The sequence below is a fragment of the Apostichopus japonicus genome, chromosome 15 (genome assembly GCF_037975245.1).
Source record: "Apostichopus japonicus isolate 1M-3 chromosome 15, ASM3797524v1, whole genome shotgun sequence".
Classification (NCBI taxonomy): domain Eukaryota; kingdom Metazoa; phylum Echinodermata; class Holothuroidea; order Aspidochirotida; family Stichopodidae; genus Apostichopus; species Apostichopus japonicus.
Window position 1 is genome coordinate 13453192 of NC_092575.1, and position 72089 is coordinate 13525280.

The window sequence follows — 72089 nt, forward strand, 5'->3', positions numbered from 1 at the left end:
TATTCTGTTAGAGAGCCAGGGGTAAAATCTATCAAAATCCAGTATGTTTGGTCCGGCATAAATATGTTCAGTCTATGCAATTTGACTGTAATTAGCCAGTCTTAGTACAATACTGATATTACGACTATCGAGAGAACAGGGCCCTCTTTGGGGATACGGACGGCAATGAGGGGGTCAAAATGTATTCTGTTAGGGAGCCAGAGGTCGTATCTAACAAAATCCAGTATGTTTGGTCCGGCATAAATATGTTCAGTCTATGCAATTTGACTGTAATTAGCCAGTCTTAGAACTATACTAATATATCGACTATCGAGAGAATAGGGCCCTTTTATGGGGATACGAACGGCAATGAGGGGGTCAAAATATATTCTGTTAGAGAGCCAGGGGTAAAATCTATCAAAATCCAGTATGTTTGGTCCGGCATAAATATGTTCAGTCTATGCAATTTGACTGTAATTAGCCAGTCTTAGTACAATACTGATATTACGACTATCGAGAGAACAGGGCCCTCTTTGGGGATACGGACGGCAATGAGGGGGTCAAAATGTATTCTGTTAGGGAGCCAGAGGTCGTATCTAACAAACTCCAGTATGTTTGGTCCGGCATAAATATGTTCAGTCTATGCAGTTTGACTGTAATTAGCCAGTCTTAGAACTATACTAATATATCGACTATCGAGAGCATAGGGCCCTTTTATGGGGATACGAACGGCAATGAGGGGGTCAAAATATATTCTGTTAGAGAGCCAGGGGTAAAATCTATCAAAATCCAGTATGTTTGGTCCGGCATAAATATGTTCAGTCTATGCAATTTGACTGTAATTAGCCAGTCTTAGTACAATACTGATATTACGACTATCGAGAGAACAGGGCCCTCTTTGGGGATACGGACGGCAATGAGGGGGTAAAAATGTATTCTGTTAGGGAGCCAGGGGTCGTATCTATGAAAATCCAGTATGTTTGGTCCGGCATAAATATGTTCAGTTTATGCAATTTGACTGTAATTAGCCAGTCTTATTACAATACTGATATTACGACTATCGAGAGAACAGGGCCCTCTTTGGGGATACGGACGGCAATGAGGGGGTCAAAATGTATCCTGTTAGGGAGCCAGGGGTCGTATCCATCAAAATCCAATATCTTCGGTCCGGCATAAATATGTTCAGTCTATGCAATTTGACTGTAATTAGCCAGTCTTATTACAATACTGATATTACGACTATCGAGAGAATAGGGCCCTCTTTGGGGATACGGACGGCAATGAGGGGGTCAAAATATCTCCTGTTAGGGAGCCAGGGGTCGTATCTATCAAAATCCAGTATGTTTGGTCCGGCATAAATGTGTTCAATTTATGCAATTTGACTGTTATTAGCCAGTCTTAGTACAATACTGATTTTACGACTATCGAGAGAATAGGGCCCTCTTTGGGCATACGGACGGCAATGAGGGGGTCAAAATGTATTCTGTTAGGGAGCCAGTGGTCGTATCTATCAAAATCCAGTATGTTTGGTCCGGCATAAATATGTTCAGTCTATGCAATTTGACTGTAATTAGCCAGTCTTAGTACAATTCTTATATTACGACTATCGAGAGAACAGGGCCCTCTTTTGGCATACGGACGGCAATGAGGGGGTCAAAATGTATTCTGTTAGGGAGCCAGCGGTCGTATCTATCAAAATCCAGTATATTTGGTCCAGCATAAATATGTTCAGTCTCTGCAATTTAACTGTAATTAGACAGTTTTAGCACAATACTGATATTACGACTATCTAGAGAATAGGGCCCTCTTTGGGGATACGGACGGCAATGAGAGGGTCAAAATATCTCCTGTTAGGGAGCCAGGGGTCGTATCTATCAAAATCCAGTATGTTTGGTCCGGCATAAATGTGTTCAGTTTATGCAATTTGACTGTTATTAGCCAGTCTTAGTACAATACTGATATTACGACTATCTAGAGATTAGGGCCCTCTTTGGGGATACGGACGGCAATGAGAGGGTTAAAATGTATCCTGTTAGGGAGCCAGGGGTCGTATCTAACAAAATCCAGTATGTTTGGTCCGGCATAAATGTGTTCAGTTTATGCAATTTGACTGTAATTAGCCAGTCTTAGTACAATTCTTATATTACGACTATCTAGAGATTAGGGCCCTCTTTGGGGATACGGACGGCAATGAGAGGGTTAAAATGTATCCTGTTAGGGAGCCAGGGGTCGTATCTAACAAAATCCAGTATGTTCGGTCCGGCATAAATGTGTTCAGTTTATGCAATTTGACTGTTATTAGCCAGTCTTAGTACAATTCTTATATTACGACTATCGAGAGAACAGGGCCCTCTTTTGGCATACGGACGGCAATGAGGGGGTCAAAATGTATTCTGTTAGGGAGCCAGCGGTCGTATCTATCAAAATCCAGTATATTTGGTCCAGCATAAATATGTTCAGTCTCTGCAATTTAACTGTAATTAGACAGTTTTAGCACAATACTGATATTACGACTATCTAGAGAATAGGGCCCTCTTTGGGGATACGGACGGCAATGAGAGGGTCAAAATATCTCCTGTTAGGGAGCCAGGGGTCGTATCTATCAAAATCCAGTATGTTTGGTCCGGCATAAATGTGTTCAGTTTATGCAATTTGACTGTTATTAGCCAGTCTTAGTACAATACTGATATTACGACTATCTAGAGATTAGGGCCCTCTTTGGGGATACGGACGGCAATGAGAGGGTTAAAATGTATCCTGTTAGGGAGCCAGGGGTCGTATCTAACAAAATCCAGTATGTTTGGTCCGGCATAAATGTGTTCAGTTTATGCAATTTGACTGTTATTAGCCAGTCTTAGTACAATACTGATATTACGACTATCGAGAGAATAGGGCCCTCTTTGGGGATACGGACGGCAATGAGGGGGTCAAAATGTTTCCTGCTACGAAGCCAGTGGTCGTATCTATCAAATCCAGTATGTTTGGTGCGGCATAAATATGTTCAGTCTATGCAATTTGACTGTAATTAGCCATGATAATTTCATGATAAACCGTTATAACTTGTTATTAAAAATGATCACTTGACCACCCATCATATGAATCAGCGCTACGATTTATTTGAAACAGTACACAAGTTAGTGTTTTCTGGGGTTTTGTCTAATGTCGCTGGTCACCCTGGCAAAAAAAGTTTTCTCATTGACTTTGTACACGCTACAACTCCTAAATTTCCACGTTGACTTTGTACACAGAATATCCTGCTAGCAGAATATCCTGCTAACTTCAGGTGGGTACTGGGCTTGAGATCACCACAGTAAAGTGAGCCGCACTTTCAGCCGCGTTTTCAAACGATGGGAGGTGACAGCAATTTCTGAAGTTAGAGTGTGCATACTCGAAATGTGCAACTAGACAGGCTAGCGAAGCGCAATACGGTGTCTTGTAATGGCCATTAATTATCATAAGTCTGACAACAGGTACATTAGTTTTACATTTAATAATAATAATAATTATCTCAATTTAAAATTACTTGGCAATTTGATGTTTCCCTCTTTTTTTCAGGCTCAAACTATATACAAAATTGGAGTGATCCGATGCCCACACAAGGATATATGACGTCATCAAATACCCCTTCCTCACAAAAATATTCAAAAGAGATTTCAAAATGCTTAACTTGCACATAATTCGAATGTGCGGCTGAGTCTATATCTGCAATTGGCCTCATAGAAACTTCTTCAAATTCATATATATTGTAGAAATACTCTTCATCTATACCCTCATATTAAGATTGGAGTGATCCGATGCCCACACAAGGATATATGACGTCATCAAATACCCCTTCCTCAAAACAATTTACGAGAGATTTCAAATTAAGGTTAAACTTTACACATAAATCGAATGTTCGGCTGAGTTTATATCTGCATTTAGCCTCATAGAAACTCCTTCAAATTCATATATATTGTAGAACTACTCTTCATCTATACCCTCATATTAAGATTGGAGTGATCCGATGCCCACACAAGGATATATGACGTCATCAAATACCCCTTCCTCACAAAAACATGCACAAGAGATTTCAAAATGCTTAACTTACACATAATTCGAATGTGCGGCTGAGTCTATATCTCATTTGACCTGATAGAAAATCCTTCAAATTCATATATATTGTAGCACTACTCTTCATCTATTCCCTCATATTAAGATTGGAGTGATCCGATGCCCACACAAGGATATATGACGTCATCAAATACCCCTTCCTCAAAAATATTGGGATTTCAAATTAAGGTTAAACTTTACACATAAATCGAATGTGCGGCTGAGTTCATATCTGCAATTGGCCTCATAGCAACTCCTTCAAATTCATATATATTGTAGAACTACTCTTCATCTATACCCTTATATTAAGATTGGAGTGATCCGATGCCCACACAAGGATATATGACGTCATCAAATACCCCTTCCTCAAAAATATTCACAAGAGATTTCAAATTAAGGCTAAACTTTACACATAAATCGAATGTGCGGCTGAGTTTATATCTGCAATTGGCCTCATAGAAACTTCTTCAAATTCATATATATTGTAGAACTACTCTTCATCTATACCCTCATATTAAGATTGGAGTGATTTGATGCCCACACAAGGATATATGACGTCATAAAGTACCCCTTCCTCAAAACAATTTACGACCGATTTCAAAGTCAACAATCAAATATTATACACATAAATCGAATGTGCGGCTGAGTTTATATCTGCATTTAGCCTCATAGAAACTCCTTCAAATTCATATATATTTTAGAACTACTCTTCATCTATACCCTCATATTAAGATTGGAGTGATCCGATGCCAACACAAGGATATATGACGTCATCAAATACCCCTTCCTCACAAAAACATTCACAAGAGATTTCAAAATGCTTAACTTACACATAATTCGAATGTGCGGCTGAGTTCATATCTGCATTTAGCCTCATAGAAACTCCTTCAAATTCATATATATTGTAGCACTACTCTTCATCTATACCCTCATATTAAGATTGGAGTGATCCGATGCCCACACAAGGATATATGACGTCATCAAATACCCCTTCCTCAAAAATATTGGGATTTCAAATTAAGGCTTAACTTTACGCATAATTCGAACGTGCGGCTGAGTTTATATCTGCATTTGGCCTTATAGAAACTCCTACAAATTCATATATATTGTAGAAGTACTCTCTTTGCCAACTTGGTGGGTGACTGGGGGTGGGTGGGGAAGGGGGTCGTTATCCCACCACCCGTAGAATCGACTTTATTTTAACTTCATTCTTGATATGCGTATCGCTACCCTTCTAATGCTATACAATTACAGATGCAGTTACACTTGTTGAAGGCTCCCGTTTTCCCATGTCGATTTCCATATGGAAGGCTGAAATGATTCAAAGATAAGTTCAAGATATGATTGATGCCATTATTAAACGGTCCCTGACACATTCCATGCAGCGAAGTCAGATCAAATCTCTTGAGTGTCTAGTCACGTTTAGTTGGAAATTCGGATTCATTTCGGTGGCGTTGCTTGAATATATCGTCATGTTTGCAATATATTTCGTCGTTTTAAAATAAGTCTTTTTATTTTGGGATTAAACATTGTTTAATATGTGTTTTGAAATATATATCATCATTGTGTTTGACCTCTTTTGGTAAAAGCATATTTTTGCTTGTGATTTGACACATATTTTCAATGTATGTGCACTTCATATTATATTGTTAATATATGCTAGTTTTGTGTTTTTATACATGCCTTTTTGCCTTTTGTTTCGCTTTTGCGGTGATGGCCGCCTATATGCTGATTGGTGAGTGACATAATCTATCATTTACGAAGAAACAGTGGCGGGGCTAGGGGTATTGGTCAGGGGGCCAGAATGGTCTGAAGGGCGCTTTCGACACTATCTAAGCGGAGCGCCACCACAGGTGAGCGCGGAGCGTAGCCACAGATTTTTGTTGAGTCAAGATACTCCCTAGATCGCCGGAAATGACCCTTTCTGGGCCTTGCTAATTTGCAGATAAACGAAGAATAAATAGCCGTTTGAGCATTTTGTCAGAAAATTACACCAACAAAATGTGACAAATGTTAATGGGTATGAGAGCGCAATAAAAAAATAATAATCGCGAATAAGTAAAAAGTGGTAAAAAGCTGAAGAGGGCGCCGGCAGTCCATTTGAGTCCGTCAGGGGGGGTATTCGCCCCCCCCCCGACTGTGATGGACGCTCCGCCACTGCGAAGAAATGTAAACAAAACCTGTCACTATGACGCAACCGTTAAATTATGTCTTTGTGTAGAGGTTTAAATTCTTTATGTTAAGATAAAGATGACGCCGAGAAAGGAAAAGTTAATCCACTGATGACCGCAAAGGCGTTCTGTACCGCCACTGTCGTCCAAGTTTGATGAATTTGCCAATTAGTATTTTTTTCTATCAGTTTATGACAGTAAACAGATTCGACTTCCTGTTTAGTGGGTGACTGGGGGGGGGGGGTGGCACGTTTTGGCTGTAAACGGAGTCACTTTATTCGTTGTACATTAAAACGTGGGTGAACCGGGTATTCTGAAGCCATCACTAGAATTCCTGTGTTAGGCTACATATCGCCAGATCGACTGTTCTATGGGAACAAGGTTTTAGGATTTGTAAATTAATTGAGGGTGACCATTTGGAGAAGTGCACTGTTATTCGTTTCCGTTTCATATGAGCGGCTACACTTTGTGTGACCATGCCATTTTCGAAAAAGTACAAGTTTTCGGAAGAGGAAGTCCTACGCTGCATTGTTAAATGTTGGTACTGCTTATATACCAGGGTTGTCCAACCTACGGCCCGCGGGCCACAGTCCGGCACGCCGCAGGGTTGCGTCCGGCCCGCCAGAGATGCTCTACGGTGCGAAATTTAGTGAGCAGATTTATTGATAACAATTTGAAGTTATATAATCAATCATTCGAGCCTACAGGTCTCAGCGTACGGGGGCGGGGCGGCTGGACTTTATTCATCTGCTTTATCAGGAAAGAAAATAAATCAGTGCGCACCGCGCGCAGTGCTCACATTTTGTTGCCTTGGGCTTCGCGCAAAAAATTGAAAAATCGTAGGGTTCATGCAGCCCCCTCCTTCATCATAATCATTCCATGTGGCCCTCCTCTGCAAAAGGTTGGACAACCCTGTTATTTACCCATCATTGCAATTTCAAGTAATCATTCAAGGTTCTATTGGCTAGCCATCATTTGTTTCGAAACTAGGTTGAAAGGGTGCCGCAGGCTACTACTGCAATAGCAGAAATACAGTTATTATATTTATATAAAGGCGGCGTTCGCACTTGTCAGTTGCAGGATGTACCCCGGCCCGTGATTTGATTTGTTGGTATACCGAAAAAGTTGTTTGCAAATATTAGAGCATCTATGGTATACTACTTGCACACAACATTAAATCAGGATTCCTTAGAGCGTGTTATATATATAGTATGCATGTAATTTTATTTTAGCTGCTTAGCTAAGGTACGGTTGTATCAAAATCATAACGTCAGGATGTATTGTCAATTACGAATTAATGAGGGAAATGGGGCAATACGAGGCACATAGAACAGTACGGTGGCGTAATAGAGACATATAGGAAAGAAGGAAAGTGTCCTCAAATCTCGAAATTTTGACTTTAAAAGTCAAAATTTTAACATTTAAAGTCAACATTTAGACACTTTACCTCAAAGTTGTTACTTGTTATTTGACAATTTTAACTTTTTATCTCAAAAATTTGACTGGTTATTTCACAAATTTCACTTTTTATCTCAAAATGTTGACTTCTTATACCAAAATTGTGACTTTTTATCTCACAAATTGTGACTTTCTATTTCAAAATTTTGACTTTTTATCTGAAAGTTTTGACTTTTTATCTCAAAATTTTGACTTCTAACTTAGCTAGGATGTACGAAGCTCTACGTACGTACGTATGGTAAAATTATTTTGTTACCACATCCTCTCTAGAGCTTCGTAAGGATGCATGCTGCCTGTTAAATTTCACACTTATTAATTAATTTAAGGAAAATATGATGTAACGAACACAAGCCACATATATTGTTTAGTATTGAAATGGGTTTTTATTAATCAATCTTGGCTTTTTATTATAATGGCCAAATCTGATAGTGTTTGTATTTGCAGAGATTGGTAAAACTGATTGCGTCACTCAGTCATAGTGCTTGTACTAGTAGTGTACTGCAGAATACATTTTGAGATAAAAAGTCAACATTTTGAGATAAAAATTCCAAAATTTTAGATACAAAGTCAACATTTTGAGATAAAAATTCAAAAATTTTAGATACAAAGTCAACATTTTGAGATAAAAATGTCCCTATTAAGCCACCGTAGAATAGTGATGAGGATTTCATCTCAAGTTCTTAAACATGATGGCATAGCTAAAGTCTTACCAAAATTGTCATATTTTGGGACACTGTTTTTCTCTTTCCTATTTTCCTCTTAAGCCAACGTAGAATAGTAATGAGGAATTCATCGCAATTTTTAAACCATGCTGGTATGGATAAAGTCTCTGTGGTGAGTGGAGGGCAAATGATCTACCTGGGGTGGGGCCGTGAAGGGGACTACGGAGCCTCTGCCCCCAGTTAGTACGTTGCAACTGATAACTACGACCGACGGGAACTGTACGAAACACTTTTGCGTAATTCGTGGTTAGATGGCATCGTAGTCAATGACTATTTAGATTTGCTGCAAACACAGGTGACGAATTTCAACGTGTTCCTTTGCAATTCGTTCCAAATGATTTCACGAATTTCAATTTCCAAAATTGCTAGAAAATGGTATAGAACACAGAAACTCATCGGAAGTAGATGGATTCTCCTTCCCGTTAATCGAATCGGCGTACACTGGGTACTCCTAGCTGCAAATGCAATAACGCAATCACTTTATTATCTCGACCCCCTCGGAGGCGACAATCTTGGTGGAGAAATGGAGTGTTTCATTCGTTTCATCGACGAGAGGTCAGCGTTGGAAGGACATTCATGGCGCTGTATGAAATGGTCGTTTAAAACAACTTCTTGTAAATTGTCACTCCAACTAACCCCAAACGACTGTGGTCTGTTTATCCTTCTTTACGCCAGAACTTTGTTGTTGGAGAAGAATATGCAAAATAACACGGACATTCAAGCGGAACGGAATTCAATATACCAAACACTTCACAATTACGATATGCAGCGGTTATAAAGTTTCATCTATACATGTTGCGTGAGATACTATTTACTGCAAAGAAACACTGAACTGTAAATATTCAGACTTGGTACCAAATTGTTAATGGGAGAGATGTGAAACCAATGACGAGCTTGAAACACTGTCGCTTTTAGTATGGCAAACGTTTATTATCCTTAACGACTAGCTGAGCGGCGGTTGGCACATGTTTCCGGAACTCATAAGGATGTATCATGCTTGGCAGACATCCAACTATACCATCCACCAGTTTTTGGGGTGAGTGTCATCTTTCCAACCCATAGGTATATATGATGTGTTCTCGATGAAAGTAACAATATTCTGCAAAGCATAGACTTGTTACACAAAGTATGATCACATAGATTTGTAACCAAAATAATATCACATATTTCAGATCAATGATCTGCTGATGTTGCTTATAATTGCCACTGAACCCCTTTTCAGACTTAAAATGTTTCCGTTTGCTAGTTACCAAAGAAAGTATATCACTGGGGAAATTCTTTGATAGTTTATGGCTTGGCAAATGTGCAAAACGATGTCTTCTAACGTTTTCCGTACAGATTTCCTCGCTTCTACACCGACGCATTCCAGTTTATCTTTTAAGATCGGCGTATGACAACTTGACGTAACTTCAAACAGTAAGTATGTTTAACTAGTCAGTAAGATTAAATGAGCAACAACAACTCTTCTTTCTCGTGTTAAGCAAATCAAGTAGCATTATTAGATCTTGTAATCATTTGGAATTAAAAAGAGTAAACAGAACGAAAGAAATCAACCAGTGGCGTAGGAAGGTACTTATGAGTTCGGGGGGGGGGGGCTGAAGACTGACGGCCGGCCTGGGGGAGGGGGTGTCCCCCTCCCATATTGGATTTTTTTTTTTGCATTTCCAGGTGGCCTCAGATGCAATTTGGTGCAATATAACACACTTCAACACCCACTACATTTTGTAAATAATTTTGCATTTTCACCTGGCCTTAGATGCAATTTGGTGCTCCAATAGCCCCCCGGTTCCTACGCCCTTGAAATAAACGTCTTGTTGCAACTATAAAGTTTAATTGTGCCATGTCTTTTGTACTGAAGTAATTGTTACAGACATTAGGAGCAATATTTGAAGCCAAGAGAATTATTTCATGGGGTTCTTTGATAATTAGTGGCTTTCAATGTTTCCATTCAGATTCCATCGCTCCTATACCGACGCATTCCAGTAAATCTTTCACGATCGGCGCATGACATCTTCACTTTTACTTCATACAGTAAGTATGCTTTAACTTTGTCAGTAAGTCTAAATAAGTAACGACCATGCCCCTTTCTCGTGTTAAGCAACTAAAGTAGAATTAATAGATCTTGCAATCATTTGGAATAAAAAGAGTAAAAGAAAGACAGAAACTTGCTCAACAAAAAGAAAATGATTGCGATCGTCATGCTGTGAAGGGGAGAAGGCACCTGTTCGAGGAAGGGTGTTTGCCACGCCAGAACAGTTACAGATTCCCTCTATGGCAAAATGTTGCTAAGTTATGAAATCATCACTATCATAGTTAGTTCATTTTCTTTCACCAGATACCATTCTTTCGTTTGAATGCACTTTAAATCTTGTTTGGACAGAAGCAGAAAACATTAACCGATTCATCCATATATTTTACAGGTACGCAAATTGCACATTCAAAGGTTGCAGAAAGCCGTTTTCACACATGTTCTCTGTACACACTGTTTTATGGAAGCGTACCGTAAGTTATGCAAAACCGGTGCCGTTGGCATTTGTTATTGTGTCAAGAAGGAAGAGGAAGGTCAACAATTGGGCTGTACTCAGGGTAGTATAAAAGAAGCCCTTCCTTCTAACCCCAGAGTTAACCGTTTCGTCTTGAACTTTGATGCTGCGAAGTAGGAGAGCAGTTGAATCAGTCTTTCCAGAAGGCACCATCGCAGGCTGTCTGTTTTACTGGCGTCAAGTGGTATGGGGAAAGGTGAATTTTCTTTTTTTAGGCAAGTCCAGAGAAAAAATAGAATGCATTTTATTTATACATAATGAAATTTAATCTATACATCCGTCGTAAAATATTATATATTTTTTTATATCGCGGTACAAGATTTGGGATTGAGGAAAGCTTATTCGTCGTCAGAAGCTGTGCAAACCTATATTCGAAAACTGATGATGGCATTACCAGCTATGCTACCACTGCAACAAGTTTGGCCTCAGTTTGATATTCTCAAAGGGGAGGCTATACTTAAGAGCAAATAAAGGAGTCGTCTTACTAAATGGAATCCACCTGGACGGAGGGCGGGCTTTTGGGCTCCAGCTGCTTGGTGTGTATTTAAGAGAGCCATCCACATCAACCACGATCTTGAAGGTATGTCTCAACAATTCTTTTTTTAAATTAAATACTATATCACTTGTATTACTGGTCATGATTGCAGTTTCTCTTTTGTCTTTTATTTACACTTGAATTTATATTTACACATTGTTTTTTAGGATGGCGCTGCTACCTGAACCAAATCGCCGGCAAGGAAGTACCATTTCATGATATTGTTACAACTCTACAAAGAGAGGCAACCTTTGGTATAATGTACAAGTATTGCTGATGTCGGAAGGAACACTGGGAGGGTAAAAAACGGGCACACAGGACACTGCAGTCTCGAGTGCAGCAGTTCTGGAAAGAGTTTGAGACAGGAGACCAAACGACTGCGAGACTCCTCAAGTCATGTTCGCGACTGTTCGGAACCATGGACACAGAACAACAATAGATAGCCATAATCAGCTGGACAGATCTGGCATTTTTCAGGAACTAACTCCTCGCCTGTCCCCACGGGGAAAAAAGAGGGCATGGGCAGGGCCTTGGGGGTAGTTCCCAAGTGCGCTCAACCATGTTTATATATCTAACAAAATATTTTTAGTTTTTGCAAATGTTGAATTTTTCTACCATTCATACATTTTCCAATCAACTCAGAGGTGACATTATGTGATAATCAGTAAGTAGTATAATATCTTTTATAAAAATTCTGTATAACGAGCTGTCGACCTAGTCCGTGCAAAGACATTGTTTTACTAAGAATGATTCCATATTTCTCTGGAAAACTTATACCTGGACATTTTTATACCTTGCATACTGTTCTGTGAAAGGCAACAATAACAATTACATTCAGAATGAAGTTGGGAAAACACACTTTGTGGTTTCTATCAATGTTTTCCCTATGCTTTTATTGTTTAAAATGATGCATTTTAACATACAAAAACACTAACATTTTGCAAAAAAAAACGTTTCCTTGTTAATGTGTTCCATGTTTCTTCTCCCTCAGCCTTAAACAAGTAAAAGAAAGCAATTAAAAAGGAATCTCACCTTTTTAAGTTTTGTCTACAAGAATCCCAAACTGTATTCTTGTACCAGTATTCAAGAGAAAAGAAACTATTATAATACTCACCGATCTTGAATATACTAAAACATCTATTTACAGCCTTCCCACCAAATCTTTCTATGCCATGTTCTAATTACAGAGCCCCCCCCCCCCCCAAAAAAAAACAACAATAACATAGAGGCCTGCCGACACTGGTATTAACAAAAACTTGGACGAAACCACATAGGGTTATTCCCAATTCCTTCAACAATGATTTACACACCTACCAGATGTTACTCTTTCCAAATAGCCTAGCCTATAAGCCTTCCTTGGTTTCTCCCCTAAAAACGTTACTTTCCTCCCTAAGTCGTTTTAGTACACCGTTTCGTCAAGTACTGCAAATATCTCTTTCCACACAGCTTCTGAGTCCCGTTAGATATTGTTACTTTCTTTCATTAAATCTCTTTAATTAAAACCATAAATTACATGTACTACAGTGGCTTCACTACCCAAATTTAACTCTTTCCACAAACCCTAGCCAATGGCCTTCTCTCTTTCGTCTCCTGCGAAACGTTAGTTTCCTCCCCTACAACCGTTACTTTTCTTCCCTATGATTTCGGGGAAGAAAAATAACGTTTTTAGGGGAGGAAAATAACGTTTTTTGAGGGAGGAAACTGATGGGTACGCAAACTAACGGGAGCCCTACATTCTTAATATGTCTGAATAAAGTTAAAATCTCTCAGAAATGTTTTCAGTACTTGATATGTTTAATATGTTTCTGATATCTAAACATTTCCGGAGTAGAAGAAGAGTGGGGGGGGGGGGGGAATATGGTTAGAACGGGTTGGAAAGTTTTATATTTTACCGTCACAGCCTTGATGGAGGGACTAGTGATTACAGGTCTATTTACTGTGTATATGCATGCTGGGTTGTGGATGGGGGCATTGTACAGAGTACTACAAATGGGTAAATTTGGTTGAAAATGTTCCTACTTCACTGTCGTGATCTTGATTGAGACTATTGGTAATAAATATATTTACAATAAGCATATGATTTAACATAACATAGATGTTGCTATGGGGAGAGATTCAGTTGGTGAGGGAAGGGGTATTAGGAGGGAGGTTGACAACCGGGCAGTAGATATGATTGATGGGAGGGGAACGAAATGAATTTTGAAGTTTGAATTCAAAGCAATTTGTTTCTCATATTTGTGTATTTGTTTGTACAAGTATTAGATTATGCGAATATTAATTAGCATTTCATGAGACCCTTGTTCCAGTTACAACAACAACAACTGAGGTGTCAAAGATGATGTGGATGCACAACAGCCTCTACGTATCACTCCAGAAGTGCCCTTGACCAGCATGGAGACCTTCACTTTGAAACAAGGGCGGCGGAAGCACTTTTAATCTGGGGGGGGGGGCACCGACATCAAAGGGCACTTTGCAGAAATTCGATTGGACTGATGCAGCCTTATATTTAGTACCTTTATAACTCTTTTGTATTATCTTATTTACGTATACACATCACTCCATCAACTCCCCCCCCCCCCCCTCTCAAGGTAAATATGCATACTAGCACTGCAATATCAAATGTGCAAATTGGGAAATAAGGAACAAGTTTTCTTTTGAGACAAAATGAGGTGAAATCATGCTAGTTGCTAATGTAGGAATCTTCCGAATTAGAGTTTATTTCTTGTTACTATCTTAACAATTTTTTTCCATTCGAAATAGCTTTGAGTTTGACCCACAGATATTCATTAAAAGTCAGGGGCGTAGCCAGGATTGGCAAAGTTGTATGCACGACTATCTGAGCGGAGCGCCACCACCGGTTGGCGCGGAGCGTACAAGAAATTTTTTGGTTTTACAATGCCCTCAGATGGCCGGAAACGGCCCTTCCCGAGTGTTCATTCTGGTTCCATGGCCGCTTGATAACTTGAGACACCTCAATTTTTATGTAGAAAAAGGGCACATTCTTAACCTGAGGAAAAGTGGGGGGCACGTGCCCCCTGTGCCCCCCCCTCCCGGTTCCGCCGCCCTTGCTTTGAAATAAACCCTAACGTTGGTAGCCTGTAATATATTCTAATTATTCGCGAATGAAAATTTAACAGAATGTCAAACAATCAGTCATATCCCACACATTCAAATATCAAATTATACTTTACTAAAAAAAACGTCTTGGACTCATCGAGCTATCAAGATTTCATAAAAAAAATCAAGTGGGCTATAAATTTTCACTTTAATACCTTCCCAACAATGCATGTGTTCCTATTGCGAAAAGTGGCTGGATTTTGAGTAATTAAAATTGGTAAATAATTTCCCCTGAACCTCCTTGACCGGCCTTTGTATATCATCATAAAATAAAAGGACGTCAAACTAAACCTTAGAAAATTATAATTTGCCATTTAGGCGGTGAGACTACGAAAGCCTTTTTGAGGCAATGCAAGTAAAAAGTAAAAATGTATCATTTGTTAATACAAATTAACGCTGATGTAATTTTAATTGGCCTCGTAAAAGCAGGGAGATCCATAACAACTTCCTGGTGACATCTAGACAATCTTTGAAGTCACAATGATAAGCTGCTTACACCGTCTTTCTTAACGTGGGATTCAACGGTAAGGAATTACCCTAACCGTTTACACAATCATGTTCATTAAACAGTACCGTAAACTAACACTATGGAAGGTACAGTTAGCATACTCGTTCAGCACGGTTTGTGCTGAACGTGTATGCTAACTTCAATTTGGTTTATTTACGTTATATTACGAATGTACGGCTGAATGTGCGGCTCACTTGACTCTAGTGCTTGAGATCGGGTCAGTCGTCCGCCGTGTAGTTTGGTTTTCGTGCCCAGGTTCTTTCCTTGTTGACTTTTTCTTAAAAAAGTACCGTTAACACGAAAACGTCTCACCAACAACTTCAGGTAAGGTCCATGAGATTAGTCAATAAAGTTTGGTGATATTAATAACGTTGATATTATAACGTTGTTGCATACGGTTTCAGTTGTTTTCCGCATACGTTACTTTCCGCTAATTACTTTCCGCTGAAAATATTCTTCTGCGGAAAACACCTTTTTTTCACCTTCCTGTATACTATATTTTTCGCATATTTTAGGATACCAAATTCAGGCAGGATGATTAAAATAACATGAGAAAGTATCAAAGAACGTCGATAAAGGATGGTTAGACTGAGTTCATGTCAGAAAAGTTAAGCTGCTTATAATACAGAGGAGGCTTGGGGGTGTGTAATTAGGGATTATTAAAGAAGTATGTGGTGGTCGGCCGATAAAAGGGCAAAGGGACACCCGCGTTATGAAGGATTGACTATCTAATAAAGTATTAAAACTGCGGTCCGCGTAATGATAGTTTAAAAAAAAAAAGTTGTAAAAGGCGGTATCTTTGATTTTCGCTGGAAATGGCTGTATAAGTAAGGGCTGTTTTAATAGTCGAACACGCATTTTGCACCACCTTTCTTACGAGTTACATCTAAAATCATGGCCGATTTATCCTGTTACAGTTACCAATCTTTTCCACCTTCCTAAATCATTCCATGTGCCTAATCAATTCAGCAAGTTATTCTGTCCCTTCAAAAAAAAAAACGTTACTTTCCGCTGAAAAAAACGTTGTTTTCCGCTGACAAATTTGTTTGCGGAAAACACCGTTTTGTTTCAGCGGAAAGTAACGTGTACGGAAAACAACGGTACCCGTTGCATACAGCTTCACGTTATTTGTTCATACCCATACAGTATTTCAATACTATAGTCTAGACTAGCTTCTAGCCTAAAACTTGTAAGGCCTAGCCTACATTCGGCTGTAGCCAAGGGCCATAGTCCAAGTCCTAACACTACCTTAGCATTGGGTCAAGGGTAAACTGGTCTGTAGTTTAAGCTACAAATTAATACCAACTGCCAGAGAAATTAGATTTCAAGTAGGTCAGCTTAACTTCTTAGCCTACTGTGCATGTATCATATATGGCCTTCGATTTTGCTGGACAATTATGTTACTGTATATTGCCCTAATCATGACCAGATACTGTAGCATGGTGGGCTTATAATTGACGCACTTAAGGATTTGATCAATGATATCTATCAAGGAAAAATCCAAATTACTCAACTGTATGTGTTTTTCATATGTGTAGTTCCTCAGAAATGTTCTGATCTCAAAATATTTAAGGTTCTGTGCCTATGCACCGTACAATTGAGCAGAATTTGACCACAAAATGTCTGTCGTGTCAAGTTCTTTCATACCCCTAAATTGACACATTCGTCGATAAGCTAACTGTAGTGTAGGCCTTAGTATACATCCATTGACTTTAGATGCTGTTTGCTATGCTCTGAGCCTCTAAGCTCTGACAGGTCATGTCCCAGAGAGTAGTGTTATCATATTGAGGTAATGTTGGGTATTTTAAGGGTGCAAGATTTCCAAATGGCCAAAAAGCGTGCAAAACTGGGGGAGGGTGTTAAAAGCTTGTTCTCATTCTGCATTCATGCATTCCTCAAATTGTGCCAAATTTAAGCCATCTTTTCTGACAAGAGAATGAACATAAATAAGTCCAGATAATTGTTTCATAAATTGCAAGTGGAAGTCTTGACAGTGCAGTTCCCTATTTGATGTCAATACTTAGTGTACATGTTGTCCAATATTCATGTCAGTTTAGTTAATTTAGATATCACTTTTTTCATGGAAACCGCATATGCAACAATTGAGAAAAATGCCACACTACTAAGTTTGAATATTGATCTATTATTTGGTATGTAAGTTGTACCCAGGAATTTAGCATGCAATCACTTCAAGAGATTGACTGAGTATTCATGCATGGTTCAATGCCTCATCCCGCATGCAGTTCATTTACTTAAAAATTGCATGCACCCTAAACTATGTATACCGGTACATTTAGCCCCTCAACGTATCATTTGGGGTTTAAGCTCAGGACTACTCGTGTACACAGACTTTGGCATAATGACTAAGTTCATTTTTAATGTTTGGTTTCAATGATGTTGAAACTTTCAACTCACGATGGCATATGGGTGCGTGTGCATTGGTAGGAGTATTGTGTTTGTGATCCTAGCTTGTAAACACAGTTTCTCATGACAGTAAGCTTTATTGGACAGATCTCATAGTTGGTACAGTATGTATGTGTAGATGCATCACAAGTACAAGAAGCCTATTGTTTTTGGTGAAGGTCAAAGGTAATTTAGGAAAAAATGGTCAAATTGTGAAAACTCAATTTGAAGCATGGATAGATCTATTTATTGGTATGTCTAGGCCAGTGGTTGGGTCAACAGGGCAAACTTGTGAAAACCTTATTTAAACCATACATCTCAAAGCAGGGTACACTAGCTTGCAGAGATATATAATGTTTAGTATCATTTTATATCGCTACAGAAGGCTTTCAGTGGTCTTTTTAGATCCCCAACTGTCACTTTGAAAATGTTGTTTATCACAGTTCTCAATAGTTTTTTGCTGTATATTATTAAGATACAATAAGTTGTACATACAGCCTACACATATACAGTAGCATACATGTCAGATTGACAAATTCATAAAATGAAACTTATTACATAATGGAAACCATGTGCAGTGCAGTTTGCATAATGGTGATCTATTTAGCTAGTATCGGATCATAGCAACATGTTACCACATGTATGCATTTAAGTGTTTTGTCACACAGTACAGTGTTAACATCATACAAGGGAGTTTTATTTGTTCCATAACAACTCTGATCATAATAGCCTGTTCGTGCAGGGAGTTGTAATGGAACAACTCCCTGGTTTGTGCTATGGACATGAGAACTATCTAGTGCCTGTTGAACATTAGTCTTGTGCATTTTCATGTTACTTACTAACACCAAATTACTGCACACAGATGGTCATTTTTAAAAGTATGAAAACTGAATACAATCAAGAGCTTTTATTTGGACATGATACCCAATATGAAACTACTTTAGTTGCACATACTGTATGTATGTTGGTTTTTATCATGAATCATTTTTATAGGAGCCATGATTTTTTTAAATTTTTTTTATGAAGTAGGTCTGGATTCCCTTGGCATTATAACCTGATTGAAATTTAACCTCTGTGATTGCACTAATATGTGAGACCATTGATCAACCTAATTAATAGCTTTTAATGATGAAGACACTGATAACAATTTCATAACTCATTAGTGTGAACACAATGCAAGGTTCAATGAGGTACTGTTTATTTCCTTAAAATGCATAGCTGGTGGTTTTTCAACATACTCTAATCCTTTCAAATATGTTACATTGAATCTTTACACTTTTCCATTGATATATTACAGACTGTGTTTTTTTGTTATGGGACTCCGTAAAACTGGATCAAACCTAGCAATTTTGGACGAGGAATTTGCTCTTTTCGCAAAAACTCCTAAGTGCTCAAGTGACTGTACAGTAGGTCACCCTGTGAAGGCATTGTGGGACTTAAAGGAATACTTTTGATCAAGCTATTACTTCAGCACTATTAACACTACCAACATCATAACGTTAATATCAAAATGCCTAAATTACTTAGCCATGATTGCGTTGTTATTCTAAAATGAATACTCAATTGTTTACCTTCAGCCATGATTCATCCCATAGGTGCAGGGGAAAAAAAGTCATGTTACAAAAAATTGTTGTACACTGCTACACTGAGGCCCTGTGTGACTTAGTTCTCTGAATCAGAACCAATGACACACCACTACTACTGTACGCACAGGGCTACAGTAAGTGATGCACACTAACACATATAGAGAATATTGTGGGGATGAATATTGTACTCAGACGGCAAACGTTTTCACATTTTTTACTTTTGTAACTCGTTTATGGAATCTATCAGGCCCTTTCTTTTACTGTAGTGTTCCGTTTGCTTGTGTATCTGTTTTTGTGGAGTTGTGACTTTCTGACTGCCTTATTTTATGGCAGAGAGATTGAGACATACCCAAAGATTTATATTTCGTGAAATGGTTCAAAATTCTAATAAATACCCCTAAATTGACACATCTGTCGATAAGCTTACTGTAGTGAAGGCCTAAGTAAACATCCATTATCTTTGGATGCTGTTTGCTATGCTCTGAACCTCTAACCTCAGAAAGGTCAGGTCCCAGATATATATATATATATATATATATATATACAGTATATATATATATATATATTTATATGTATATATATATATATATATATATATATATATTTATTTATATGTATATATATATATATAAATATACATATATATATACATATATATATATATTTATATATATATATATATATATATATATATATATATATATATATATATATATATAAATATATATATATATATATATGTACAGACGGTAAATTATATACATAAGATTTGCCTGCGTTAGGCTCGTTAGGTCGTTCGTCATAACGAAAGCTTCAATACGGGTACTGTTTGTATCCGTCTCTATTAAAAGCTTTTCCCGCTGGGTTTTGATTGACAGTCCCATTTAAAGGAAATAACACGTATGACTCAATTATATCTAGGAGGTTAGGCATAGTTCATAAAAGTACGCATAAAGTGAGCGGTTTGCTATTGTATGATGTCGCGTGATAAATGATTTAACTGGTTGATTATAAAATATGAATAAGAAAGGCGAGGTGTGCATGCATATTTATTTGGGCCAACACAATTGTAATGTTCATGAAAAGGTTTATTTCTCGTTACACTCGGTTCGCCGAGTTTAAAATTCTATCCACATTAATCCCTGTTTCATCAATCGCAAGTTTCTGATACTTAAATGGATGTAGGTGATAATAAAGTGCTGTAAATATTCCAGATAAACGAAAGATGTACCTTCATTAAAGGTTGATTGAGTACCAAGTAATGAATATTATACCTAATCAAACGAAATCCCGCACAAATAGAGTTTCGGAACTAACATACACAGAAACGATTTCCGCAGGAGGCCATAAATGTATATATACAATGGGAACCATAGATCGGGTCCTCCTAAAATACTTTCTTTGTTTCTGGATTCTTATTTCAAGAACTGTTTGACAAACTACTCCAGTCATCTTTATTGATGATCCACGAATGTCTACGCGGTTCTTTTAAAAGTTCAGTTATAAATGTTATTAGTGATAGTGGCTTACACAGGATTTCAAAAATGAGTGTGTTAAATGTTAATGTATTCATGACTGATATAGGTGGATGTTCCACATGTGAAACAAGCATTGATGGGTGAGGCTTGGGATGCTGAGCCTACTCCCATATATAGACAGGAAATTAAGACTTATATTATAAGAAATATATTGAACTTACGCCCCTGATTTCTGCATTCGTATGTAGCCGTATACGAATAAACTGGTCTCTGAATAACACTCATCTGAAAGTACAATGTGGTATATCAGCCAAATTCTTCTTTCTATAGTGTAATTGAAAACAAAATAAATGTTGCGATGTACTGTAACTTCGTAGACTACATAGATATTTTAATGTCACATAGGAAGCCAGCTTTTTAAGCAATACAGTATATACGTATTTTCTTTAGAATTCCATGCGAAATGGTTTCCGAGTACAACAGCAGCCATATAGCCTTACTTATATTTCCCATTTCCCATCCGTATGCAACAATCATTCAGATACATGATACGTTTAACTGACCAATGACCATACACACCCGTTGCCGCAAAAAGCATTTTCCACTCCAGAGTTGCTGTGATTATGTCAAACCACTGCAAAGATTAAATATATACCGCTGCAGGCTAGGTAAAGGCGAGTTGGGAGTTGCTTCCATGTAATCCAATTGTCGACCCGCATCTGGGTGACCTTTGACCTCAATTTGACCTTTACTGATCTTTAAGTGTTTTGGGGATTTTACAGTTTCATTGCTATTTTCAGATGTCAAAGGTACCTTGTCAATAGGTTGACCCTATGTGACATTCTTTTGCGAAGTTATATGGGGTCAAAGTTTTCGATCGAAGGAAGGATGGCTGTACAGACTTGTGTTGATTTTTTTAATCAGGAGATCAAACTACATCTGAAACCAAGGTCAAAAAGTCAAAGGTCACATTAGAGGAATGTGCTTATTTTGGGAGAAAACGGGCGAAAAGAAAATGTTTGGTTTTGATGCTAGATTTGGATATCAAAGGTACCTTCCAATAAAAAATGTCTTTGGGTTGACACCCGGGTGAGCTTTACAGTATGTGAAGTTGTACGAGTTCAAAGTAATTTTTAGACATTTAATGCAATAACTCCCAGTGCCAAGATGTGACACCGTTGATATTTTGGGACAAGTTGCAAATGGTGTAGAGGAATATTTTCAAAGTTGACGATCATGTGATCCGAGGTCAGCAAGGGTCAATCGATGTTAAAAAAACGAGTATTTATGCGATGACTTGAGAACGAATTGTCTGTTAGGGTTGGGAGTTGCTTCAATGTAATGGTATACGGGAATATTTTCAAACTTAACGGTCATGTGATCCGAGGTTACCAAAGGTCAATTAATGTTTAAAATTAGTATTTTTTTTGGGGGGGGGGGGGGAGAAAATGGGCAAAGAGAAAATGTGTGAATTTTAACAGTTTTGATGCTCTATGTAGGTCTCACCGATTAAAAATGTCAATAAGTTGACCACCAGGTGACCTTTGTGTGTGAAGTTAAACAAGTTCAAAGTTAATTTTTAGACATTTAATGCAGTTACTGTAACTCCCAGTGCCATGGTCTGACACGATTGATATATTGAGACAAGCTGTGAATGGGGTTGTGGAACATTTTCAAACTTAACGGTCGTGTGATCTAAGGTCAATAATGTTACCCGTATCTGTTGACCCGCTTGTAGGTGACCTTATAATTCTTACATTTCCGACGCCATATTCAGATCTCAAAAATGCCTTCCAATCAAAAATCCGATCACAATTTGTGATCACAAAAGTTTTGGCTATAGTGTTGGTTACTTTATGGTTACATGTAGGACCACAATTACTTGGACTATTTGAGCCCAATCTTACTATGATAATATTATGTGTATTGTAATATATATACACGTACTCAAGGAACCACAGTGCCCTTGGGCTCATGTATTTGGACGTTTTCATTTGAATCATTTTCCTATATATATATATATTTTTTATAGCAAGAAGGTAGACTTTTGCCATTTAAGCAGCGTTCGTTAGTTGTACGCTCCACTAAATTTGAAGATTTGTGTATATACATGAGTGGTTTTGAATAGTCATCAAAGTCCTATAGTCTCGATTCTTCACAATAGTTATACTGCTATATACGCTGCTTAGCTAAATATATATATTTCTTGATTGATCGGTGGGGTATAAAAAGAACAGCTCGCATTCTTTAAATCCTTTGTTTTTCTTGGTTAAAACAAATGCTAGTCAATTTAGACAATAGCTAGGTTAAACTTTGGGACATTATCGTAACATTTCCTCATGTGTGTATTTTCTAATGTTTATGTGTGATTTTATATTGTAATAAAATATTAATATCATTGAATAGAGTGAGCGTAAGTGTCATGTGTATACGTTAACTATATCTATTTTTATTTAGAATTTTGCAAATAGCACCTTCGTAAAAAACATAAACACCACGTTATTTTGTTCAAATGTGAGTTTTATTCCTTGTCGTTTGGGTTAGACCGATGGGAGGTTAGTTTACACGAAAAGTACATGAATATTCCATTCCGCTACTCTACTTATCAATGTGAGTAACAATACTCAGTAGTACAATTACTCTTATAGATGAGTTCTCCTACCAATCAGCTGTGGTACTCGCTATGTGAGTAAAGTTACTCACCTTAAGTTAAATTACGCAGGAAAGTTTAAACAAACACATACATATCATAAATGAGTTTTCTATTTATATTCACTAATACATTAACAAGACGAGTATCTCAAACAACAATGGTGTGTTCAGAGATCATTAGCTTAAAGAATGGTAAATACCAATACAAGATGTAAAATATCAGTCCAACTTAACGTCTATTTGATTTGAGTTTCCGTGACCAAATTTTGAAGACCCGTGACCTATTTCATCTTCTAAACCTTGTGTAAGGTCAGAAATTGAGACTGTTAATGTTAATTTTAAGACTTCCATGACTTTTGGAATGTTTTACAAAATTCCATTGACATATCATTTAACTATACTGACAGGGATGAATGACATATTTCATGTAAGTTAAGTCTAGGGAAGTAGATATACAAGTTATAAAGCTCTGTATACTGACATTCCAGAATTGCCAGAATACTACTAAAATGACCTGCTAAGTTGTTTGCTATGTATATGAGATCCACCATTCTCAATGCCAGTGACATGTGTATGAACTGTTTTACAGAACGACAGAACGTTCCCTTTAAGACAACTTTCCTTGCAAGAGAGAACAAAATACATAACCTAAACTGCACTTGATATCTGATATCGCCAAAGTTAAAGATATTTGCCAATACTAATGATCCAGAGTTCAATCAATTGAATTTGTCATATCACAAAAATTACGGAAGACACTTGACCGGCAAAGAGGATTCAATAGATTAAAGTAAACAAGAAACAGAAAAGCATGTAAAATGAATTGCTTTACAACTCATTTACCTAAGTAATAAAGCAAATCAAGTTAAAATGATCATAAGTTTACTCTCTTTACAAATAAAGGTATCAGTTAAGCCAAACCGTAATCCACAAGTTTCCAACTTAGTGGCAAAAATGGATAACGCAGGGGCAATTTTTTTCTAGTTTTTAAAAGAAATGGAAAATGTGTTTTAAATTGCCTTTGGTGAACATAAAACAAGAAAGTTTGATGTTAAATGTAAAAATGTATGTCTAGTTACTAAAACTCTGCCAACAAACGGTTCTTCTGTGACACACACACACATTTCAGCATTTCATACATGCAACTGAAATGGCATAGGATTTTAAATAAAATTAATACAAAAACAACATTTGTTTTAAACATGACATACAGTAAATCTTTTTCCTAAATAATTATTAGTTTGAATATAAGCGAAATTGCAATAAATGTTGTAAACCAGTTTAAAATGTGAAAGAAACCACGCCTTGGTTTAGTCATATCAGAAAATGTGATAGAAATATCCACAAACTTTGTCTGTTATCTGTAAAAGATTTACACTGCTATTCAGTCCAACAAGCAACTAATATATATAGGTTCATATTTAGCGTATATGTCTACAAGGCAACTTGCATACAGCACAGGTCGTGAATCATATTTACAATAAACTTGAGAAACCTGGAATTCCCCCGGCCTTTAGATAGTCGATAGGTTACGATATCACCTTAGCCTAGCCTAGGACTTCTACTATTGATCCCTAAATCAATGTACTTTCTAGCTACCTGCATTAACCCGCCCCCCCCCCCAACCTAAACATATTGAAGGGGGAACGTTTCTTAAAATACTAGCGGGAACCCTTGCTGCATTAGTGTCTAATAGACTACACCATGTTTAAAAAAAAAAAAAAAATAGATGCCGACTGTGTTAAATTTAATTCTTAAACAGGAGCCACGGTGGCTCCTGTGGATCGAGGTTCCGCCCTAGACTGTTAAGGCTAGTCAAGGTGCATTTAGTTAGTTTACAAAAAAAGAAGTTCTTCGGCATGGATTTTTTTTTTTTTTTTGGTGTGTCGACTAGCAAGCAACGTCGTGCCTGTGTAGGAATATGCCAGGCTAGCCTAATTAATGTTTCCGATAAGCTGGGCAAGACGTTACTAAGGTGTAAAATAAGCTAGGGCCTTGGTGTGTTATTGGGCAAAGCGTACACGGAATTCACCCTGCACGAGGCTATGTATATCTGTGTGAACAAGAGCCGTTAAACTACATGGATTGTACCTTACAGTTATCATATTAGACTTTTGAGAATATTCGACCATGAGGAGATGTGTGGGTAAGCTATGGTAGGATGAGGGTATGGGTTAGAGCTGTGATCCAATTTTATTTTACATTTATTTATTTTGTTTCAGTTTCTTGTTCACTGTTTTAATTTTTGTTTGTTACAATATCGTATTGATTATGTTAACCAAGAGGTTTTTAGGTTACCCACACGATGTACATAAAGTTTGATATGCCTTATAAAATTCTATTTTGTGGCATTCCTAATTCTACTTTACATGGACATATATATATATATTTTTTTAACTTAACATTGTCTATATAGATTTATCAGTGGCTATGTGAGTATGTGACATAGTCGACATTGTCAAAAGGGCACGTCCCCGCTCCTCCAGTGGCCCTCATCAAAAACTTAATGGAGTGCACATTTGACATTTTGAAGCCAATTCATTCCAAATTCATTATAAATCAAATATAACACTATGTAGACATTTCTTAAAGTGGGAAGGAGACAATGCTTTCCCCATGCAATAAGTTTAATGTATCCCCTTGAAAATTGAGTCAATTGCATGTATTATATTTCTGTTTACTATCTGTTTGGCTTCGGCTACAGTTAGGCCTCATCGATTCATATCTACTATTCTTTTTAGTAATACAAATATCAACCATACAAACAGAGTCACATTTATTTCACTGAAATTGTCTTATTGGCCTTGCCCTGAACATATTTTCCGACTTGGGTTCGATTTTGTCTGAATATACCTATGCTTATCACTGGAGGCCCTAATGATACAGGCTTCCCTTACCCCATTTATTAAAAAAAAATAGGCTACATACATGAAAATTGGCTGAATTTTCCACTACCTCCCCCACCCCTATCCTAAATGTGAGCATATGTGACAAAGTTTGGGAGTATCACATTTGAATCATTATTCCTAATATCATTTCTTTTCATTTGATACCCATTATGCCTTACTTTCATTAACTTCAGATTTTAGTTTTAACCCCTCCCAACCCCACCCACCCACGTTGCCCAACCGAGCCAATAGTGGGTGGGTGGGTGGGTAGATTAATATTTTCGGTAAAGGTTCATCTCTTCAGCATAGTAACACGTAGACTAATATTCCTTGTTTTTTCCCCTTTCAATTGATATTTATATATAATATCTATATTACTCTTATATAATATGAAATACCATTTGACCTTTCCCTGGGTTCCTCTGAATCATGGGAAAATAAGAGCATTTAGAGTTCCTTCTCTCAGTATTGTGAAATGTGGATTTCTGGTATCCTTTCTTTTCATTTGATACAACTTTTTTGAACAACTTTTGTTGATTTTGGCGCTATATAAATGTCTTTTGATTGATTGATTGATTGATGTCATACTTTAAATATTATCAATTTTCCCATCCCCACCACTGGGGTGAGGGGATGTGTGGACATTTGAGAGATATAGCACATACAAATAGCACAAGGAATACAACAAAAATCCGGTACTCTCTAGTTATAGAGAGCCATACATGCTGTTAAATATAACCGGACATCTTCGGTAACACATTTGAATAATAAAGCTAGTAATAGTTCAGCTTATGTTTTGTGTGAACAAGAGAGAGTAATCATATATGCTTCTAGCCTTTCTTTTTGTATTCTTGGACATTTTCTGTGCTCATATTTGGCAAATATGAAGGAACTTTCCTTGACAAAAAAATGTCTACGAGCTATATATATATCGTCGTTCAAATGAAAAGGTTAAGAAACTTGGAATTTTCCCGGCCTTAATATAGTTGATCATACCGCCACGTAGCGTCTCTCCATACATAAACGGTACCATGCCGTGTCTCTGATAATATTTACAGTGGAATAACAAGGTGTTATGGAACAATTAAACACACGAAAATCAGACCATGGATAAAACAATAGTGTGGGCGTAGCGCACACAACGAGTGCCCTGGTGCACCTTTATCGCGTTTAATAAAAATAGAATCCACATACGTGTAGTAATCAAAGCACGCAATCACTTCCTCTTTTCAGCTGAACTGTAAGATCAACCAGAAGGAAGCTGTCTTTGCTCCGAAAAGTGATACCAAAGCGCATGCTCCAAATGATGAATATGACGTTATGATAATCACGCCATTGTTATTTTCTTTGTGTCAAAATATATATTTGTACAGACCTATTACGATCACCAGACCTAATAGACGTTTCATTTTGTTTGGAATTTCTTGAAAGCCAAATATAGTTATACATGTATTTCAGAGATATTTTTCATAAAAGAAGAATAATCAGTTCGTAGTTTAATAAAGAATTTGTACTGCGAAAACAGACAGAATTCAAGGTAAGTTTTTTTTCTTTCGTGTAAGTAAGTTGAGTACTTTGTCTTAAAGGTCTTGAGACACCTTTACATAACATTGTCCATATCACTCCGAAAGGCTTCATAAATTTTGACAATAGCTGCAACTCACATCAACATCCATCAAATATTGACCATTTTTGAAATATTTCCTTATACTAGTTTTATTAATCAATAAACATTACCTAATTATACACACTAATGATGTAAAAAAGAGTGACTGCCTAATTTTCTGTTATTTTATTCTTTTGTTCTTTTAAGCTTTGTTTCAAGGACACTGAACAAAGACCTTTAGCCTTATGAGATATTTTTGAAAATAATTTAAGTATCTTTTTCGAACAAAGAAACATCACATGGCTTGGTAAATATATGTGGGTTGTAGCTAGGGGTTAACTTATTAAGACCTAACATAATAAATGTTGATGAGCCCAATCATCAACTGTATATTATGCACATACTTACGAGGTTCCTATTTTGATCAAAACGTCAAATATGTATATCTTGGAAACGGAGGAGCGTGTCGCTAAGCTGTACGAAGTTACAGTTTCTATGATAATAAGCCTACCCCGTTAACGAGCTCCCCGCCGTGTCCCTAGCTCCACCTTACCCCAACCCATTCCCCTACCCGCTCCTACCCTGTCACCTAGTCTTCATCCAGTTAGTGTGAGGATAATTTGCTCAACTAAAAAAAACAACGTTAAATTGACATTTTCAGAACATACCGTGCATGGTATCGAAGGCCTAATGCTTAAGGAAAATAGCGTTAGTCTAGTGTATATACCAGTATTACCGACTGCAAATGACATACCTATGGTGTTTCCGCGATTGATTTTCAAAAATTAGGCTACAAACATGCACACTGGCTGAATTTTCTACCACCTCCCCCACCGCTATCCTAAATGTGAGCATATGTGACAAAGTTTGGGATTATCACTATTGAATCCTTATTCCTAATGTCATTTCTTTTCATTTGATACCCATTTGCCTAACTTTCATTAACTTAAGTTTTTAGTTCTAACCCCTCCTAACCCCACCCAGAAACGTTGCCCAACTGAGCCAATAGTTGGTGTAGGTTAATATTTTCGGTAAAGATTCAACTCTTCAGCATCGTAACATGTAGACTAACATTCCTTGTGTTTTTTCCCCTTCAATTGATATTCATTTATGATATCTTTATTATTCCTATATAATATAACATACCAGTTGGCTTTTCCCTGGGTTCCCCTAAATCATGGGGAATAAGAAAGCATTTAGGGTTCCCCCTCTCAGTATTGTGTAAGTGGATTTCTAGTATCATTTCCATTCATCTGATACACACCATGCCATACTCTAAAAAAACTCAATTTTCCCCTCCCCACCCATGATGTGTGGACATTTGATAGTGAGTCCTCTCATACTTTCTTCAGTGCACCGTAGGCTACCTTTAAGATATAGCACATACAAATAGCACGATGAATTAAAAAAATCAGGTGCTCTCTGGTTATGGAAAGCCCTACATGCTGTTAGATTTAACTGGACAACTTTAGTATCACATTTGAATAATGAATCTAGTAATAGTTCAGCTTATGTTTTGGTGAACAAGAGAGAGCAATCATATATGCTTTTTAGCCTTTTTTTTTTGGATTCTTGGACATTTGCTGTGCTCATATTTGGCAAATATGAAGGAACTTTCCTTGACAAAAAAAAATGTCTACGAGGCAACGTACGCATATATCGCCTTTCAAAAGAAAAAAAAAGAAGATAGGAAACATGGAATTTCCCGGCCTTAATATAGTTGAAAATACCTCCACGTAGTGTCTGTCCATATTCCCACGGTACCATGCCGTGTCTCCGTTATTATCTACAGTGAAATAACAATGTGTTATGGAACAATTAAACACAAAAATCAGGATACAATTTGGCTCTCATGAGAGCATACGTGTCAGATTGTTACTACAAAAGGGTGTTGTCAATCGCAATTGAATAGTGGGGGACATACATGACTGACCATGGATAAAACAAATAGTATGGGCGTAGCGCACACAACGAGTGCCCTGGTGCACCTTTATCGCGGTTAAAAAAAATAGTATCCAAATACGTGTAGTAATCAAAGCACACAATCACTTCCTCCTTTCAGCTGAACTGTAATTTGTGTCAAAATATATATTTGTACAGACTTATTACGATCACCAGACCTAATAGACATTTGTGTTTGTTTGAAAGTTATGAAAACCAAATATATTCATTTCAGAGATATTCATCAAAGAAGAATAATCAGTTCGTAGTTCTATAAAGAATATATACTGCAAAAACAGACAAAATTCAAGGTAAGTTTTTTTTTTTCGTGTAAGTAATTTGAGTATGTATATATATGTATATATATATATATATATGTATATATATATATATATATATATATATATATAAATATGACTTATTTGTTTATGTTGTAAATTTTGCAGAGTATATATATATATATATATAAATATGACTTATTTGTTTATGTTGTAAATTTTGCAGAGTATAATATATATATATATATATATATATATATATTTATATATATATATATATTTATATATATATATATATATATATATATATATATATATATATATATATATATATATATATATATAGTACAGACGGTAAATTATATACATAACATTTGCCCGCGTTAGGCTCGTTAGGTCGTTCGTCATAACGAAAGCTTCAATACGCGTACTGTTTGTATACCTCTATTAAAAGCTTTTCCCGCTGGGTTTTGATTGACAGTCCCATTTACAGGAAATAACACGTATGACTCAACTATATCTAGGAGTTTAGGCATAGTTCATAAAAGTACGTATATAGTGAGCGGTTTGCTATTGTATGATGTCGCGTGATAGAGATGATTTAACTGGTTGATTATCAAATATGAATAAGGAAGGCGAGGTGTGCATGCATATTTATTTGGGCCAACACAATTGTAATGTTCATGAAAAGGTTTATTTCTCGTTACACTCGGTTCGCCGAGTTTAAAATTCTGTCCATATTAATCCCTGTTTCATCAATCGCAAGTTTCTGATACGTAAATGGATGTAGGTGATAATAAAGTGCTGTAAATATTCCAGATAAACGAAAGATGTACCTTAATTAAAGATTGATTGAGTACCAAGTAATGAATATTAGGCCTAATCAAACGAAATCCCGCACAAATAGAGTTTCGGAACTAACATACACGGAAACGATTTCCGCAGGAGGCCATAAATGTATATATATAATGGGAACCATAGATCGGGTCCTCCTTAAATACTTTCTTTGTTTCTGGATTCTTATTTCGAAAACTGTTTGACAAACTACTCCGGTCATCTGTATTGATGATCCACGAATGCCTACGCGGTTCTTTTAAAAGTTCAGTTATAAATGTTATTAGTGATAGTGGCTTACACAGGATTTCAAAATGAGTGTGTTTAAACGTTAATGTTTTCATGACTGATATAGGTATGGTATAACTACTTATGGAAGGTCCACAGATGAAACAAGCATTGATAAATGGGAGGGGCCTGGGGTGCTGAGCCTACTCCAATATATAGACAGGAAATTAAGACATATATTATAAGAAATATATTTGAACTTACGCCCCTGATTTCTGCATTGGTATGTTGCCGTATAGGAATAAACTGGTCTCTGATTAATACATCATCTGAAAGTAAAATGTGGTATATAAGCCAAATTGTCCTTTCTATAGTGTTATTGAAAACAACATGGATTTTGCGATATACTGTAACTACGTAGAACCCGTAGATATTTTAATGTTACATAGGAAGCCAGCTTTTTACGCAATAAAGTATAGACGTATTTTCTTTAGAATTCCATGAGAAATGGTTTTCCGAGTACAACAGCAGCCTTATAGCCTTACTTATTTTTCCCATTTCCTTTCCGTATGTAACAATCATTGACATACATGATACATTTAAACTTACCATACACACCAGTTGTCGCAAAGAGCATTTGCCACTCCAGAGTTGCTGTGATTATGTTAAGCCATTACGAGCATCGTTCCAATGTTTGTAAAGATTAAACATATACCGCTGCAGATAAGGTAGAGGCGGGTCAGTACCGGTTTTTTAATTCATCATCAACTATCACTCATCGTTCAAGGATATACTATTTAGTTTAATTTACCGGAGCTAATTATCGATAGTAAATTGTGTTTCATAATACGGTAAAAAGAACAATCAACGCTAATAAATTTATATATTAGATGTATATATGCCTTCAATGACATTGTACTTTTGAATGTTCGTGTTGTGATATGATGTATTATTATGCCTTCCTGTAAACTGTGTAGAGAAATGAACGCGAATATTAGCATTTACAGTTGACTGAGAATAGTGTATGGTTTATATGTACGATACAGGTAGTGTTAATGAACAATGGTATAGGGGCAGAGCTGAAGGCTTGAGTGACTGATATTGAATTAATCTGATGATGGTATGATGGTGGGTTTTGCTCAATACATGTCCCGCCAACGTATATTGTCTATTTGTTACACAATATAGTTGGAGAGAAATTTCATGACACGTCGTTATTTGTTACAGCATTTTACGAAACAAACGTGAATGACGGTGAAAAAGATTGCAAAAGAACCTAGAAAAAAGTGCATTGTTTCAAATTCACTAGTGTTTAACAATCAGACATTGAACTATTTCAATAATTAACATTAATCGCATTTGATATTGTAGTATCTACTTCGAGTGACTATTATAAGACTCTCTGTGTTCATATAAAAAAGGAATATCATAGGTAAAATTCGGCACTGTATTCGAGGTTCCTATAATTGATACGGTAACATTCATTCCGTGTATATTAGATCAGTTTTCGCATGAGATAACCAGCTCTTCAGATCAAAACCTAAAGTAATCTTGTCATATGCTCTTATCAACTAGTCATGTCTCTATTTTCTCAAACATTTTGAAGGTGAATGTCCTGTACTTTGAGTCTGATTTTTATATTCTCTCTCGTTCCTATTCTCGTCCATATTTTAATCCAATTGTCAATTTTACATAATATTGTTGGTTGCATTGATCAATGATATTTCTTTCATGAAAATACTTGAGGACAATTTCTTCGTTTGTCATTCCTTATCTGTTAAGTGATTCTTCTCTCAAGGTTTTCTGCTTTTGCTTTTGCTTGGTTTGGAGACTGCGTCCTAAGAATACTACAAACCAACGATATTGCTGAAGTAAGTGTAACGAAACTACTTTTTTTTTATAAAGTGTAATAACATCAATAAATCTTGAAAGCCAATTCATTGTTATTACGAATAATTACCATCGTGGTACAGACTCTTATCGTATGCCAAAAAGTGTGTTTAATAATGGTAACAGTTCGCATCACAATGGAGTCTCTATGTACGAGTAATGAATTCAATATCAGCACTAGTTTATGCGAGCAATCACGAGACAAAACATATGACAATTCTACGTTTGTGATAACTCACAAATGGATTAAAACGTTATTTTGTTTGTTAGTCTGTTAGAAAAAGGTGGATCTGTGTTTTTGTAAGGTATTAAAAATAATCACTGTCAATCTACTTTCAGAACATCTCGGAAATGTCATCGCCGTCGTGCTATGAGTGTAAACGACCACTTTCAAGATATATAATTCCAGATAGTGAATCAGGATTGCTGGGTTTTACGTGTTTCAAATGTAAATTTGAGTGGTTCACGAGAGACCATGTTCTTGGAAGACATGGTCGTAAAATTATCCACAATGATATGCGATATTACCAGACGCGACAACCACTTACACAAAAGCCCACTTTAGAAAGAGTTGAAACAATTGCTGATCTCAGAAGAGGAGATCAACTAGTGTGGAAAGAAACTTTAGAACACCACGCAATCGTATCCAAAGTTTATGATACATCGTTTAAGGTGATTCATTTCGCTCAGTGCTCTGGCCCTCAAAAATGCAAAATAAGAGAGGATCATTGCCGAGAATTAGACACAGAAGTAGTAAATGTGGCTAAATTTGATCCGGAGAGCAAATATGACCCACTTGTCATCCTTTCTCGTGCAAATTGGATGCATTCACACAGTGAAAATATGCAATATCGTTTACTTAGTTTTAACTGTGAAACGTTAGCAAATTTCTGCTCTACTGGGGTTTTTATATCTTTTCAAGCAAACGATGTCGTAAATGCGATCATTGGGAGCGCGATGAGTTCGGTAGCAATGGCACCAAAATAGGCTTAAAAGCTTCTATTTGTTTCAACCTTGGCTTAAAATTAACTGCAGGAGATTACAAAATATGGGTAATTGACCTGTGCGTTACGTTTAATAGTAATAAGTACAGACCGGTTGAACTTAAAACGAAGTATCCTGAATTACCTATTAAATAAATGATCCTTGTAGATTTGTTTGATTCTCAAATGAGATTCTCATTTGAGATCAATAAAGATCAAAATTAAAAGGCTCTAAGTACAATAACAAATTATGATACCTTTTTGGAAATCTATATTATGTATCATGACAATTTGCTTTGATGAGTAATACTCCTTGGAAAGACGTTATCGCCAACACGATAAATCCCCAAAACATGCTTGGATGCATGTCAAACGGTATGTGTATACACTGTTAAAAAAAATTCTGTTAAATTACTTTTTTTTTTTGGTAACGCAGTTTCCAAACAAATCCTGTAATTTAACAGAACATCTGTTTTAATAATTTTACATTTCAAGACTGTTTATTTTACAATCCATTTTGTTTTTCAAATTACAGAAAGTTACTGTAAAATAATTTTACAGCCCTTTCTGTTTTTTGCACAAACTGTTTGGAGTTGTAAAATTACAGTAATTCTGTAAATTGTTAACGTTAATTTACACACTTTTTACGTTTATTTACTGTCAGGTAGTGATATTCAACAGGTACCTACTGTTTTTTTTACTAATAATTTACATAGAATTGCGGATTTGAAATGTAAAATAACTTTACTCTGTATTTCAAAACATTTCGTTGGTGTTATTCTACAGGATCTCATGCATAAATTAAAGATTGTGAATGTTAATTTACAAACCACTTTTATTTGTTTACGGTCAGGTGTTATTATTTTAAAGATTTTTCACTGTAAATTTACAAGATGCTTCATCCTTTTTATTACCAGATGTTATTATTTTCAAGAATGTTTCTGTAAATTTATAAACCATTTCAGCTTTTTTACTGTCAGTTACTTTCCTTTTAAAGATTTTCACAGTAAATTTACAAACCATTTCAGCTTTTTTACTGTCAGGTGCAAGTCTTTTAAAAGTATATTGAAGATTTGTCACTGTAAATTTACATGACAATTCAGCTTTGTTACTGCAAGGTGTTTTCATTTTAAAGATTTTCACAGTAAATTTACATACCATTACAGCTCTTTACTGTCAGGTGCCATAATTTGACATATACTGAAGACTTGTCACTGTAAATTTACAAGACAATTCAGTATTTTATTGACAGGTGTCATTATTTTCATGACTGTTTCTGTAAAGTTACAAACCATTTCAGCTTTTTTACTACTACAGCTGTAGCTTAAAGATTTTAAATATATTAAAGATTTTACACTGTAAATTTAAAAGACACTTCAACCTTTCTACAGGTATTACCACGTGTCAATATTTTAAAGATTGTTTCCATCGTGCCAGGTGTATTTATTTCACAGATTCTCACAGTAAATTTAAAAAACCATTTTAGCTTTTAACCGTCAGGTGCAAATATTTTGAGTATGGTTACTGTAAACTTCTGTAACCTTACAAAGAGAGAACAAAAACAAAAATATACATGACAGTTCAAGTTTTATTCCTCTAACACTCAAAACGACGCAAATGTGAAAAAATGAAAAAATGATCATTTTGTACTTTTTGCTTCTTACTCCAGTCACATGAGCTGTTCATAGTTTCATGGCTTACATGTTACAGGGATGATTAAATGGGAGCTCATAGATCTGTTAACAACAATTAGTTAAACCAGGGAGCTAAAGGCTTAGTGATTCCTTGACTACATTTATCTTTGTTGACCTCAGATGACCTTTGACATTCATGTTCATGTTCTACTCATGAAGAAGTATGTCACTATTTTCCCTTTTAACTGAAAATGTCAGTCCACACCAACAACATTAATGTGCATATTCTTCCATAAGCAAGCTATACAATCAATTTTAACTTGATTGTACCAAGCATTGTGGACTTCCGTTTACAAGTTTTCATGACTGTTGACTAGATAACGTTTAACCTAACCCCAAAACAACAGGGGTGAAGTGCTCATCACAGGAAAATTACATACCAAGTATGTCCTCATCTGTCCAGACCTGGAAAAGTTAGCATGGTAGAAGCTAAAATTTGGTTGTTTAAAAAAAAAAATAAAACCCCATTTTTGGTCAAAAAATTACCCCAGAAACAATAGGTTTCTCTTCTTCCCATAAAAAAAGCTACACGCTTAATAATTTACGCTTGATCAGACACATCATTCTAGACTTATCATGTTAGCAAGGTTTCCGAACTTTAATCTCTGTTGTACAACCTTCTTCCATCCATCATGGACTTTATAGATACCTCAAACTGAAATCAAGGAATCAAAAACATGAACAGTGGACATCAGACACTGCTGCGAATATTTAATCATCCATTACCATGCACTAGTAGTGTCCAACTTCTTCCGTAGAAGAGAACGAGAGTTATGACCATAACAACTTGTTGAAATAGCCAAACTACTGTTTGAACTATCTATCTCAATTCCAAAGAGATATCGGCGACAAAGCTGAGTAAAATTTTAGGCTTTCTATGAAAAATATTGCAATTTGAACAACAAATTGCATTTAAGAAGTGTAATGGAGCTTTTAAAGACCTTTTCAAAGATTAAACTGTCACATAACAAATAAAAAATTAACATCAAAAGCTAAAGTTTTTAAAATACCACCCAGTTTACTGAACTTCTTTATTAAGTATCTGGCATAAACAAATAACTGAAAACTTTTAAATTTATCAGGTCAGTAAATCTCCTTTAAAAAATGTGAACATCACCTGACTCAAAGAAAATCCATAGAAAGAAAATTGGCATTGCTTCAAAGTCGTTTTCTCAATGTCGTATTAGGATTTCCCTGACAGCAACCAGTTTATAACCCAGATTCCAGTTTCTTCAGAGGAAACTGGGGGTGGGGGGGTCTACCCAAGGCTGCAGGTGCAGTCACACAAGACCTTAGACACCTGCTGTTAACTTCCAGGAAACATTTTTCATAACATAAATATGAGCAGCACCAAAACCAGCACAGAAATGAGGTAATAGGAACTACCATGATTTCTTTTGGGAGGTTGAAGAGGGGAAATAGGGCACCATGCCACCATTGCAAAGCACAAGTCTCTCTGACACAATTTAAAGTGCTTTAAGCCATTGATATGATCGCTTGCTACTGCACATTGTTTGAGTGAATCAATTCATTGCTTTACATACATGTGTAAAACGATTCTAGGCTATTTTATGTTCATCTCAGAAAAAAACACCACAGCCCTTTAAAATAGGATGGATGGTTAGTAAGCAACAGGCCAGAGTTAGCATTTAGACATGGTTTTATGCCTATATAAATTTGTAACAGTCTGGTTTAGCAAATGATGCCCATTATTTATGCTAAGCAACATGTACAAACTGACCAATATTAATGGTAGCAGCCCCCATTCTTAGAGTCTTTGTTGTGATCCAAACAGGGATTTCTCCAGATAGACAAATTTACAATGCCCCATGCGGATTAAACTCCAGCCTCAAGGTGAAGACAGATGTTCTAGATCAAACTATTGGAAAAGGAATCTACTACTGAGACATGGTTGCAGGGAACAAACTTTGGCACCTATGGCACAAAAGATAGGAAACCCAATGACAGGCAATCACAGACATCCATTTCACCCAATACAGTAAGAATCATATTGCCACCTATGAACACTATAAACTTTTCTTCAAAGAAAGAAAGGGTCACATTGCCATACAATTTGTACAGAAAATGGTTTTGCCGATGGCTTACAAATTTTTATTCGATGGCAAGTTATCAACAATGATCATATGAGACATGTAAAAAAACATAACACCTAACCAGACAGACCTATTGAGTGTCCGGTACAGTAACAAAAAAGTAAGGCAATGAAACAGACTTAGATTAGTTACCTAAATGTTCTAAGTGAAATCTCTTTGAGACACATCGAGTAAACAGCAGTTCAATCAAGTTTGTCATTCTGCAACTGGCACAGAACCTCTGTCATGTCGTTAATAATTTTGTCACATACGTACTACTATTCCACCGCCTACTTAAGTAGCTTTTGCAGAAAAACTGTACAACCGTACTAAGGACCAACACGTCAACCTGTCCTACAGGTCCCACTCGCTTTCGAAGTCTTTCATCTGCCCCAACAGAGTGACCACCTTCGGATGCACTGCAGACTTCAGCTTACTTTTAGCAGAGGTGTTCGGATTAAGTCCAACAAAGCACCTGTGGGATGAACAGGAAAGCATGCATTACAATGTAATCAAATGACTGATGACTTTTGCAAGAGTTGGAGGGGGGGGGGGGGGGTAGGCTGTGCACCAAAGTTATTTCCAGCAGCTGATTTGCGATTTCAATTCAACAGCATTATATGATGTTCCATTCAAAATCAACGAACAAGCTGAAAGGAGCACCACCTAAGGGACATTATGACAAAGTTTCAAGAAAATCAAATGCTATTTGTAGGAGAAGATGCATTTTGGAGCCTATTGTGCCCCTTTAATGACCTTTGACCTTCACAAGGTCAAAGATGTCCCAGGGGTCAATGAACAGTGGCCAAGTTTGGTCAACATCCATCAAAATATGACCGTTTGGGGGCCTATACTTCTTTTCACCAAATTTTACTGTTTTAACTCAAACGGCATTATATGACGTTGCATTAAAAATTTACGGACAAGCTAAAAGGAGCACCACCCAATGTACATTATGACAGTCTCAAAGAAACCGAATGCTCTTTGTAGGAGATGCATTATGTAATTTTTCACACAATGACCTATTGTGCCCCTTTAATGACCTTTGACCTTGACTTTCACAAGATCAAAGATGTCCAAGGGTCAATGAACATTGTGTCCAAGTTTGGTCAACATCCATCAAGGAATAACCATCTGGGGCCAAAAAGGCAATTGTTGACAGATTAGCTCAACCAGCATGGGGCAAGGGGGTCCATTATGTGCACAAACCACATTCTAAGAAGGTCTGATGTCTTTGGTGCTGAATGCTAAGATAGAAGAAAGCTGAAAAACAAGTGCTACCACTCTCCACCTGACAATCAGTTGCAATACTCACCGTTGAATGAACTCCATGGTCACTGCACCCTTTGCAGGATATTCTATGTTGAATGCATAGAAACTAGCAAAGAGCATCCCCAGGGAAATGGCAAAATCATTGATCTTGTGGTTGTTGACTGGGACCTTGTCTACAACAATCCCGAAATGCCTTCCTGCCAGCAGTGTAGGACCTACCAAAAAAAAAAGATGTTCACATGATTTTCCCAATAAAACAAGTGGGTTCTCAAGCGCCGAATTTTGAGAACGGATCTTTGGGCCAAATATTCACTGTATTATTCCGTGGCCTCTAACGAGGACAATAGAGTTGTAGTTTTATAGTAACTGTTTGGAGCCTTTGGCATGAGACAGTCGGCAAATTTGTAGTCAGTTGGCATATATCTGACTCTGAAAACATGAAAAGGAACATTAAGATACATTTTTTCAAAGGTAAACCACACTCAGACCTGATCATTATTCCGGTGATTTGCTTAAAAATGCTCACTTACCAAAAACAACGATGCAGGGTGATGGCGATCCAATTTCATCTGCCACCTCTTCAACTGTGTTGGTCTCCTGAAAAAGAGATATCTCCTTATTAATGGGTAAGTAAATGTGATTTGTAATTTTGTAACGATATAAATACATACTGTGCAGTGCAGTTTGTGTAGTTGTGGTTTTCCAGGCATAAATAGCAGCCAAGAATGGAACATCCTCATAGCTCAGAGAGGATGGATCCCTCTAAGGTATAGAAGGGCCATGTATTTTTCTCTGCATGGCATAAGAGGCGACTAAAAGGAGAGGACTTGTATTGACTAACAACAGGAAGACACTAAGCAACACATGTGTATGGTCATTTTCACAATCAATGTTGTAACTTTCAATATTGGCATTCTTTGATCCATGGAAAGCTAACCAAGTGTGAGATCTTCCTAAGATATTCTACCATTTACTTGCCCTAACTAAGGTTTACCAACTTGATCAGGTTTACCTTGTAGATTTGACAAAACAATATGTGTCATGAATCTGCTAAGTTGACATTGCATAATTCAGAGTGGCTTTCTTTTTTTGGCATATCATTTTATTCATACATTTTTAATTCTCTAAATTTGTTATGCATATGAAGTTCCATTCAGTCTGGGGTTTTCAGAGTGAGCCCTAGCCTTCAAATGAAGCCTGTCAGCAAATTGTGGTTGAATCCTTGCATCCGACTTAAAGAACTTAGTCAAAAATATACAAAACAATTTGCAGGACAATCATTTTAGTGCTGTTTTTGGAATTCTTATTTGGGGGTACACTTAGTACTTCTCCTTTTACACAATAATGTTAGCTTAGGCCACATTATCATGTACTGTAATAGGAGAAACAGCTCTGGAGGCAAGGGGCGCTACTCCCTTTTGGCTTTTTAGTGCTGAGATGCTTTAGTTCGTGTAACACAACCACACTAAAAAGCCACCATAGCCACTCAATTCTTCCGTGTTTGGATATAAAATGAAACGTTGTCTCTTTGGCTAATCAAATTCCATGATTTTTCCAGGTTTTGAAGCATTTTGCCTCAAATTCCATGACTTTTCCAGGATTTAAAGCATCTTATTTAAATTCCATGACTTTTCCAGGTTTTCCAGGTAAGGCTGGGAACCCTGCATCTATAGAATTAGATGATTCAATTTGATTCTTAATGAAGCAATTTCTGGGTTTTTACTGAATTTTTGAGGCTGATTTAACCCCAGCCTAAACGGACTACTTATTGAATTATTTTCATAAACGTTTTTCTAATTTCTTCATTTATGCAACATACATACAGTACACAGGTGTTATCCACCAAAAGCAGTACCAATCCATGGTATGATGACAGGCCGTGCCAATTGGCCAGCCTCCAGTTCCATTACTTGCTGTATTGCAGGATTAATGTTATCTTTTGACCCTTTTATGTTGCACTAACCACAAAAGTACTTTAATACAGAATGTACTGCATGCCAACAAACCACACCCAGTAGGCCCTATAGTTTGAATACAGATATGCCTCTCCATACCAACCTGTGAAAGATGCAAAAAAGAACTAGCATCTTCTCCAAAGTAGCTTGCCAGGAGGCAAATCAAGCCAGGCAGCTCTGCAGAATTGTCCTGAGCTTCCAGCTTCATAGTCTCAATGTTCTTCAGAGTGTCTTTCATGGTGATGCTCTTTGTGGGACACTTACGAAAGTACCGCAGGATGCGGCGCCCTTTGGTCTCCAAGGAATGCTCCAGCGTTGGCAGAAGATCGATTCCAACAAGCTCCTTGAAGTGCAAAAACATACCCAATTTTTCTGACAGAAAGGGGTATTCCTCCAACAGACCTTCAATAGTGACACTCTTTGAATTAATCAAAGTGCGGATTGAGAAATACACACTTTGCATGTGCGATGTGATTAGGTCTTCATCCCAGTCTTTCTCGCCAGCTGCATACATTTCCTTCAATGCAAGAATCTTCTCTTTCTGAGTGGCCTCAGTCTCTCCCTCAGGGAACCCTCCCGGTTGCCAGTTTATGCAACCATACGAGTCCCTCTTCTTGATGCGTTTTGTCTTCGGTTCGGTCACTTCTTCATCGGAAGTACTAGTCATTGAAGATGAAACAGATGGAACCGGGAGGTAGCTTTCATCTCTTTTTAAATTGTTTACTCTGTTTTCGAGTTGCTTCAAGATAGAAGCCGTGCCATCACCAATAACTTCACCTCCAATGTCGTCCCTGAAACTCGCAGGGTACGCACTCACAACCTTTTTTGCAACAGTGACCAAGTTTTTCCGTCCTGGGCTTTCATCAAGTTTGAAAATGTCATCACAGATTACTCTGATCATTTCCCTTCTTTCTCTGGGGGCTGGTCTCTTCTTTTTCTTTAAGCAATTGTTTAAGTTTTTAGACATCTTGCTCCAATGGACTTCGAACGTATCAGCCCAGTTTCCTGCGCACTGGTCTCTGGAAGGTTGGGTGTGTATGTCTGGTGTCGATTCTGTGGACAGTGTTGAGGTATCCAGGTCAACGGTTTCCTCTCCCTCACTCAGCACATTCTCTGGAGCAGTATCTTGGAATGAGAATAACCATACACAAAATAGTTATTAATACTGTAGAACATTAGGTCAGCGCGTAAGTTTGACTGTCCCAAGAATGTTAAGAGCCTGCAGAGTTAGGTGTTTTTTATTTAATCCAGAAAGCCAAACAGCTTAGTAATTCATTGACTGCCATAGATATGCTTTGTGCAACTTTGATCCTGCTCAAACAGCATTGCAGACTTTTGTGTACAAGGTTTTCAGACTTTAGCCTCTGGTGACCTTTGACCTTGACTTTCAGATGGTCAAAGGTGATAAAGCAGTCAATGAACATTATGTCTAAGTTGGGTCAACATCCATCGAAGACTAAGCCAGTGAGGGCCTATAAAACTTTTTTCTCTGATTTTACTGTTTCATTGCTACTGCCATTATATATGAACATCTATCAAAAATATGTGTAGAATTTATAGGAAGCACCACCTAAAGAACATTATAACCCAATTTCAAGAAAATCTATTGTTCTTTGAAGGAGAAGTAGCATTTTGCAGTTTTTCCAATTTGTTTACAAATAGCTCATTATGCACCTTAAATGACCTTTAACCTTGACCTTCAGAAGGTAAAAGATGCACCATCAGTAAATGAACATTGTCTCCAAGTTTGGTTAACATCTGTCAAAGAACAAACATTTGGCAGCAGCAAAAGCAAAAATTTACACTGGATAGATAGAGTGACAGTCCCATCACAATAGCTCACCAAGCATAGCTGGTTTGAGCTAAAAATCAGAACATTTTAGGCAAAAGATTTGGCATGGATTGGCAATTTATAAGTGCAAACTGCCAGGCCGATTTTCTGTTGAGTGAATTTTTACTTTGCATGCCACCTGCACAGTAGACTAGTGTGGATAAGGCAAGTTTTGGGGCAAAACAAATTCCGGCCCCCCCATCCCCCAGGGGTCCCGTACACCTATGATCCTGTCCCTCCCTGTTCTATCTTTATTATTACAGCCAAGTGGTCAAAAAGGTTATGTAGTGCACCCCTGCACTGGGCTAGTTTAGATAAATTTTCAATTAAATGCTTTCAAGCAATTGTTTACAGAGGATTTGCCTTCATTGAACAATGACCACTGCAGACACAGTGTGGCTTTCATAATGTCCAAGTACATACAGTAAGCCTAGCTGTATTTCTGCCAAATCTAACATGGGTGACATTTGCAGAATTTTACAGAGAATATGGATGGGTTATGGTCTCTGACCTGTACTCATTATTGCTATGTGATTGATGTGATTAACTAATTTTGAAAACTGAGGAACAAGGCCCAGAATAACAAAAGTTAAGGAAAACATGTCTCCTTTGGAGAGTTGGGCTGTCTGCGGTCATGAAAAATAACCGGCATGGTCACGCAATTACTTTTATTTGCTGAAATGATTAAATGGGTTTACCAGACCTGCCAACTTTTCAAGTGCTAAAACTGTACTTGAGAGACAAAAAGTTGTATTTTACCCCAAAAACTGTATTTTCCCTGGCTGCCAAGAATATGCCCGAAGATGCAAGTGTCACATGACAGCATTCGCACTAATTAAGGCTCAAAATTGTGTCATTTGCACATCTACAGCCAGAATCTTCTGCGGGATAATCCCGCATAGATTTCTATAGGCCTAGCCCCTGTCTAGGTCTAACTTAGTACGAGGGACTGCAATAAGTGTTCACATAGATCTCGATCGTAGCACATGTGCAATGTTTGCATGCTCAGTTTATTGTCGCACAATCCAGCTGCACCTGGGAGTCTACTATGACATGCACGTATGCACAACAAATCAGAGTTACGATTGGGTAAAACTGTCTTTGATTGACATTTTGCAGAACTGGTACATGTCCAATTCTATTATGACCATGTGGAAAATAATGTACAAAGTCACAGCAGATTCAATAGCCTAGGCCTACCTGCAATTCCACGAAGCCATCACGAACTTTCATGTTCATACGATTAATCCCCTAGGCCAGCTTCCATTTTTAACTTTCCGTATGGCGACGAAGTCGAAGGAGAAGCTTAAATATTGCCAAAACATTGCGCATTTCGACATGCACCTTATCCATATGGCGGATCTATAGTCCAAGTTTGGCCTCAATCCGACTTTCCCTTATTGTACTGGGTGTATATGTACGGAGTGCCATGTGTGCCAGAAAACTATGTTTAAACCTAACACTAATATACACACTGTACATATACACCCACTACAGTGTATGTACTGTACACACTGTACATACATGTATGTACTGGTTGAAATTCATTTTATAGTAAAGTCTACTATTTCAACCAATTGTATATGTACAGTGTGTATATTAGTGTTAGGTTTAAACATAGTCTTCTGGCACTCATGGCACTCCGTACATATACACCCAGTACAGTGTATGTACTGTACACACTGTACATACATATGTATGTGCTGGTTGAAATTCATTTTATAAGTCTTCTAATTTAATGAATTCAACCAGGAGAAAACAAGTTCATTGCTAATAGTATTTTTTTTATATAAAATTAAAAACTGCACAGTATTGAAGGTATTGAGGTACTGTATATAATTATCAATTAGTAGCAATAAGCCCCACTCCTTAATGTAGGACTGTTCAATTATATTGCATGGGCAATTTTATGGTACTACAACAATAGGCTTCACCCCTTCTTATAGGACCATTCCATTAAATTGCACAGGTAAAACATTTTTCCTTTTAATCTTAAAACCTCTTTTGTGACAACTTGAATGAAAGGAGAGGCTACATGAGTGTAGAATAAAATTACACCTCCCACTGCTACACACCAAATTTCAACTTGATAGGAACAATCATTCTGGACTTATTAATGTTTACAAGGGTTTTAAACTGACCTCTGACCCAACCCCAAAACAATAGCTATCATGTACTCATCATGGGAAAACACATACCAATTATAAGCTTCATCCATCCACGTAGGGTCGACGTTATCGTGTTTACAAGCTTAAATTAGGCAAAATATCAACTTTTCACAATTTTCCCATTTTTTTAAACAAAACCGAATTTCAGCTAACTGTTAGACTTACAGTGAAACCCACAGCAGCCTCGCAGTGGATGAATCATGTCATGAGCAAAATTTAGAACTACACTGGAGCCTGGAACAGCCGGGGACGGTGAAAACCAAAACCAGGACTCGTAGACCTGTGCAGCAGCTTATTCATAAATCACCATCACACTACCTCTACTAGTGCAGGGGTGTAAGAGAGGTTTTGAAAAAAGTCTGCAAAAGTGGTAAGTTCGGTCGAAGTTAAAAAATCGGAATTCCGCGTAAAATCAGAGATTTCACAGCCCTGACTAGTGTAAGAGTTGCTGGGTCACTATGAACAACACTGACATTTACCCAACTAAATCGCACGCTCAGAAATAAGGAGTTACCAGGAACAGGCAAGATCACAGCCTATTTAGCCCCCATTCCCCCCCCCCCCCAATATTTTAACCAAATCGCTGCTCATGCGGTACATTTTGTGTCCATGTGATATTGCCAGTGTACCATAGTGACGTTTGACAATATATCATTATCATATTATTATAATGTAAGCATGAGCTGGCTTCTTAATTGAGAACCAGGCTCCAGTATTACTTAAGTAAAGTATATTTACCTTCACCTGCAGTTGACCACGCATCTATGAGTCTTCTGCGCTGAATAGGCTTCAGCATAGAGAGGTCGTCCTCCGTAACAAATCTCAGATCACCCACAGATTCAACTCCAACATCCACAAGTTGATCCAGGACTCCATTTGCAAGTGCCAGTGGCAAGGATGGCAGTGCATCACTGATAGCAGACTGAATGGGACTAAGTCTTACAGTATCGGATGAATCATATGCATCCATTTTTCACTTACTATGCTTTACCTGACCTGTATAGTAAAACCAAATTAAAACACTCAAGCAAATGAGTGCATGTGTATGCATGCCACACATTAAAGCAGGCTACTACTCCACTGCAGGCTGCAGACTGCAGCGTATGCTTGATCTGTATCATACTCAAGCACTAACAACCTAATTTTTCATGCCTAATACACAATATTTATTAGCATGCAAAAATTATACTTTTGTTTAAAAAAAAAAAAAAAAATACCTTAGCACTAGTGCTTGGCTTGTCTAGTGGATGTAGGCCTAGTTGCTAACTAATAATGAAATTTACAAAAATAGTTTCTCATGCTTTTGTCTAAGAGTGAAGGACTACGGCAAAACGCAACACTTAACAATAAAGACGCGGGCTTTGTGATTCATTGCCTGAAAGTTTTAGCTTGCTGGTAGTAAGTGCAGGATGCACAGTTTGCATTATCATCTCTGCATGTCTTCACAATGACACTAAGTTGTGAAACTATAAATCTGTGTGGTAATGGTGTATACATTGTAGGCCTATACTATGGATGTGATTATGACACAAAATTATAGCATTCAGACTAATGTTTGTCAGTTAGTCAATTGTGTGCTGTACCTCCTATACCACAGATAATGCAAGGTTTCCAGGTAGGCCTACTGCACACCAGTGGTTTAAACCTGTGGTCAGCAAACTAGAGGTCACAACCCTTCTGAGGGTCCCAAAAATATTTTAAGGGTCTAGACAAAATTGCAAGGGAAAAAATATTGCCAAGTTTGTCATTGAAAATGGAGTGATTAAAGTCTAGAGCCAGTGATCTGCATCGTGTTGTGTTGCCGGTACTCCACATCAGTCAGATTTTTGTCCACAGTAATGGTGTTTCTCATGTAATATTAAACTGAAACCGAGGTGGTAGTACTAGGCACTGCCTTGACATACGGTGAACTGTTTAACGCATATAGTTACACAGATTTTAAACTGGCAATCGTTGGTAGGTTATCGCTCAATGACAGCAGCTAAGTACGCTTGAGAATATTGCAGTGCTATGCTTATATTATCGTCATTTAGCAAACATTACCATGATGTTGTATACCGTCCGTCTACTACTTTATCTTCACGCACTATTCACACATGCCATTTGTCAAGTTGCATCAAAGCGGGCATGGGGCACAAGCTAACAAGGCCAATGCAGCCATGGGTCATGGGGAATACTGCCTCATAACAAGTTCTGAGATGGACACAATCCAATTATTCAATGGTTCAAGCTGGAACGCTCAGGCCAAGATTGTACTTCGCCCTCAAGGCACATTATGGGCAAAATAAAGGCAGGATTAAAAAGAATGGCCGTTTGGAGAACACTAGCTAAAAACATGCTTCTAATTGCACTTTAAACCGGTTGTCCAAACGTGTAGGTTTATCACCGGTTTACTGCCCTGACCCCTGGTACTATCAGACACGTGCAGTGAAGGGTTCTAGGCCTACAAGTTCAGATTGGCATGTCTTAATATGGGATTGCGATGAATATTTCTAGCGTGTCTAACAAGGGACGAATGTTAGAAAAAATAGCGTTCTCCTCTTTGGGAAAGAAATTACTGATTTTCAACTTTTTATTTATTATTATCAAGTGTGTTTAAAGAGTAATGACGGTTTGAGTAAGAACTGTAACAGTAACGCTATGAGCGGTCGGCTTGTTTGTACTCTTGGCCTATTTGCACTCTGGACATACACCCTTGTAACTGTGAACTGGCTTATTGCTTTAGGCTGGCTTTGTCAATATATACCTTAAAATCAAAATCCCAGAGTCAGCTTTGCAACCAAGTGCTGAGACAATCAAGGACTTGCATTTTCTTGAGCATGCCAGGGGTACTAGGAGTGTGTCATGCAATTAACAATTACAGTATTCATGTGTCTTTGTTTTTTTTTTGCCTGTGAAATGTATGCATATAAAATGCCCCCCTCCCCTTTTAAGTGCTGCTTTTAAGTGCTATATAATTTAGAAGGGACATGCCACCCCTATACTGTCAGGCTATACCACTGTCACAAAATATTCAATATACACGAATGGTTGCAGGCTGTATACACAAGCAACTGAAGGTGTGCCTTGCATCTCTTTGAACCAAAACAAAATTTACTCACCATTATTTACACAGAGTAAGAAATCAAAAGTGAAAACAGTTATGTTTTAGAGGGAGCAGAAGTCTTCCTCGAACTAGATATGCAGTCAATGGATAATAGTCCGAAAGCTTTGATATATTCACACACACTACATTATTGGAGGGATGCAGCATATATACTCCTAAACCTTGAAGTATGGTGGCAGAGTGGAGCTTTACTAAAAGGTATGCTTCGTCACAGACCAAAATGGTCAGAAGTATGCAACCAAACTTCATGCCCTCACAAGCTACAAATAACCCTGCACTGTACTCGGTACCACTAACGTGCATTCTTTGACTACAAATGGCCAAATCAGTATTTACATTTGCTTCTAGCAAGGCAGCCCTGATCTCAAGACTGAAAATCTCAGGATTCAAACACGTTCCTTTTTCAAGAGAGAACCTTGATTGAAACAGATTCCCAGCACTGTTATATGCTTGCAGCATTTGGTGTCTCTCTGACAGAGTATGTGTTATGTTGAGGAAATTATGGCAATTTCGGCTACATCTTTTGAAATATGAGTGCTTGCTTTCAAAACGAAGAGTCCACAGTCTTATCAATGGTCCGAGCTTGACTATCAATTCAGGATAGTGACTGAGAAAGTGATGTTTGGGCCTGAGATTTACACAAGGAAAGACACTTTTCCTCCCATCGAGATACTCTTCTATCAATACTCTGAGGTAACCTATTTCATTGAACGTGATCTGGGGAGCACAGACATACTGAACAATTTCTCGTAACAGTAAAAACAGCTTCCAAACAATGTCACTTGGGTCACAAACCTCCTGACCAAATAAAATTGGAAACAACTTCATCAAGCACCAATTCTCCACTGCTTGTCCACCAAGCCTGGTAGCATTTTGGTTGATTTTTGCAGGTTTATTATTGATGTCAGGACCAATAAACTTAAACTGCTCCAACTTCCTATTCAAGTTTAGGTAAGTAAACCACTGTTTTTCCTTCACCCAGTAATTTATGAAGAGCGCCAAGTCGTAATCTACCACACCTTCGAAAAGATCATGCCCCAAGCAAGGTGGTAGTCCAGGAGAACACACATGGTAATATGTGAGAGCATTGAAATGCGAGTCAAACTTGATCCCTTGATAAATACTTTCATTAGATTGCCGGAGTTGTTCCACACACCTATTATACTCATCAGGAGTTCTACATTTACCGTTAGCATAAGGAGCACCAGAGAGAAATTCCTGCCTTGTCAGCAAGCAAAACCTACAAAAATGTTGTGCAGTGAAACTCTCAACAAACCCACCAATGGTGTGTGACCCTAAGTTGTCACCCATGATACAAGCCAGGGACCCTTTAAATCTGCGACCATCTTTCAACTGTATACCACTTTCCTCTAATGATTTTAAATCTTCTATGAGTCTTTTGAATACCTTTTCTTGACCAAACTGCTTTAGATCACTTTCTTTGCAAAGAAGTGCAAGCTGCAATGACTCAATTGATGATCGATACTCGGGAGGGATATTGCCAAGTGAATAATACACGGCCAATATTTTGTGTTTTTTTTTCGCAGAGCCTAGAGGGTTCACTACTTCGAAGGCATCTTGAAACAACATAACAGGGACTACATTGCTATCACTTTTAAACAGTTTGTTTTCCCTGAAAACTTGCCCATCAGTGATGTCATTTAGTGCAGAGGGATTTGTACAATTTGCCTCAGATTTTAACGGCGTTGACTCATTTTCAAGGAGGAGCTTAATGGTGTCCAAAAGAGGAACATAGTGGCAATGATGTATTTTACCTGATATGCCGCTGCCAAGGGCAATAGATACTGGGCACACAAAGTTCAATGACTTGTAGAATACTCTTCTTGTATGTTTGGTGCGTAGTTCACCTTTCACGCTATCAATGGCAAGCCACTCATCTTCGGAATTTATATAAGCAACCAATTGCTCTATGAAATCTTCACTTACTTGTGCCTCCTTCAATTTACTTGTAAGTTTCAATTCAAGAGAGGCCTTGCAAATATCATGAATACTTTGCAGCTCTTCCACAATAGTCTGTATTGTTGACTCTGGAACCAATTTTTGTCCCTGCAGCTTAAGCAAGAATAATGCAAAACTTTTCAAAAAGTCAGTTTTAGAAGTGTTTTCCTGTGGAGCTTCATCATTTGATTTATCTAGATCTATGTGACAGTCAACTTCTTCCAAACATGGGCTATGGGTGGGGCTAGGGGACATAGAGTGGTCATCAATGGGACTGCTCAAAGATGGGGCACCATTTGTTAAATGCGTTTTGTAAACATTGTTGATGCTTTTCACACCCCACTTTCTATGGTAACGAGACAAATGAACAGCAAATGTCGTCTTTTTGGTAAATTTTCTTTTGCACTGGCTAAATGGGCAGTTTATAATTTTTCCATCATCGATATGTTTTTTAAGATGCCAGAAGAATGACTGCAAATTGGGGCATTCTTTTTGGCAAAAGGGCAGTGCACACTTGAGCGATTGGTTTAATGTGCAAAACTGGCTTAAGCCCAGAGTAGAAGCTCTAGAAGATTCACCATAACTTAAGTTACCCCTAGGCACCCTAGACCTATGATGTTTTCGAGTGATGTGAACTTTCAATGAAGTGAAAGTCCTAAAAGTATACTGGCAATTTTGGAAGCAACATGGAAATTGAACATTTGCCAAGTTTCGGTGGCTTCGTAGGTGGCCTATGTAGTTAGCGACACTATTAGTTGAGGTTTTGCATATAGTACATAAACCAATAAACATTATTCCCCATGAAAAGGCAAGTAGTGTCAGGATATTCATATGGCCTGACGTTTCCTGTGTCTTTGTGACTGTAGGCCTAGGCTAATGCATACTGTAGATTACAGCTAGGCATATTCATGAGGACGTAACTCATAGTAGGCCTAACGATAGTCAATGAGCTTGTTACTTGTTACTGTTAGGAGCAGGCAACTGCAATTACTTAACGCTAAACGTTCGCTTCGGCCAAGACTTGAGCCTAGAGGCCCGGCCCAGGTAAATTACGCGTAACCTAGCCTACACACACTTCAGTCACTCAGTAGGTTAGGTTAGAGTCGGCTTAGCCTAACTTGTTATATTACAATAGTGTACTGACTGCGACAACATGTGGCATACATGACACATAGGCTACAAACTTAAAAAATAGTGGTTTAAGGTCATCAGGAATTGTTTAGTCGAATTACCAAAGATGCAGAAAATAATTCGTCGCCTTAATTACTGGTGATAGTAGATTTTTAGAAGTAGTAGTCTCAAAACAGCCCGATAACAGTTCCGCTTCAGCAACCGAACCTAGCGATGAAGATACTGTACTGCAACTGTTCCGGCCGCGTATTTTTTTTTCCCAGGACCCCCAAGTACCGTCCACACATACATGCACAGTATTACTACAGTATACTGCAGGCGGGGCGAGCGCGCGGCACACAATTTATACCGGTTCGCGCCGGATTCGTTACGTTTTATTACCCCATAAAGGATAAGTGCTAGGGCCAATCAAATTCTGCACATCGGTTAATGTAATATTTAAATATATATGTTTGGCTCAACAATCCTAATTTTTATCGGCAAGAGTTTTACCAGTCCCAGATTATTCTAAAAATACATTGCCTTGACTCGAATTTTAAACTTTCACTCTGCGGATTTGTTTGTAATATTCTGAAAACAAAAAGTTTTTCCTATCTTTATTTGAATAAAAAATCAGCCTAATCTAAAAACTTGTTTGCGTTTCACATGGTAGTTAAATAACGACTAATCAAACTGTACAGTTTTGGTAAAGTAATTTATTCTCCTTTTTTATTTTCTTCTAATTTCTGGGTTTTCTTTTAAAATGAAATGAAAAAGAAGACACATAAAATACTCTAAGATTTTACTTATAATTTTTTTGAGGAGCCAAACTCTGTCAACTTCTGCATACATTGCTTGTCTTGTACTCTTGTATGAAATAAACAAATAGTCAACGGTAACTTCTATTTAGAGTTCGCTGTGGTTGGCTCTCATGCCCGACCCTTTTCCCGCGCGCGCCAACAAATGAACGCCATTTGTTAACTCAGACATGCAACTGGAATTAGATATTAAAGTTTTCGATGCCACGTTTGGCCCTTCCTTCATGCCCGCGGGACAAAAAATTACTTCCCCTAAAAAAGTGCGCTGCTATTCGGAGCTGCGAAGCATTTTGCGTTACGGGTGGACAGTCCCACTGATATTTTAAGGTATATTTTTAAGGTATCAGTGGCGTAGTCGTAGTTATTATCAGGGGCGACGTCAGCGACGGGGGTTCCGGCCATCGATGGGCACCCCGGAGACCCCGCCTCCCCCCGTCCGAAGAGGAGTGGCCCCTAGTTGGAGAGAAAAATGGAAAAACGTCGGGAGCCTTGGCCAAAAAATTGTGAAATAAGTAGTCTAATGTAAAAACAGTGGTCACCCAGTCTGGGAGAAAGCGTAAAAGCGGGGAGGCCCGGAGCAAAGTTTACGAATAGCCTGAGATTACAAATAAAGTATGCCTCCGCTTTTCGTACTCAGTTGCAGGTACCTAATTAAAACAGGGGCATATCCAGAAATTGTCAATAGGGTGGGCGCAAAGCATGACTGATCGCCGTCCTGGGGGGAGTCTAAGGGGATGGGGTGGCCCCCTCCCCTTTGGGAAATTTTTGCCTCTGCAGAAGGGCTGAGATGCCAAATGGTGCTATATGTTTAATGTGACCAATTTTCAAGCCTATCTTTTGCAGGATTTTTCATTTTTGTGCTCATTTCTTGGGGTCATGACGGCCAATAGGGGGGGGGGGGGAGGGCGCCTCCCCCTGGATCCGCCCCTGATTAAAAATTGAGACATATACATGCTTGAAAAAAATACAAAATCGGGGAAAACAGGATAGAATATGAGAACGTAGGAAATGCAGGTGATACTGAGGTGCGCATTTCTAAAAAAAAAAAAAAGAGGCGCTATAGGCCTAAGGCGCAAAATTTAAGAACACCAACCATCTAAAATCAAGTCGGGGGTACAACGCAGACAATGGTGCTACATGTCTGCGTTGTACTGCGCTGTACTGCAAACCAGAATGTGCAACTATCGGCGAACGACGGCAAATGTGTGCAGCACGGTCAAACCTTTATGTGCTCCAAGGCGCACCGGAACACATGAAGCAACTATAGCAGCTCGGCACTGACGCAACTCGACTGAGTCGATGTGCAGATGTAGCAAACATTTGTAATTTGACTCAGTTGCAAGCAGTCGCAGTACGCAATTTCTTACAAGCCTAAAGCACAACTAATATGTTAAAGAATGTCTATAAAATAAATAAAAGAGTTTCCTTTGGTCAAAATACAAACTATCTGTCAAACTGCGATCATTTTGTAAATGGGAATATAACTTAACATATTTTTTTACGGAATTGTTATTTTACAAACACTTTGTGAAAAAGTCGTAAAATAACAGAACGTAATATTTAAAAACAGGAAATTATGTTGAAGAATTACAAATACATTTGTGTTCTGTTAATATCAACAGAATATGTAAATTGACATGTAATTTTACATAACTATATTGTTTTACAGTCCCTTTCTGTAAAAAAAAAATCATATAACAGCAGGATATAAAGGTAGAAAAACAAAAACTAATGTTTCCTAATTGAAACATTTTTGATATGTAATATTACAGTTTACGTTCTTCAAATTACAGTTATATCATCAAGTAACAGACAATTTATGTCAAATAGAGAAAACACAACATTTCTGTAAAAATATGCCTGTAAAATTACCGATTTTTTTTTAACATGATGCAATTTTACATAACTGTTGTTTTACAGTCCTTTTCTGTAAAAAAATCTTATAAAAGCAGGATATAAAGGTAGAAAAACAAAAACTAATGTTTCCGAATATAAACATTTTTTATATGTAATATTACAGTTTACGTTCTTCAAATTACAGTTATATCATCAAGTAACAGACAATTTATGTCAAATAGAGAAAACACAACATTTCTGTAAAAATATGCCTGTAAAATTACCGATATTTTTAACAGTGTACATCCGCATTATCAAGGACTACGACTCCATAGTGAGATATAACTCATGAGATTTAACTTCACAAGCAACATGATTTGCATACACAATATGGCAAATCCATATACCATGTTCGAAAGTATCCGAGATTTCTATCATGATAAAAATCATGTTATAAAGGTTTTTGGCAAATATTTTCAAAAGCACTCGCTATTTGACGACCGTGACCAATAATCTACTCGCCAAAACGCAAATTTCACTCACCACTATGCTTGCTGTACAAGTCCCTTTAGTTCAGATCTACAACATCAATACTTTATATGAACAAGGTTAGGCATTTAGGCAGATACATTGTGTTACGTCATCGCAATTTGGAAAATTATGTTTCTGTGCAGAATGAAATTTAAACCTTTTCCAACCATAAGTAAGTAATGAACAAATTAAAACATGTCACAGACTTAAAGTTATGCAGCTAGGCCTACTGTAGTGTTTCAAACAATTAAAAAAAAAATCTGCAAAAATACATAAGAAGATAGCTTGGCTCAGTTCTGTTACTTTCGGGCTCCTCTAGTACTAGAGATATACTATACAGCAGCTAGGTGTGCACGAGTCCTAAGCCTATACAGTACCTTGCTGCTACTTTGAACCGCCAATCGATAAGTGTGATTCTTACACGTTCCCAAATATTTATCTTGTTTTTAGGTGCCGATTGGTACGCGCAAAATATTGATATAAGCCTATTGCACTGCTTAAATAAAAATGATTTTTTACGCAATGGAAATCTAAGGTTAAAAAGCATCTATCTTCCACTCGAAACTGATGTTGAGTGAAAATATTTGCCAAACACTAAGCATCCAAAACAGCAAACTTGTCTCAGAACTCATTAAATTGTTGTATATTTAGCGAGTTATGACAAATGTAATGTGGGAAATGCCTCAAGAAATAGTTTAGGAGATGTTTAGCAAACTTAAGTGTATTGGTCAAAGCGCACGAAACATTTTTCGCTCATTTTTGTGAATATGTTATCATCATGTGAATTAATATAAGAGATCATATAGTTATTTACGAACACATTCCAAATATGTTCAATTGGTTGACAATATTTTAGTGGGCCGGTGCCGATGGATATTATTAATATTTGTACATGCATTTGCATATTGATGGTCTATAAAAAATACAATTTAACGTATTATCCATGTAGAAAACGAACGAACCCCTAGTGTGTTGTTACTTGTTAACTGAACTAAACTGAACTGTATTGTAAGGCAGTGGTGCAGTTTGAAATTAGTCTATTTGTTACATTCTCAATTGTGAAACAAAAATATATATTCAATACATCTTATAGAGGTTTGTGTAACAGTGTGGAAAAGCGAGTATTGATTGTGGTTAAATTGTTGCATAAATGTGAATCCAAATTCTCTGAAGTTTTCAAATTTTCAATTGAATTATTATCCTGTATTCTGTTTTTTTTTTTAAATTATTATCAAGAAGGAATACTTTCACCAGACGCAGCGTTCGTGAGTTTGCGCTGTACTAAATTTGAAGATTTGTGTATATATACATGAGTGGTTTTGAATGGTCCTCACCACACAAAGCATTGCAGTCTCGATTATGAAAATTAATGTAACAGCTCTATACGCTGATTTTCTGAGAGGAATATATTTGTTGATGGTGGGGTATGAAAAATACTGAAGATCACTCTGCAAGAATAGATCGCATTCTGTAATTATTTTGGCTTTATAAATTTAAAAAATATGCTAGTTAATTTATATAATAGCTTGTTTAATTTTCGAGATATTATTATCCTATATTCTGTTTTTTTTTTTTTTTTTTTTTTTAAGAATGAAGACTTTCACTAGACGCAACGTTCGTAAGTTGCTGCGCTCTACTTAATTTTAAGAGTTGTGTGTCTTGAATGGTATTCACCGTACAAAGCCTTGCAGCTCTATACGCTGATTTTCTAAGAGAAATATATTTGTCGATGATGTGGTGAAAGATACCGAAGATCATTCTGCAAGAATAGATCGCATTCTGTATTGTTTTTCTTTCTAAATTTAAATAAATTGCTAGTTAATTTAGACAATAGCTTGGTTGAACTTTGGGGCATTAGCGTAGCATTTCCACATTTGTGTATTTTCTTATGTTTATGTATGATGTTATATTGTAATAACATATTAATGTCATTGAAAAGAGTGAGCGTGGGTGATATGCTTGTACGTTAACTATAACTTTTTTTATTAAGCATTTGCAAATAGCAACTTCGTAAAAAAACATAAAGAACATGTTATTTTGTTAATATATGAATTTTACTACTTGTCGTTTGGGTTAGACCGTTGAGCAAGAAGTCCCAGAAATAGCTGCACACACGTTAGTTTAAACGGAACAAAACATGAATAACCTATCCACTACTGTATCTATCAATGTGAGTAGCAATACTCTTCTATGATGAGTGGATCTACTAGCATATTGCAATTACTAGTATAAATGAGTTCTCCTTCCAATCAGCTATGGTACTTGCTATGTGAGTAAAGTTACCCACCTTAAGTACAATTACGCATCAAAGTTTAAACATTCACATACAAGTCATAACTAAGTTTTACATTTATATTCACTTACATAGGAATAATAAGAGTATCTCGAACAACAATGATGGGTTAAGGGATCATTAGCTTAAAGAATGGTAAATACCAATACAAGATGTAAAATATCAATCCAACTTTACTTCAATATGATTTGAATTTCCGTGACAAGATTTTGAAGACCCGTGACCTATTTCATATTCTAAACGTTGTGTAAGGTCAGAAATTGAGACTGATCATGTTAATTTTAAGACTTCCATGACATTTGTAATTTTTTACAAAATTCCATGGACATTTAATGTGACTATATTGGAAGGGGTTAAATGACATACTTCAGGTAAATTAAGTCTAAGGAAGTAGATACACACTTTATAGCTCCTTTTACACTCTGTATACTGACATCCCAGAATTCCCAGAATAGTGCTAAAAAGGCCTGCAAAGTTGCTATGTATATGAGATCCACCATTCTCAATGCCAGTGACATGTATATGAAATGTTTTACAGAACGACAGAACGTTCTCTTTAGACAGATTTTCTTGCAAGAATGAACATAAATACATAGCCCATACTGCACTTCAAATCTGATATCGCCAAAGTTAAAGTTATTTGCAAATACTAATGATCCGGAAGTCAATCAATTGAATATGTCACATCACAGAAATTAGGGAAGACACCTGACCTGTGAAGAGGATTCAATAGATTGGAGTAAACAAGAAACAGGAAAGTATGTAAAAATTAATTGGTTAACACTTCATTTACCTAAGTCATAAAGCAAATCAAGTTAACATTATCATACATTCACTCTCTTTACAAATAAGGTATCAGTTAAGCCAAACCGTTATCCACAAATGTATAAGTCGTTTTTAAAGGAAATGGAAAATGTGTATTGGACTTCCTTTGGTGAACCTGAAACAGGAAAGTATGTAAAATGTAAGACACTTATGTACTGAAACTCTGATAACAAACATTTCTTCTGTGACACACACATATTTCAGCATTTCATAATAAGAGAACTGCAATTGCAGAGGACTCAATCATACAGTTAAAGAATTCGTTTTGAACATGAAATACAGAAAATATTTATCTTAAATAGTTATTTTTTTGAATATCAAAGAAATTTTAATTAATGTTTTACAATGTGAAATAATCCTCGCGTTGGCTAAGTCTATTATCTGAAAATGGTTTCACACTGTTATTCAATCCAACATGCAAACTAATAAAGATAGGTTCATACACGTAATCCATGTTATTTTACAAACACCATTTAACAACATCAGTCACAAGATAAAAGAAGACCAGCATTCACTAAAAGCAGAATGCAAATGTGCACAGTGGCTCTGCTGCTATACAAAAAAATTGAAATAATATTACTGGTTGATGTAGTTTTCTGGTTGAGAATATCATGGTCAGTCACAACATCTAAGATTGTGCCAAACTTATGTTTTACAGACTTCTCATGTTAGCTACTAGATTGCTCACAGCTCTTTTAGGCTTCACTGAAGGTACCTTAAGAAAAGCAAAGTTTCTATGGAAAATATAAAGTATTTTGATCTATTTGTGTGTGACATGTGAAACATCCAAAATAAAGCCACCAGATCAGTTGGATCAGCTACAAGATCCGTTGTTCTTCCTCAGCATTTATAAATAAAGACTTGGCAGAAAACATAGTACCAGCTTCCCAAATAAGAAGTGGTGAAGCTGTGAGGCTATTCTGTCAATAACATAATAAACAAATAATATCCTCAGGTTTTCAAACAAGTCATTAAACTATTGATTCAAAATAGCGATCTATTTTTCTGACTCGTTTTATCACTGATTCGAGTCACTGTGTTATTTCACCGAGGAGCATTTCCATGATGTCGATAGAGCTATTTTGTTACATAGCAATCCAAGTTTTTACTGTATTATATCTACTTCAAAGTGAATACAAACAATCTCAACTGTTGACTTTGATCAAATATTCCAAATGAATATTCCAAAGGAAAAATAAAGTAAACAAATTATGTAAAGGGACCAAAAAACCGTTTGTGTATGGCTTCAAGCGTAACTATTTAAAGAGTTTGGTCGACTTGAAAAAGATATAGGGTTTATCTACTTACTAAGCGTGATGAATATCTATCATTCATTTACCATGTACGTTGTAAAGTGTTGCTTATACAATAATGTTAAGCCAGCCCTTCACAGATACACAAAAATGTAACTTAACCACAAATGAACATATACCCGTCATCAACATATATAATAATAAATTATTTTGAAACCAAATCGACTTCCAGTTGCAAAGTTATTGCAATTTCGTGTTTTTACCTTTGACAATAGGGTTCATTCACTCACTCTGCTTTATCTACCCACCAAGTATGAAAATGATCCATCATTGTCTTGCTGTGTTAGTGTGAATATGATACAAACTAACGTTAAAAATATCATGTTAAGCCTAACCCGTCATCAATATGCATATCAAATTTTAACACTTATCAAAATGTACCTACTGTAAATCCATCATCCAATTATAAAGCTCAAAACAAGAGCAACTTTCTGTTGCAAATTTATTACAATATGAAGACCTTTTACTGTTTACCTCATAACCTCATTAATATTCATGAGATGGGCACCATGGGCATAACAAGCAAGACAATGATCCATCATTCCCTTATCGAATTTTAGTGTATACAATATATTTCGTCACACAGGCACACACGGACATCTCCAACCCCCCCCCCCGCACCACTCACACAAAAGCAGGGGTGAACACATATGTTCCATTGCTGAGAACAAGGAACCAAACATGATTAAGGGAAGGGGCAACTTTCTGTATTTACACCAATCAATTTCTCAGGACTGATGTTTATCTTGGGGAAAAACGGAGAGCAATTTCAGATGTGATATATCCACAATGGTAGCAGTTAGTTTTCAATTAGTAGTTACTGGCTTAAATTTTCTTCAGATCAATACTCGATTGCATGGTATTTCAAATGGGTTTCAGGTAGTAACTGTGAACAGTATTCTTATACGATTTCTTGATAACGTTCTTAATTTGATATCTAAAATGTTCCATTAATTGCAACACTGACATGGGATGTAAGAGTTTATCCACTTTGCAATAAATATTCTTAAAGCACCCTGTTACTAATGTTTTACAACTTAATTTGAAGGAATCTTCATTTTCTTTGTAAATCATGTCCTCCTTCAATAGCATTTTAATCAGGATATGTATGTCACAAACTCTGTTGGACTCTTAAAGAATCATACGGAATAATAACAAGGTGTAAAGTTACACTGAGTGTAGTTCTTATTTTTGCTTACACAAAGAACATCAATATGGTTGGGTGGTAACAATACATTTTGGTAGTGGCCATTTTGAAAACCAATAAACACGATTTACCGGTACTTGAAAGATAGCCCTATTACGTTTTAAGTCATACATTAAACACCACACAGTTTCTTATGATAGTATTTACGTTTTAAGTCATACATAAAACACCACACAGTTTCTTATGATAGTATTTTATGGTACAAGGATTCACAGACTGCATTCATGTAAGATAAATGACAATCACAATGTGATCTTTTTATGTAAATAACCTAACAACTAAATCCATTAATTGATCACTAAACCTAACTGTGCAGTATATCTGACAGACCAACACACTGTTAGTCTTCGATCTAAGGTTAGTTCACTCCAGATTATTTGAGGTTTAGTACTTGCGATTGTAAGATTCACATACCTGAATGGTGTCGCAAATACAATTAACATTGTAAGCAATAAGGTCACAGAAAAAATGGTGTAAACAAACGTGATATTAACATCACAGAATAATACATATTTAACAGCATTGTAAGAAATTGGTTTAAAGGTCATATTAATTGCAGCAAGTTTGAAGTTTTTGTCTTCAAAGTTTTGTTTTCAAGACCTTTCAAAAAAAGTTTTATAGTTATCAACCAACTAATTCAACAGAACCACTTTCATTTTTCAACCCGTTAGATCTACATAGCACAGTATGTAAACTTTGCATGAGTGCAGCAAAACGAAGAAACAACTGTTGCCTACTTCTAAACAAAATTTATTCGCAGGAATCACACACCATAACAATAAATCGATGGTTAAAATGAATACCGTCAATTGAAAAGATACCGCAGTTCATGTAGAGTTCACTTGATTGTATTTATTAGTCTTTTCCTACAGCTATACATTCTATGCAATTGTTGCCATTGTTACTGCATACTTCGATCAAACGCATCAGTGCACAATTGAAACTCAAGACGTCTGAGTTAATATGTATGACTTAGGGTAATATTATCCAACGTAGCGACATTGCGTAAAAAGCAAGATGTTAAGCTATATCTACTAAATTTGACAAAGGTTACTATTCAAGAGCTACATTCCAAATTTAGATATGATCCGATTCAGAGTTGTAGAGTTATTGCAATTTTAAAATTTTAGCCCCTCGCCTAAAAATTGGGCTATATACAATTTTGCGTCTGATTGGTCCCAAAAATATGTAGTCCAAGCAAACTAGGTCAAAATATATATGCCCCCAAAAATTTGGGCCAAAAAGATGAGGGCTACAGTGGTCTCCAATATAAAGGTTTCCAACATTTCGTGTCCAACGAATGTGTCCCAAAATGTACTTTACATAGAAAGACGTGACAGAGAAACATATAATCAACTTTTTTGAATGCCTCTTATTTTAGCTTTGAATACCCCAACTTTTACAAAGCAACAGTTCGTATGTTTTGACCTGAACTGACTTTTGATTTGTTTTCAAACCAAGAGTGTTTGTTCTCAAACCAAGAGTGTTTTCTATTCAATGTTGAACAATACCAAATATGATCTTCAACCAGTATAATAACGTTGTCAGTGTTTGACCTCTGATTAACTGAAATGATGATGGCTTCTACTTTAATCAGCAGACATGTCCATTGCCATCGTCATTATCTCAAACAATTGCATAATTGCTTCAAAAAAGTCGGTGATTTCGACTCTTCGTAATAAGTCGTAATACTAATTCTTTTAAATGTTATTCTTCTTTATTCCTACAAGCTAGTGTAGATACAAAAAATTATATATATTTTACAATTAGAGAGTGTTAAAAAAAATGGCTACAAATGATCACACTATAATTCGATAGCCTTTATTAATACATCCACTATATGTCCAACCAAAATAACTTCAAACTGCAAAGAAATGAACATAAAAAACACTTGGTAATTTTTATTTTATTTGAATAAACATTGGCTACTTAAGTACCTCCTAATTTGCTCAAAGTAGCATTTTGGCATTTATCTTCGCATAAACAAAATAAGAATATTTTTTAAAAAGCGATAAAAACTGGTTTGCGTTCACATGTCACTTGAGTCGTTATGCAATCAGGACGATAATACAGCTTCTCGAAAATTTAATTTTATTAGTAATATTAACATAACTTGCCATATTTGACTATTTCCTCCTGGCCTTTAATACCATAAACCTCTGGTTTGATTTGGTACACTTTGTGCTGCAAACAACATTGTCCTCATGGTTCACAAATATACGATTTAGCCTTTGAGCCACACAACGAACCTCTGCTGTTACAGTGTGGAATTCGAGCTTCGACGGTTTTTCGAGATACCTTACTTTGCTACAATGGTAATGTCGGATTGCCTGGGCAACTGCATGACCTTTCAAACCCTATTCAACGAACGCAGAGTCCATTTTCCAGTGGTTTTGTTTTGTTTGCTAACTTCAATGGGTGATCCTGATGATTCACGAAATTTCCACTTTCTTTGTACAAACATTTATTCACACAGAGTGTATTAGACCACGAGGAATTTGAGTTTGCTGGGGTTTTTGTTTTTGTTGGTAAAAACAAATATACCGACGATTTTCAGAGATATTATTCATCAGAGAAGAATTATCAGCTCTTATCATTATACGGCATATGTACTGCTAATACAGACAACATTCATGGACACTACTTTACTACCTCAAATAAAGCTTCATCTATGCTATACCTTTAAGCTTACATGGTAATGTATAATCAAAGAGCATCAGAAATATTGTGGCAAAGCTTTCTTGAAATGAAAGTATTAGTCAAAAATGACGTCACACGGCAGCATCGGACAAGGGTTCTTACAAACTCTAAACGCCCACCTCACCCCTTACTGTACCTCCTCAATGCATTCCCCTCGTCCAATCTCAATTTCGAACCCTGGCTAATTAAGATTATGTATTATCATGGCATCATATTATGTTCCTGCTTGCGGGAAGATCACATATACATACATACATACATACATTATCAAAATACATCGGAAGATCTATCAAACTTATTTAAGCAAGAATTCTTGAAAATAACACTTAATCTTAACTGACGTCATACGACAGCCCCGGAGAAGCGTTTGTAACTGTAACAAGATCCCCTCTCCCACCTTCCCCATCCCAACCCCACCCGACTCAGCTTTTACCTCCTAAATGCCTAGGCGTTCCTCGTGGTTATCCCGCGGATTGGATAAGAAAGGGGAAACTAATACTTTCCTGCTTTGCGCTTGCCCAAATTATCCAAATATCTGCAGTAAATCAAAGCATACAATGTGAATTACTACCTCAGGCTGAAACTAACTGCAGTAATGGAAATGTTAATTGCCTTGTTGTCTGAGAGTATTACTCTTTCGTCTGTAATACTCTGCGCATGTTTCAAACTACGGATATAACGTCATTATGATCACGCCAATTTCATATTCTTTGTGCTAACATAATATTTACACAGGCTATTTAAGATCATGAGACCTGATAGACGTTTGCCTTTTTTTTTAGGGAAAGCAGACATACCGACGATTTTTAGAGATATTTTTCATCAAAGGGGAACTATCAGTTCGTAACATTATAAAGCAGTTATACTGAGTGCTCACACATACTTCAAGGTAAGTATTTTAAAACCTCATGTGTATTATAGGCTATGATTTTACGTTACTCGTTTCTATATCCTTGTACAAGAGTACGTATCTTGCTCTCTGTGCTGGTATTTACAGATCCGCGTTTAAAACGATCATTTTAATCCTAACCTTTTCTGCAACACTGCCGTTTATCACCTTATTCTTAATTTATTTCACATGTACACATATAGGGTAGGCAATACGAAATATTGGTTATCTTTTGAGGGAAGGAAGGGGGGGGGGGGTTATACATTGTACTTTCTATGTTACCAATAGACCATACCAGAAAAGTAACTACTTATTTCTGGTTCCTCTACTTCCATCTCACATGTAATATTTCAATACTCTATGTTGACTTTTTACTGAAAATGATACAATCTTTATTTATCATATCATGATTAAAATGTAAAAAATGGAATGTAGCAAATAAATTGAACTTAAATTTGACTTAGATCGACGAACATTCTGAGCAAATGCAATATTTGAGGTGTCATGCGTCATACTGATGTATGTTATCTAAATCATTAACTTCAACATAGCTACGCATTAGTCCACTGAGTAACAGTTTTCTACGAAAAAACAGACTCACCCTAACTTGTTAACAGGTTACATAATTTGCCTACTCCTAAATTATTCATACGTCTGCAAACATCACGTTCTTATGTTGTTAACTTACAGTAAAATATAGCATTCAGCGATTTCGACTTCAGCTACGTGCATGTTTGCTATGTAACTTACAACAGCGTCGTACATACAGCACAGATTACAAATCATAAGCACACGACAGCGTATGTCGTGCTGTTCGTCTTACAAATAGAAAGGATGCGGCACCTGGAATTTCTCGGCCTTATTATAGCGTTGAGATGGCGCTATTGAGTTTGAGGGGATTAAAGGAAGGACGAAAATCCCTCCACGTAGTGTTTGTGCATACACACACTGTACGATACAGTTCCGTTGCTACTATTTGCAATGGCATAAGGATGTGATATGGAAAAATAAAATAAAAACATGAACACCGGGATACGCTTGCGCTGTAATGAGATTAGTCTCAGATTGTTACTCGGGTTACAATGGTGTTGGTTGGAGGCATTTGTGACCGAATAGTAAATAAACTGAGCATCAACGACTTTATCTAAAGATCTAGGGGTTGGAGAGCCGATCCCAGCCACGAATGCCTCTGCGTTTTTTAGTTAACACTATACATATTACTGAAACGTTATTACCTTACTGTTAAATGTTTTTGAAAGACTGAAGTCCAGACATAGATTTTTTTTTAATTCGATGATGATCGTTACCTATGCATTGATGTTGGTGTTTGGGTGCGTACCTTTGTGTGCGACGCCTTCTTTGTAAACTCGATATCTCCAGAAGGTATCATATTGATTTAAGAAGCTTGTTGCTTTCTGAAGAGATAAAAGGTCATCTTGGAGGTCAAAAGCCATTTGATGTCAAAATTCTAAAACCTTGTAATATGATATCTTTACGAAGAGGTCTCGGGCAGATAGCATACTTTGCATGAGGATGTAGATATGGATGTGGATGTAGATGTGGATGTGTAATGATGAGAAGAAAAAGACCTTCGTGAAGGTTAAATCTAATTTGAGGTCACCAGGCGTCATGTTGTGAAAAAAAACATGAACACACTATCTCCAAAGATTACCAGTATGCGGCATGTAGTTACTTGGTACACTCCAAACTCCCTTCTGTTCACTAAAGATAAAATGTTCTTGGTAAATAAATAAACGTTTCTCAGACATAATTTTTTAAAGCCAGATGTCCTTGAATGTAACTTCATACAGCGTACCGGTTATGGTTCTCATGGCTACCAAAATCAATATGATACCTTCTGGAGATATCGAGTTTACAAAGAAGGCGTCGCACACAAAGGTACGCACCCAAACACCAACATCAATGCATAGGTAACGATCATCATCGAATTAAAAAAAAATCTATGTCTGGACTTCAGTCTTTCAAAAACATTTAACAGTAAGGTAATAACGTTTCAGTAATATGTATAGTGTTAACTAAAAAACGCAGAGGCATTCGTGGCTGGGATCGGCTCTCCAACCCCTAGATCTTTAGATAAAGTCGTTGATGCTCAGTTTATTTACTATTCGGTCACAAATGCCTCCAACCAACACCATTGTAACCCGAGTAACAATCTGAGACTAATCTCATTACAGCGCAAGCGTATCCCGGTGTTCATGTTTTTATTTTATTTTTCCATATCACATCCTTATGCCATTGCAAATAGTAGCAACGGAACTGTATCGTACAGTGTGTGTATGCACAAACACTACGTGGAGGGATTTTCGTCCTTCCTTTAATCCCCTCAAACTCAATAGCGCCATCTCAACGCTATAATAAGGCCGAGAAATTCCAGGTGCCGCATCCTTTCTATTTGTAAGACGAACAGCACGACATACGCTGTCGTGTGCTTATGATTTGTAATCTGTGCTGTATGTACGACGCTGTTGTAAGTTACATAGCAAACATGCACGTAGCTGAAGTCGAAATCGCTGAATGCTATATTTTACTGTAAGTTAACAACATAAGAACGTGATGTTTGCAGACGTATGAATAATTTAGGAGTAGGCAAATTATGTAACCTGTTAACAAGTTAGGGTGAGTCTGTTTTTTCGTAGAAAACTGTTACTCAGTGGACTAATGCGTAGCTATGTTGAAGTTAATGATTTAGATAACATACATCAGTATGACGCATGACACCTCAAATATTGCATTTGCTCAGAATGTTCGTCGATCTAAGTCAAATTTAAGTTCAATTTATTTGCTACATTCCATTTTTTACATTTTAATCATGATATGATAAATAAAGATTGTATCATTTTCAGTAAAAAGTCAACATAGAGTATTGAAATATTACATGTGAGATGGAAGTAGAGGAACCAGAAATAAGTAGTTACTTTTCTGGTATGGTCTATTGGTAACATAGAAAGTACAATGTATAACCCCCCCCCCCCCCTTCCTTCCCTCAAAAGATAACCAATATTTCGTATTGCCTACCCTATATGTGTACATGTGAAATAAATTAAGAATAAGGTGATAAACGGCAGTGTTGCAGAAAAGGTTAGGATTAAAATGATCGTTTTAAACGCGGATCTGTAAATACCAGCACAGAGAGCAAGATACGTACTCTTGTACAAGGATATAGAAACGAGTAACGTAAAATCATAGCCTATAATACACATGAGGTTTTAAAATACTTACCTTGAAGTATGTGTGAGCACTCAGTATAACTGCTTTATAATGTTACGAACTGATAGTTCCCCTTTGATGAAAAATATCTCTAAAAATCGTCGGTATGTCTGCTTTCCCTAAAAAAAAAGGCAAACGTCTATCAGGTCTCATGATCTTAAATAGCCTGTGTAAATATTATGTTAGCACAAAGAATATGAAATTGGCGTGATCATAATGACGTTATATCCGTAGTTTGAAACATGCGCAGAGTATTACAGACGAAAGAGTAATACTCTCAGACAACAAGGCAATTAACATTTCCATTACTGCAGTTAGTTTCAGCCTGAGGTAGTAATTCACATTGTATGCTTTGATTTACTGCAGATATTTGGATAATTTGGGCAAGCGCAAAGCAGGAAAGTATTAGTTTCCCCTTTCTTATCCAATCCGCGGGATAACCACGAGGAACGCCTAGGCATTTAGGAGGTAAAAGCTGAGTCGGGTGGGGTTGGGATGGGGAAGGTGGGAGAGGGGATCTTGTTACAGTTACAAACGCTTCTCCGGGGCTGTCGTATGACGTCAGTTAAGATTAAGTGTTATTTTCAAGAATTCTTGCTTAAATAAGTTTGATAGATCTTCCGATGTATTTTGATAATGTATGTATGTATGTATGTATATGTGATCTTCCCGCAAGCAGGAACATAATATGATGCCATGATAATACATAATCTTAATTAGCCAGGGTTCGAAATTGAGATTGGACGAGGGGAATGCATTGAGGAGGTACAGTAAGGGGTGAGGTGGGCGTTTAGAGTTTGTAAGAACCCTTGTCCGATGCTGCCGTGTGACGTCATTTTTGACTAATACTTTCATTTCAAGAAAGCTTTGCCACAATATTTCTGATGCTCTTTGATTATACATTACCATGTAAGCTTAAAGGTATAGCATAGATGAAGCTTTATTTGAGGTAGTAAAGTAGTGTCCATGAATGTTGTCTGTATTAGCAGTACATATGCCGTATAATGATAAGAGCTGATAATTCTTCTCTGATGAATAATATCTCTGAAAATCGTCGGTATATTTGTTTTTACCAACAAAAACAAAAACCCCAGCAAACTCAAATTCCTCGTGGTCTAATACACTCTGTGTGAATAAATGTTTGTACAAAGAAAGTGGAAATTTCGTGAATCATCAGGATCACCCATTGAAGTTAGCAAACAAAACAAAACCACTGGAAAATGGACTCTGCGTTCGTTGAATAGGGTTTGAAAGGTCATGCAGTTGCCCAGGCAATCCGACATTACCATTGTAGCAAAGTAAGGTATCTCGAAAAACCGTCGAAGCTCGAATTCCACACTGTAACAGCAGAGGTTCGTTGTGTGGCTCAAAGGCTAAATCGTATATTTGTGAACCATGAGGACAATGTTGTTTGCAGCACAAAGTGTACCAAATCAAACCAGAGGTTTATGGTATTAAAGGCCAGGAGGAAATAGTCAAATATGGCAAGTTATGTTAATATTACTAATAAAATTAAATTTTCGAGAAGCTGTATTATCGTCCTGATTGCATAACGACTCAAGTGACATGTGAACGCAAACCAGTTTTTATCGCTTTTTAAAAAATATTCTTATTTTGTTTATGCGAAGATAAATGCCAAAATGCTACTTTGAGCAAATTAGGAGGTACTTAAGTAGCCAATGTTTATTCAAATAAAATAAAAATTACCAAGTGTTTTTTATGTTCATTTCTTTGCAGTTTGAAGTTATTTTGGTTGGACATATAGTGGATGTATTAATAAAGGCTATCGAATTATAGTGTGATCATTTGTAGCCATTTTTTTTAACACTCTCTAATTGTAAAATATATATAATTTTTTGTATCTACACTAGCTTGTAGGAATAAAGAAGAATAACATTTAAAAGAATTAGTATTACGACTTATTACGAAGAGTCGAAATCACCGACTTTTTTGAAGCAATTATGCAATTGTTTGAGATAATGACGATGGCAATGGACATGTCTGCTGATTAAAGTAGAAGCCATCATCATTTCAGTTAATCAGAGGTCAAACACTGACAACGTTATTATAACTGGTTGAAGATCATATTTGGTATTGTTCAACATTGAATAGAAAACACTCTTGGTTTGAGAACAAACACTCTTGGTTTGAAAACAAATCAAAAGTCAGTTCAGGTCAAAACATACGAACTGTTGCTTTGTAAAAGTTGGGGTATTCAAAGCTAAAATAAGAGGCATTCAAAAAAGTTGATTATATGTTTCTCTGTCACGTCTTTCTATGTAAAGTACATTTTGGGACACATTCGTTGGACACGAAATGTTGGAAACCTTTATATTGGAGACCACTGTAGCCCTCATCTTTTTGGCCCAAATTTTTGGGGGCATATATATTTTGACCTAGTTTGCTTGGACTACATATTTTTGGGACCAATCAGACGCAAAATTGTATATAGCCCAATTTTTAGGCGAGGGGCTAAAATTTTAAAATTGCAATAACTCTACAACTCTGAATCGGATCATATCTAAATTTGGAATGTAGCTCTTGAATAGTAACCTTTGTCAAATTTAGTAGATATAGCTTAACATCTTGCTTTTTACGCAATGTCGCTACGTTGGATAATATTACCCTAAGTCATACATATTAACTCAGACGTCTTGAGTTTCAATTGTGCACTGATGCGTTTGATCGAAGTATGCAGTAACAATGGCAACAATTGCATAGAATGTATAGCTGTAGGAAAAGACTAATAAATACAATCAAGTGAACTCTACATGAACTGCGGTATCTTTTCAATTGACGGTATTCATTTTAACCATCGATTTATTGTTATGGTGTGTGATTCCTGCGAATAAATTTTGTTTAGAAGTAGGCAACAGTTGTTTCTTCGTTTTGCTGCACTCATGCAAAGTTTACATACTGTGCTATGTAGATCTAACGGGTTGAAAAATGAAAGTGGTTCTGTTGAATTAGTTGGTTGATAACTATAAAACTTTTTTTGAAAGGTCTTGAAAACAAAACTTTGAAGACAAAAACTTCAAACTTGCTGCAATTAATATGACCTTTAAACCAATTTCTTACAATGCTGTTAAATATGTATTATTCTGTGATGTTAATATCACGTTTGTTTACACCATTTTTTCTGTGACCTTATTGCTTACAATGTTAATTGTATTTGCGACACCATTCAGGTATGTGAATCTTACAATCGCAAGTACTAAACCTCAAATAATCTGGAGTGAACTAACCTTAGATCGAAGACTAACAGTGTGTTGGTCTGTCAGATATACTGCACAGTTAGGTTTAGTGATCAATTAATGGATTTAGTTGTTAGGTTATTTACATAAAAAGATCACATTGTGATTGTCATTTATCTTACATGAATGCAGTCTGTGAATCCTTGTACCATAAAATACTATCATAAGAAACTGTGTGGTGTTTTATGTATGACTTAAAACGTAAATACTATCATAAGAAACTGTGTGGTGTTTAATGTATGACTTAAAACGTAATAGGGCTATCTTTCAAGTACCGGTAAATCGTGTTTATTGGTTTTCAAAATGGCCACTACCAAAATGTATTGTTACCACCCAACCATATTGATGTTCTTTGTGTAAGCAAAAATAAGAACTACACTCAGTGTAACTTTACACCTTGTTATTATTCCGTATGATTCTTTAAGAGTCCAACAGAGTTTGTGACATACATATCCTGATTAAAATGCTATTGAAGGAGGACATGATTTACAAAGAAAATGAAGATTCCTTCAAATTAAGTAAGATAAACATCAGTCCTGAGAAATTGATTGGTGTAAATACAGAAAGTTGCCCCTTCCCTTAATCATGTTTGGTTCCTTGTTCTCAGCAATGGAACATATGTGTTCACCCCTGCTTTTGTGTGAGTGGTGCGGGGGGGGGGGGGGTTGGAGATGTCCGTGTGTGCCTGTGTGACGAAATATATTGTATACACTAAAATTCGATAAGGGAATGATGGATCATTGTCTTGCTTGTTATGCCCATGGTGCCCATTTCATGAATATTAATGAGGTTATGAGGTAAACAGTAAAAGGTCTTCATATTGTAATAAATTTGCAACAGAAAGTTGCTCTTGTTTTGAGCTTTATAATTGGATGATGGATTTACAGTAGGTACATTTTGATAAGTGTTAAAATTTGATATGCATATTGATGACGGGTTAGGCTTAACATGATATTTTTAACGTTAGTTTGTATCATATTCACACTAACACAGCAAGACAATGATGGATCATTTTCATACTTGGTGGGTAGATAAAGCAGAGTGAGTGAATGAACCCTATTGTCAAAGGTAAAAACACGAAATTGCAATAACTTTGCAACTGGAAGTCGATTTGGTTTCAAAATAATTTATTATTATATATGTTGATGACGGGTATATGTTCATTTGTGGTTAAGTTACATTTTTGTGTATCTGTGAAGGGCTGGCTTAACATTATTGTATAAGCAACACTTTACAACGTACATGGTAAATGAATGATAGATATTCATCACGCTTAGTAAGTAGATAAACCCTATATCTTTTTCAAGTCGACCAAACTCTTTAAATAGTTACGCTTGAAGCCATACACAAACGGTTTTTTGGTCCCTTTACATAATTTGTTTACTTTATTTTTCCTTTGGAATATTCATTTGGAATATTTGATCAAAGTCAACAGTTGAGATTGTTTGTATTCACTTTGAAGTAGATATAATACAGTAAAAACTTGGATTGCTATGTAACAAAATAGCTCTATCGACATCATGGAAATGCTCCTCGGTGAAATAACACAGTGACTCGAATCAGTGATAAAACGAGTCAGAAAAATAGATCGCTATTTTGAATCAATAGTTTAATGACTTGTTTGAAAACCTGAGGATATTATTTGTTTATTATGTTATTGACAGAATAGCCTCACAGCTTCACCACTTCTTATTTGGGAAGCTGGTACTATGTTTTCTGCCAAGTCTTTATTTATAAATGCTGAGGAAGAACAACGGATCTTGTAGCTGATCCAACTGATCTGGTGGCTTTATTTTGGATGTTTCACATGTCACACACAAATAGATCAAAATACTTTATATTTTCCATAGAAACTTTGCTTTTCTTAAGGTACCTTCAGTGAAGCCTAAAAGAGCTGTGAGCAATCTAGTAGCTAACATGAGAAGTCTGTAAAACATAAGTTTGGCACAATCTTAGATGTTGTGACTGACCATGATATTCTCAACCAGAAAACTACATCAACCAGTAATATTATTTCAATTTTTTTGTATAGCAGCAGAGCCACTGTGCACATTTGCATTCTGCTTTTAGTGAATGCTGGTCTTCTTTTATCTTGTGACTGATGTTGTTAAATGGTGT

General features: G+C 36.8%; 1 protein-coding gene and 1 long non-coding RNA gene across 2 annotated transcripts; one reads left to right on the top strand and one right to left on the bottom strand.

Annotated features, from left to right (window-relative positions):
• The first annotated feature begins 15281 nt into the window (after window positions 1-15281).
• Window positions 15282-35309, top strand: LOC139980642 (uncharacterized). The gene is made up of 4 exons (XR_011797623.1): window positions 15282-15446; window positions 29912-29987; window positions 32815-32887; window positions 33246-35309. It is a non-coding gene; the product is annotated as an uncharacterized lncRNA (long non-coding RNA).
• Window positions 35310-35459: 150 nt separating this feature from the next.
• On the bottom strand, window positions 35460-54030 carry LOC139980632 (uncharacterized). Its single transcript, XM_071992424.1, has 6 exons — window positions 51200-54030; window positions 45641-45898; window positions 41007-42028; window positions 39479-39545; window positions 38992-39163; window positions 35460-38151 (listed from the first exon to the last, which is right to left on the bottom strand). The coding sequence occupies exons 2-6, from the start codon at window positions 45870-45872 to the stop codon at window positions 38031-38033; spliced, it is 1614 nt and encodes a 537-aa protein (XP_071848525.1). The 5' UTR covers window positions 45873-45898; window positions 51200-54030; the 3' UTR covers window positions 35460-38030.
• Between the last annotated feature and the right edge of the window lie 18059 nt (window positions 54031-72089).

Bases quoted from the DNA above. Each gene is read 5' to 3' on its own strand.
- LOC139980632 (XM_071992424.1), bottom strand. From the start codon at position 45,872: ATGGATGCATATGATTCATCCGATACTGTAAGACTTAGTCCCATTCAG. The intron at 42,029-45,640 runs GTAAATATACTT...TCTCATTCCAAG, and splicing joins GTGGTCAACTGCAGGTGAAG to ATACTGCTCCAGAGAATGTG. The intron at 38,152-38,991 runs GTGAGTATTGCA...TTCATCCCACAG, and splicing joins ACCATGGAGTTCATTCAACG to GTGCTTTGTTGGACTTAATC.